The sequence below is a fragment of the Choristoneura fumiferana genome, chromosome Z, assembly GCF_025370935.1.
Source record: "Choristoneura fumiferana chromosome Z, NRCan_CFum_1, whole genome shotgun sequence".
NCBI lineage: Eukaryota > Metazoa > Arthropoda > Insecta > Lepidoptera > Tortricidae > Choristoneura > Choristoneura fumiferana.
In genome coordinates, this window is record NC_133472.1 from 15,774,213 (window position 1) to 15,844,786 (window position 70,574).

Genomic DNA, 70,574 nt, shown 5'->3' on the forward strand with positions numbered 1-70,574 from the left:
AATAGTGCGTCATCAAATTAAAAAAACCGCGCTTGAGAATTTTAAGGTTTTTTTTCGCAGGTTTGTCAGACTTAGACCTACTGCTACGCTGGCTTACCCATTCATTGCCGAAACCCAGATTACGTATTTTGCCGCGATGCGACACTTCTATAGACAGACGCCCATCGTCGTTCACGGCATCCGAGATGAAATCGAAGTAAAAACAATTTTGCTATCCTAATTACGACAACAGCTGGACATTCTAAAGTTAAATGTAGGCTTATACATTTACAACAGGACACTCTATCAAACAACAAGACCTAAGACTCTTACTCTCTTCTTGCGCCTTCACCTTTGCCTCACCCAAATCGTCCATTACTGAACATGCACATGCATACTGCATAGTATGTGTTTCTGATTGCAAAATGAACGTTTCTAGTGAAGAATTTCGTGTTATGATTTACTACGACTACAAAAGAGGTTTGTCATTTAAACAATCGCATGAAAATGTAAACATAGCTTTTGGACAATCTGCTCCTTCGTTAGCCACCGTTTCCTTTGGTTTCGAGAATTTTGGTCGGGGCACAGAGTCCGTCAAAGATTAAGCCAGACGGGCGGCCTTCCACAGCAGTGACTCATGAAAATGTCATCAAGGTGGAGTGGCTTATTAAACAAAAGATGAACATTACACACCGGGAAATACAGAATGAACTGAAGATTGGATCACAGGCTGTTTCAAATATTTTAACCGATCATCTAAATGAACGCAAGGTTTTCACAGAAGAGCAAAAAGCCCACCGGGTACATAGGTGCAAACATATGCTAGAAAAATTCGAGGGCGGCACATCTCAGCAGGTGTCTTACATACTGACATATGATTAATCGTGGATATAACAGCTACGACCCACTTACAAAACAGCAGTCGACGAGAGCGGCACCCGCGGCATTCTTTTTCACCAGATAATGCTCCCGCTCACACTGCTGCTCGCACACTCTATTTTATGCAAACTTCTGGGTTCAATTATTGCCACACCCACCATACAGCCCAGACCTGGCCCCGTGCGTTTTTTTGTCCTACCATAAAAAAAGTATGCGAGGACGAAGTTTTAACAACTCAAATGACGCAGTAGACGAATTTAGACGCGGCATTTTTCGACCTTCCGCAAGATCGATTTTTTTTCTTGTTTTGAAAGCTGGTTTAGTCGAATGCAGATGTGCAGAAGTTTAGAGATGCCGCAGGAGAGTATTGTTTTTTTTTTTTAAATAATATTACACATCTTTATGTTTTTTTGAGCAGCTAAAATTTTGCAGAACAGCCCTCGTATAACTGACGCGTACTCGAGACGCGGTCTAACGAACGTTTTTATATAATAACTAGCTTTTGCCCGCGACTTCGTCCGCGTGTACTTTAGTTATCAGGGCATATGTTTTAATTAACCTCCGTTATAATTGTGACATTTGTATCTGTGTGCATAGCGAAGTACTGCCGTACACGATAGGTAACGTTTACTAAAGTACTTCGCTATAAACAACATTTTTTACCAGTTTGAAGCTAGTTTATGAAAAGATTTATGCAAAGCAAAGCACGAGAGTGAAATAATTATCTCGTGTGCTTCCGGGCGAGAACCGAAACTTACTCTAGAACCCGAAGTTATATTCGAAATTATACTGGACATAATATTTTGTAAATTAGGTAAAAGATAAATAAATAAGAACGGATAATCACACAAAAATTACGCATATTAATATTATTGATTTTATTATGCACAACCCGATGAGCAAATTTATTTCACACTTCATTTTTAAATATCAATTTAATTCCATATTTATGCCCCTATTAAAGTCGCCAACACCATACGGATCATTAAAATTGTGACCAGCCATATTTTTAGTCTAGAAATAAGGAAGTCTCATAGAAACTCCCCCTAATAAGTCGAATAGCTACTTCTTCTTTCTTTATTTTTGCCTACGCAGATCAATTTTATATTTTTAATCAGGACCCTGTAAGTATACCAATTTTCATAATGTTAAGTCCAGAAATGAGAAAATTTCCATACAAACTTTACCCCTCATTTTATTCCTTTAGGGGTAATTATAACCATTTCACCTACAACAGATATTTTAATTCTAATCGACAACTTGTATACCTATTTTCATACTTCTAAGTCCAGAAATAGAAAATTACCATATAATATTTACCCACCATTTGAAAAAATTGTCACGGATTTTTTGAAAAAGGTAGTTTAAGGAAACTACTAATATTTCTCAAGCAAACTTAACCGTTATTAGTTTGCTCGAAAGTTGATATACTTACTACCTCCTGAATTTTTTCAAATATTTCCACCCACCGGTTTAGATTTTAGATGGGGGGGACTTGATGAACCATACTACTAGATTCAAGATCCCATAACAAAATCAAAGCGAAAAAGTGGCCGTGTTCTTATGTCGTAGACAGTCTTATAAACTTATAGCTATATATCTGTTTTACCTTCTAAATTAATTTAAAATATATACCTTAAGTCTAAGCCAACAAAGATTCAAATAATAGTAAATTGTATATAATACTTACGACGTATCGTCATAAGAAAAGCAAAAACGTTCGATTAACAAAAGAACATTTCATCTCAAAAGATGTCATTCTATTTTATGAACAGGGTAATAATGGCAGTCGCAATATTATAAGACAGACAGTTTTTTATTCACAAAGAAATATAACACAAAAAAATTACATATACAAATATTGTCATGAAACGAAATGTTCTTATAGATACTTAACTGAATTAAGTTAACTAATTGAAAATGGGTGATTGACAACACTTCAAAAACCTGCTTTCAAATTAAAAAAACACCATATTCAAATCGGTTCACCCGTTTAAGAGCTACGTACGTGTCACAGACAGACACACAGACACACATTGCGGTCAAAACTTATAACACCCCTTTTTTGCGTCAGGGTTTAAAAAGACAACATAAATTTTTACCAGATTTGACGTCATCGATTCGGTTAATCTCATACTGCTGCTTGCACTGTATTTTGTTTTCACGAGAATCTGCAATTAACGGCAATATTATTAAATATCATACGGCTTGAACTGAAGCTTTACGTCTTCTTTAATAATATAGCTTCACTTCACCTCGCCCACACTTAATCTTATATTATTTTAAACATTTATTGTAACTTTACTGCAATTTTGAATTCGCCATTTTCCGTAATCTACGCCTTTGGCTATTTCCAAAACTATGTCAAAATTATCAAAATGAATCGAACATACAGTCGAATTTTTGTGCGGTCTGTTAAAGTTCTTCTTTCTCTTTCTCTCGCGACAATAGATGTCCATTCCGCACAGCGAAAAGGATCACTAGGAAATCTACAAAAAAAATAAAAAAAAAAATTATTAAAATGAGAACTACTCTACGAATTTTTTGTTCCAGAAACACCGATTATTGCAAGATGGTGGCCAAACAATAAATTATTGATTTTTAAATGTAAACTCCAATTTTACGACTTTAAATAAAATACTGACTTGTACTGTACTTACCTAAAGAAGGATATTCCTTTAGAAACCCTAGTGTTACGGTGGCTGTTTCCGCAATTTATAAATGAACCATTGTGCATTTTAACACGTCCGCACTTTGGCTCTGTTGACGCGTACTGTCAGAAATAAGAGCACAAATTTATTTTGTGCTCTTATTTCTCTGGCCGTTTTCATACTGTGACCTTGAATCTTATAGTATGGTTATTAAAGGGGGGGACGTTCGTTAATGAAAATTTTCACTTAAAAGTTGAATATTTCAAAAAAATCACTGAATCAAAAAATCGTCTTTACAAACCCCTAATGGTTTTAAATGACCTATCCAACGATACCCCACACTATAGGATGGATGAGAAAAAAATCACCCCCACTGCACGTCTATGGGAGGTACAGTAAAAAAAAAAAATTTTTAATTTTTTTATTGTACTATTTTGTCGGCATAGTTTACATATGAAGAGTCCACGGAAAGCACATGTCTAGTCACTTTTTTTTGAAAATGAGATTTTAATGCCGAAATGTAGAGCTCAAAAAGTACTATGACTTACCATTGAATTAAATAATCTGAAAACAATATAAAATATCTTTTCACCTCAGCACCTCAAACAGGCAGGTTTTGCTATGAGAAATCAGTGAGCAAAATCGCATTTTGCTCACTCCGTGAGACAAAGTAACTTTTTAATTATTTTTTTTAAATGCTGAGTACAGTGTTGGGTCTACTCACTGAATTCCAAATATTTGAACTTTACTTTGATCTGTCATTTCACTTCAACTCGAAAAAGCAAGAGATAGGATCAAATTTGTCGATTACAAACTTAAATTAAATTTTTGGTATTAAAAATATATCGAAATATTTCCAAAATGTAATTTTCCTGATCTTTTAATAAAGTATGCAACCTCGTTGCACGAAAGCCGCTTCTCTTGTTTTTTTTTTATAAAAGAATTCCGTATACTGCCTCTACAGTATAATTATTATTTGTTAAATTGAATGATTTTTTAACAAATCTATTTATGTTTATGTAATAGAAATCTTAATAAAAATCATATTTAAAGGTTTAATTGTTCAACCTTTTCAATTACCCCGAGATGAGGCTTTTTGCAGTATTAAAAAATAAGTGTGACATTAGTACAAGAAGTTAAGATTGCATGTTATGAGTATGCGATTTGTATTGTAGCTACTGGACTCTTTTTATGGTTTTAAATGTAATTATTATATTTGATAATAATCGGATTCTATTTTAAAAAAAATGTGTTTTATTTTGTAAACAGGTAGGTATATGTGGTTTTATTCTTATGTTACATTTAAATTATGTTCTCGCTGCTGAGGTGAAAAATTGTATGTGTCACACGAGACCAAAGTTTTTTTGCATCTCGTGTATTTCAATCCCTTGCTGATCTCAGGATTCTAACCTAGAATCACTCGCTAACGCTCGTGATTCAATTATAGAATCCTTCGCTTACTCGGGATTGAAAATCAACACTCGCAACAAAAAACAACTTTGCTCTCTTGTTGCACAAATAACTATTTTCACCTCAGCAACTCAAACAAGCAGGTTTTGCTATGAAAAATCAGTGAGCAAAATTTTTTTTTTTTTAATGCTGAGGATAGTGCTGGGTCAACTCACTGAATGCCAAATATTTGAACTTGACTTTGATCTGTCACTTTCACTTCAATAGGAAAAAAGCGAGAGTTAGGATCAAATCGATACTAAGTTCGATTTTCAAATTCTGTAGCCCTAAAAATAAACAAATAAACGTTCGGATACACATATTTCAACCGCAAAGTTACAAAACGTCTGTTATATTAAGTAGGTATATAGAGCATTATTTGAGGGATTTAGTATAGTACTTATTGCTCGAAGCTTGTACGGTGCTCTTCTCAAATATAAACTAAAACTACAAAGTTAAATAAGAAAACAAAACGAGCATAAATGAAAGAATATCCCGCTCAATTTTACTTTTTTCTTAGTTTTTTTTTTACTTTTTAATTAAGCAAGAAGCATTATACCAACCTAATAAAAAAATACTGTGTTGACCTTTAGCATTAAAAGTATGTCAATAATGAATTAATTATAATAAGGACAAATTAAAGAACAAAAACACGAGGTAAAATTAAAAAAACATAGTGAATTATATGACAGTGAAATATTTCCGAAATGTTACAATTTTCCCACTCTTTTAATAAAGTATGCAACCTCGTTGTACGAAAGCCGCTGCTCTTGTTTTTTTTTTAAATAATTCGTACCGTCTACTGCCTATCTCTTAAAGTTGAATCAAATATTTGTCAAATTGAATGAATTTGAAAGTAATCTATTTATATTCATGTTTCGTAATAAAATCATATTTAAAGGTTTATTTTTATACTGGATACTTTTTTGTTCCATATTCAAAACCTGTCTACTTACCGGAGACTTTTGATCGTTGTCTGGCATTATTAAGTGACTTTTTAAAGATATAATGGCGACTGTATGAATCATTTTCGAGAAAAAGTTTTAAATATGATTATGTAAGTAGGTGCTATATTTATTTCTTAACAGTCGAATTATATTTTAAAGTTTTTGATATTTTTTGTCTTCTAAATATATGTGGTTTTGTTTTAACCTTTAATTTAAATGATAAATATTCTCGCTACTCAGGTGAAAAGTTGTATGTGTCACACGAGACTAAAGTTTTTTTTGCATCTCGTGTGTTTGAAATCCCTCGCTGATCTCATGATTCTAACCTAGAATCACTCGCTATCGCTCGTGATTCAATTGTAGAATCCTTCGCTTACTCGGGATTCAAAATCAACACTCGCACCAAAAAACGACTTTGCTCTCTTGTTGCACAAATAACTATTTTTCACTTTTGAATAAATGGTAACCATAGTAATTGTTTTTGATGACTGGCTTTTAAACCGCTATAACTTAAAAAGTTGCTTAGGTGACTAGACACGTTCTTTCCGTGGACCCTTCATATATATCCGTGCAAAATTACGGATTTCTAGCATTGATAGTCTCCGAGAAAAGCCGCGGACTGACGGACAGACAGACAGACAGACATGGCGAAACTATAAGGGTTCCGTTTTAACCATTTTGGCTCCGGAACCCTAAAAAGTTCTGGCCCATAAACTATCTCTATGCCAAAAATCACATCGATCCGTCGCTACCTTTCGACGTGAAAGACGGATAAACTAAACATACAAACACAAAAACACACACTTTTGCATTTATAATATTACTAGCTTTTGCCCTTCGCCCTTTTTAGGCTTCGCCCGCGTGGAATTCGGTTATCGCGCGCTATTCCTCGGGAACTGCATTTTTTCGGGATAAAAAGTAGCCTATGTTACTCTCTGGCCCATAAACTATCTCTGTGCCAAAAATAACGTCGATCCGTCGATCCGTTTCGACGTGAAATAAAGACAAACATGCAAACACACACACACTTTCGCATTTATAATTTTAAGCATGGAAGTATAGATTTTATAGTTGACAGAATCAAAATTATTGCAAATTAGCTAAACAGTTTTGCAAATTACTTAGTCTGTGCTATAGTATAGTACAATCAAGGGCAAAGATATCGACACGGCCAAAGTTACAAAAATATGTATACACGACTTTATGCACTTAACATAAGGCCGTGTATACATATTTTTGCAACTTTGGCCGTGTCGGTATCTTTGCCCTAGACTGTACAGTCGCCATCAGACAACTCGGAGTGGCCAAGGAGTTCAAAAATATAGGCACATGCACTTTATTATTAAGGTATTCGAGTTCATGTTTCGATATCTTTGATCACCTTGGGCGCTCCGAAATATCTGATGGCGACTGTACCTACAACTCTCTCAAAGGAATAAGTCTAACTACCAAACCAATGAACCTGTACCTATTTAGAATTTTGTCGAAACTTTCAACATGCTGTTAACGGATGCTATTTCGAAAACCGCCCATATGTCTGTGATAACCATAAACACTGGTTCCGCTTCAAAAACAAGGTTTAATTTTTTTTTAAAGAAAATACTTATACAATTTTTTACCGATTGTACCAGCATTGTCATCAAACCTAAATACTTACCCCCTTATTCATAAAACTTAACAAGCCTATGTTAACTAACAAATGCTTTGTCCCTTTCTAACAAATACAAATGTCGAAGTGACAGATAAGGACAAACGAATTTTAGCGGCATTTTAACTAAAATAGGTTTGATTGTCGTTTATGAATAAGGGGGTTATAATACATAGGTGAGTATAACAAAATTCAAGTCAATACGGCCTCTGAAAATTGTAATAAAATAAATAAAATTCGACTTCGAAGGTTTGACCCTAGTATAAAAAATATATACCTACCATAGTTTGGTTTGGTTCGACCAAACTTCTGTCTACTTAAAAAACCTGCCATTAACATTACTGGCTGCGAAAAATGCAATCACAAAAATTCGAACGTTAAAAAGTTCCTCGCGGAAGAAAAGTTTATATCCGGCACTAAGCTCACTATTTATAAGTAGTGGTTAAATCTTAAAACTGTTATTATATTTTCAGGTACATTTGTTTAAAAATTGTATTATTTTTAATATATCAGTTGTTGTAGAGTTATCACTAAAATAAAAATAAAATAAAAAGTTCTCAGTTTGACTTTATTGATTAAACTTCCCGGGCGACGTTGCAACAGCGCATGCTCGAAAAGCGCTCGAAAATTCGCGACTACGGCAGCAGGAGGTGAGCATTTCTAAATCTTGTTGTAATATCTTAATATTTTCTAAAATTGCTTGTGTATAAACACAAGTACATTTTTGACAATATAACTTATTTTCTGATGTAAGTAAAATATTGTATGTAACTTCATTGGTTCTTGGCTAAACCTTAGTGCACATTGATTTTGCCGGTATAGATTTTGAAATTGCGCAATTCAATATTGTTAACTACGTATCCGCTGAAAATAGTGTATTCGATATTTCTTAATTATTTATACTAAAATACCTACCTTCCGTTTAATATCGGGATGCTTAGGATTAGGACGTGCGTAGAAAAGTATAAGTAGGTAAGTCTGCCACCATTACTGAATTACACACGTATAAGTAAATATGAAATATCTTTATCTGCTTATTGTTAAGACGTTTTCTTCTGGTGACATTACTATTCACCATCACTTATTCGGTTAAATATAATCTCGCGATAATTTTACAGAAGATAATTGCATTTTTGAGATTTCTTTAGTTTAGGTATATTTTTTCTGTACCGAACTTCACTTTGACGTCACCATGTGAAATGCGGAAATTTGAATTTGTTATTATTTAGTATTAAGACTACCTTAACTATACTTTAATTCAGAGAATTTAGCAAAAATGATAACTTATATTTGCATTCAATATTCAAGCGGGGCGTGTAAAGCACAAGTGTCTCCGCGTCGTTATACGTGTGGCTTGCGATTATTCTATTTTGAATCATACGGTCTCAAATGCATCTACTTACGCTTTTAGCTCAGATCACATCCACTAAATTTAGACAATGCACCAGACTTTGCAGTGGCAACCTAAGTTGTAACGTTATTTAATTGATATCTATTCAAAAACAATCAATCAAAGCAATTTGGCACTTGCGCAGTTACCTTATTTAAAAGTAACGTGTACCTAATCAAGTAATCTTTTACGCTAACAATATAACGTTAGATAACTTTCAATTTGATACATAATTATTATACCAGCTGTAACTACTTTCGTTAACATTCATTCATACATACAATATTTACCAAACTAAGCTCTCTATATTCATTAAACATCGTCTTTAGGTCCCTGATTGATATCGAGCTGTTGAGTGCTTAAAAAATAATATGGGTAAGGAGAAGACTCATATTAACATAGTGGTGATCGGCCACGTCGACTCCGGCAAGTCAACCACCACCGGACACCTCATTTATAAATGCGGTGGCATTGATAAACGTACTATTGAGAAATTCGAAAAGGAGGCCCAAGAAATGGGCAAGGGATCCTTCAAGTATGCTTGGGTACGTTATTTTTAGCCTGTCAAAGGCAGCTTAATTTTTATTTATTTGCATAAATAAGGATGTCTAAATTACTATGCACCTACTTATCAAACTTTACCTACGTGACTGAAAAATAATATTATTGACTTTTAATGAATGAATTGCTTGCCTATTATAGGTGTTAGACAAGTTAAAAGCAGAGCGTGAGCGTGGTATCACGATCGATATCGCGCTGTGGAAATTTGAGACTGCAAAGTACTATGTGACGATCATTGATGCACCTGGGCACAGAGACTTCATCAAAAATATGATTACGGGAACCTCTCAGGTAATATACAAAAACACCAATGTGTACCTACGGATAACTCATTCAGTCATTCTCGTATTTTAATGAGAAACGAAACATTTGCAGGCGGATTGTGCGGTTTTGATAGTAGCGGCTGGCACGGGCGAGTTCGAGGCAGGTATCAGCAAGAACGGGCAGACGCGAGAGCACGCACTCTTGGCTTTCACTCTTGGAGTTAAGCAGCTGGTTGTTGGCGTAAACAAGATGGATTCCACTGAGCCACCTTACCAGGAGGCTCGTTATGAGGAAATTAAGAAAGAGGTTTCCTCTTACATCAAGAAAATTGGTTAGTGTAAAGAAAGATACCTACCACATAATACGATATGGTAACGTTGTATTAGGTTTATTTACTTAATACCTAATGGACCTTAACTTGTTTATTTTTAAGCCTTTTTGTGCAACAGTACAATTTAACTAAATAGGTACTTACTTAACTTATTGTATAAAAGAAATATCCTTTCGAGGATAGCGAGTATTGCGGAAATCATTCACTGGTACAAAAATAGCACACTCAATGTCGATTGTCGACAATGCCGTTACATTCACTTTAACCTCGATTTGAAATGGTATATTTTAACCGTAATTAATTAATTACAGCGAATTTCGACCTATCGCTTTTCGTCACATTACCTAACCTAAGTTTAATGAATTATTTATAGAATATTTAGGCATGTTTGCATTGTTTGATAAATTTATCATTGTAATGGGGAGACTTGTTTGTGCGGCAGGCTACAACCCGGCGACCGTGGCGTTCGTGCCGATCTCAGGCTGGCACGGCGACAACATGCTCGAGCCGTCCGACAAAATGCCCTGGTTCAAGGGGTGGACCATTGATCGCAAGGAGGGCAAAGTAGAGGGAAAGTCTCTTATCGAGGTATGTTCTTTGCTCTCTAAACATTCCTGACATCGAAATAAAATCTAATACGACAAAGCACAAAAATATGCGACTCAATTTGATTCGTAAGAATCAGATTGGCTACTACGAAACTCGCAAATCGAAGTTCGTATCGCACCGTCCCTTTCGCTCGCGTATTTAATGACGTAAGCGTCGGCGGGACGGCAACATACGATGTTCGAGTTTTGCACTTCATGGTATAGGGCCAGGGAGTGAAATTTGAGTGCAGAATACGGAGTTTGTTTTGTATGCCTACCTACAGACGGACGGAAGAACGGACAACAAAGGGATCCTATAAGGGCGGTTTTAGACTCGCATTTTTTTCTGCGCGTATACGGTCGTTTTAGGGTTCCGTAGTCAACTAGGAACCCTTATAGTTTCGCCATGTCTATCCGTCTGTCTGTCTGTCCGCGGCTAATCTCAGAGACCGTTTTAGTCCATTCAGGATAACATTGGACTCTAGAAAGTCACAGAAGAGGTTCTAAACATTTTTTGTGAAGTACCTACTTAGCTAGTAGGTAATAATGATGATGATGATGATGATGATGAATAAAAGAAGTAATAAGATGAAGTCATAATTTTGTTTACTTTGTAAGTGATAGGTGTACGTAACGTACCTACATAATAACACAACATTAATACGTAATTTGCTACATAATATTAATTCGATTTAAAACATTTTTATTTAACATAAGTAATTTAAACTTCTCCTTGCTATATTAAGGCTGTATATTGTTAAGCTTATGGATTTTTAACTTTTATATTTTTAGTTTAATTTCTAGTCACAGGCTCGCGACGTCGAAGTTCCCAAGGCGATCCCATAGAGCTTATGGGAACGGAAGCAATACCATGCCCTCGGTACCGCTCTGCTTTCAGAGCATGACATGAGTGCGTGTGAGCTAACTTTGGGGGCGTCAGACGTGAGGCTTGCCTTCGGAATCCAAAAGCTTAATAGTTACTTGACCTGAAATGTAAATTTCAGATTTTTTATTTTCTATTTATTTTTTATTTATGACGGTGGAAGCAGTCTGCACTTTCACTGAACGTAGATAATAGTTAGTGTTTAGTTTTGTAACTAAAGGACCCTATATTAGTATTATTATCCCTGTATTAGTATTATTATTTTTATGTTTTTTTTTATTTTATTGTATACTGTAGTTTTTAAGAAAAAAATATTTTTTCGATACACATAAAAATACATAATAGCAATAACATAATCATATACTTACAAAAATAAAAACAAGAAGTTTTTAAGTATTTTGAAAAAATTACTTTCTGCCAAGTTTCTTGCGGCGGCGCATTCTTCTTGGCAATGATGGTCTTTCCGAAAGCGCTGGTTGGTACCTATTTACTGAATAAATGATTTGAGATTAGATTTTGATTCGAAATTTAGAAAATTACTCGATTTTTTCGTAATCTTCTTGGGCGTGTCCGATACGCTCTTTGCCGGTTTTTGGCATACGCTATTACACGCGTGGATTAAGCCGAATGCCGCCTATTCCTGCCTGTGAACGATCGAAGATTAGGTATCTGAGTAGGTCTCTCGTCACTCATTGTTTATTCGTCTTGTTCACTGTGTCCCTATGTTCCTAAGTCCAATTCTGTAACTTGTCTCATTCTTAATAAGTCTTATTCATTTTTCTTATTCGTTCGTTATTCTTTTTATAACAATCAATCAATCAATTCAATCAAGTCAATTTTTTTTTTATGTTTGGTATCAAAAATACACGCTGTATATATGCGTCGACTTGAGAATCTCCTCCGCAAATTATTTAAATAGGAGAAAATAAACTTTAAATTAAATAAAACCATTTTACATAAAAACCTAGCATTATGACAAGCGGACATTGTACGAAAAGGGTTTGTAGAACATAAGTAGTGGACAATATAGGAAACATACATTGTGGGTAACCTACTATAAATATTATAAATGTGAAAGTTTGTAAGTGAGTGAGTGAGTGAGTGAGTATGTTTGTTACTTCTTCACGCTGAAACGGCTGGACGGATTTGGATGAAATTTGGCGAAAAGTTAGTTTATAACCTGGATTAAAACATAGAATACTTTTTATCCCAATATTCCCACGGGATAGGGATAAAATCTCTAAATAACTACCGCTGGGCTTAGTCATAAAATTTGGTGTGTAGGTAATTGGGCATCTGGAATAACTCGTAGACTACTTTTTGATCCGATATTCCCACGGGATACCTAGGGATAAAATGTTGAAATAACAACCGCTAGGCTTAGAGCCATGAAATTTAGTATGTAGGTAGCTGGACCTCTGGAATAACACATCGGCTACTTTTTATCCCGATATTCCCACGGGATAGGGGTAAAATCTTGAAATAATAACCGCTGGGCTTACGAGTCATGAAATTTGGTATGTAGGTAGCTGGATGTCCAGAAAAACACATAGACGACTTTTTGACCCGATATTCCCACGGGATACCTAGGGATAAAATGTCGAAATAATAACCGCTGAGCTTAGAGCCATGAAATTTGGTATGTAGATAGCTGGACCTCTGGAATAACACATCGGCTACTTTTTATCCCGATATTCCCACGGGATAGGGATAAAATCTCGAAATAATAACCGCTGGGCTTAAGAGTCATGAAATTTGGTATATAGGTAGCCGGACGTCTGGAATAACACATTCGGTACTTTTTATCCCAATATTCCCACGGGAGTTTTGTAACTAAGAGACCCCATACATCCCTGTATTATTATTATTATTATTATGTTGTAATTTTAGCTTTAAATGTAGTTTTTATGTATTTTATTTATAATTATTTTATTTTGAAAAAATTACTGCCAAGTTTCTTGCGGCGCATTCTTCTTGGCAATGATGGTCTTTCCGAAAGCGCTGGTAGTTTAAAAAATTACGTGTAAAAGTGCCCATTGCGGCCTATTTACTGAATAAATTATTGAATTTGAATTTAGATAGTGAAATTTTTTGAAATTTCAGCACTGGGTTTATAGTCTTGAATTTTGTACAGTTATTCACAACACAACCTCAATAAAGACCACGGTGTAAATTTGGAAATTTCCAGGAGAATCTTGTAAAATCCTGAAAATTTCAATTGCAACTACCCGACCGAATGGTTTACGCGTGCGAAGCTGCGGGTAAAAGCTAGTTAGACATATAAGCGGACAATATAGGAAGCCGGCTATTTTTGGAAGTGGACATAATAAGAAGCGAACATTTTAGCAAAGATTCGACAACCTTAAAAGAAATATTTTAAGTTGTCCTAATTTCTATGTATGGAAGGGACCCCTGCAATTGTTTGCAAATCAGAGTCAAAATTAAACGAATGTGAATAAGCTTAAACTTTTTATTAATGCTCTGGTACTGTCTGGGGGGTACAATCATCGCAACACGATGAAAAAAGGAATAAATTACTGTGCCCCGCCCGAGCATCCTTCGTAAAAACTACGTAAGCTAGTAAGTAATTCTTTGTATGGCAGGCTCTGGACGCTATCCAGCCGCCGTCGCGGCCCACGGAGAAGCCGCTGCGGCTGCCGCTGCAGGATGTGTACAAGATCGGTGGCATCGGCACAGTGCCTGTCGGCCGCGTCGAGACCGGTATCCTCAAACCCGGTAAGACTGACCACTGACTTCCTATGTATTTCTTATGATATCGTACCGACCTTTTATCTCATTTGTTTTTAGTTTAATTCTGTATTCGTCACTCATTCACACTTCACAGCTGATATTCCGGAACTTGGAACGCGCTGTTTGTCGCTAAATCAAGTACCAGTATAGGTAGTCATTCACGATGACGCGTGCCGTGGTTCTTATTACAATATCATTAATGTCTAATTTTGACAAAATCACGCGTCTTCGAGGATGGCACTCGGTATACGAGTAAGTATTTATAAATTAGTAGACAAGAGTTACGGAGAGGTACTTGTTTATAGGCATGGTGGTGGTGTTCGCGCCTGCGGCCATTACTACGGAGGTGAAGTCGGTGGAGATGCACCACGAGGCGCTGCAGGAGGCTGTGCCCGGCGATAACGTTGGCTTCAACGTCAAGGTATACTTGCCCTAACATTTTCAATAAAAATAACGTTATTTATCGTGCCCGAATTAGTTGAACAATAGAATGTCGGATTTTATGGTGTCTGTCAATCGTACTCGCATTAATTATCTAGTTCCTAAAAGATAACGTCTCTGAAACGTTTCTAGCGATTTTATTGCAAAGCGTATACCTACCCCGAGGGTAGTCTTATTTAAACGTGGAATAGTAGATTGATAACCAAGGGTGGAAAGTGACCCATTTCACCTGGTAGACGGAGAGCGGACTGCAAAGTTTCGTACCTACTTGATACCGCGATTAAACGCACAATGGTTTCCCATAAAACTGATGCTGAGTCCGGATTTGATAGTCTGCCACGGCGGAACTTGCCGATAGTACCAAAAAATAGTCACTTCCGGTGCGAAAAAAGGGGCGTCATTTAACCCATCTGATACTGAAATAATAGTCATGGCATCAGTTAGGAATTTACTGGTAGATACAGAAAAGCGAAATACGTCAGTATTTTTTTTTGCCGGAAGTGCTCGGCAGACGCTTTCAAAGGTGACCACCAAAACCCCTAAATATACCCATCTGATACCAGCATGAAACCAATTCCAGTCGGTAGGTATGAACCTTCATTTCCGATATATATAAGTCTGCCAAAGCTGTTTCTGCCGAAACACCTTGACATACGAGATTATGTGAGCAACCCACGGAATAGAAAAAACTAGTGGAAATTTCAAGCAGCCGCTTCGCGTTTGCTACTAGTATGCGGAGTTCCACAAGTTATAGGTCACCGGGTCAGTTCGCCAGAAATGCTTCCGAGTGATGGTTGTGAGAGCTAAGAAGAAAAAAACTTAAAACTAAGAGAAATATGCCTTTCTGTGCCATTTTAGAATGTAAAAACGATGTCCGAACCAAAAATATCACCCAAGGTGGCATTTCATATCATCGGCAAGGAGTATTTCATTTTAATGTAATAAATTTTATAATAATGTCATATGGAAGGGATATATTCCTCCCACATCTTATATCGGTTACCGTAGTCAGGTTTTAACTCCAAACCTCCTACAAATAATTTTGTCGATCCCTGAAAATAGTATTTTATTATCTTCATTCACAACACGCTTCTAAATCGCGTAATATATCTTTGGCAGCCGTTTAGATTCACTTGAACTCTAATTTCAGTAAACTACGGAGAAATTGGAACACTTTCCTTAATTTCTATGAAACAGAAGTACATAGATCGAACAATTTTTTGATATTTTATGGATTTTGAGTGTTGAAAGGTAATGTAATCTTAATCATTGCAAATATTCATGCATTTTTGTGTATGACCAAAATTAGGATGTGGGTTGACATTATCCCATGGCCTTATTAGAGTTTAACTGCGCGGGAGCTATTCTTCCCATGGCCCGGTAAATTGTCTTGTCGTGTCATAAAAACTCGCGTAAGTAATAAAACTGTTTTTGTGTTCAACCTAGAGCGAATTCATGTACCTAGCTGTAAAATCTCCTTTTAAAGACTTTCCCTGAAGAATAAGAGGTGGGAGGAATATATATCCCTTCGCCTGATCAAGAATATAATAAGACAAAATCGAGTATGACAGTTAATTACTTAGACAGGCGATGGGATAACTGTAACCCACTTTTTTATTTCTGGTTTAAGGGAACATCTCCGACTTTCGTAAATACATTTTTTACAAGGCGTTAAATACGGTTGTAACAGTATATAAAGTACGTATGAAGACACGCTAGTTCTAAGGGGCCTGGTAAAGGGTTAAGTAGCTAACTTAAACTGCAACAGTCGGGACCCATTTGAATTGTGACTTGAGGTTGAACGCCGAACGCAGAAGTTTGACCTTTATTACTTATTTATAAATTCCCTCTCTTTCTTTCACATTTCACGAATGACTTCCCTCTTTCTTAACCTAACCACAGACCTAACTAAAGAAAGAGATGGAATATGTTCGTGACGTAATAAAGATCAAATTTCTTGTTTCAAACGGATGTTCGGGGTTCAACCTCCAGTGTTGTATATAAGCTCCTTGGTCACGACGTACGTCTAGATAAGATAGCCATGCCGAAACGTGAAAAAAAAAGTTTCATTTACGTAACTCAATTATCTTCGACTCCGTGGCTAATCGAAAAATTAAAGAAAATTACTTTCCAACCTAGAGATGAAAACGCAATTTTCCACCCGGCTATCTACCCATGAAAATTATTCCGAACAGGAGAGATAAAAAAAAAATCTTACCATAAGGTTAGGAAAACAGGGGATGATTGATTGTTCAGTCACTGATTGTACTGTATGACCAGGCATAACTTTTTACAGACTAGCCCGATTCTCATAATTCTTTTTTATTGAATAGGGTATACCTTGAAGTTGGTATTATTAAAATTTCGAAAAAAATACCCCAAGGGTGGAAAAAAACCTACGAACACAAAAAAGTCAGGAATACGGTATTTGACAACTCCTGATTTTGCCATATTATTATGAAAATATAGATATACAGATAGTGTTGTAGCGAATAGAAAATTTAAATCAGTTGAAAATTGGATTTATAGTGATTTTTTGAAAAATCTATATACCTGTCTCTTTCTCAAACGCTTTTCTCTATGCAGCAATTGTATGGCGGTACTGGCGTGTGACGTCACATGCCAGTATGTCTTTCTGTCTAATCTTGAATTTCAAACCTTTATAACTTTGTTATTTATTTAATCGTATGGCATTTTATAAATATAGGCATACCTAAAATATACCTAATAACGTATATAACTTTGTTATTTGTAAAGGTAGCTTAAAAAAAAATCTATTCGATAAGAGGCATTGTGTAGATTTAATTTATAAAACATATACAAAATAGTCAAATACCGTATTGTAGCTGCGATATATAAAAATGGAAACTCTCCTAAGTGTGTCCTGCACTGAGCTACGCATACCTACGCGTCATTTAATTTTGACTGACATTTATTTAGCAAGTTTAGTGAGCTCACGTCCAATTTTCGCATTTTTGATTATGAACAGCTCTAAATTAGGTACCATGCGTGTGTTATGAAGTGGTGCAGGAGCAATGCAAAATTTAACCCTTTAGTGGGTAACGGCAAGATATTTGCCGTCATACGACTCAGATATTTTATTTTTTTCTCAATGAACGTGTTGTTAGTTAATATAACTTTTGGTTCGCATAAGAGAACATACTCGTACCAATTTACGAAAAAAAGAATAGCAGATAAACGTTATTCCAACCCATGTTAAATGATGATTCTTAGGCCTGAACTTAGATTTTTAACTATTCCTTACAATTGAACAAAAATGTTTGTAAATAAAATTTTGTTTGCTGGATTTATCCGATAGTCACAATTCTCTACTTTCAGAGACAAGATTGGCGATATAAAGTTTAAAGAAAAAAAATCTGTTATTTGATAGTTTTAAAAAATGAAGACGGCAATATATTTGCCACTATCCGTTAAGTGTCTGGTGTTTATTAAAGGAAAGGGTGGGTTAGGCTACAATTGTTATTGATTTATATATGGAGCAATAGCTTAATTCAATACTTTAAATTTGCCTTTTACCTTTATTGCTGAATTAGCCGTGTTAGTTAGAAATGACAACGGAAGTAAAAAATGGTTTTTAATTTATTTATTTTAGATACGTCGTGCCACCCGTAGTTCCCCCGGCAAACTGACATGACGGTCTTGTCACTTAATGCCCTTGGCTGATAGCGGCAAACATATTGCCGTCTCATAATTCGGAAACCCTGCAATAATATATACATTTCTCTTTCTCAAAAATCATAAAAAAAATCATTCATGCTGTGCGTATCGTTAAAGTTCTCGATTCATTGCTTTAAAAAAATAATGGTCAAAGGGTTAAAATGTCCAGGGATCACTTTCCACTCATAAGTAGTCGAAAAATTATTTTTATTTTCAAAAATGTTCAAATACATTATCAGTTAGAGATGGTTAGTATTATGCAAAATCAAATCTGTGGTCTATGGCTCACATAATGTAAATGACAGTTTCCTCACCCCTCTTCATATTTTCTTCTTTCCTGTATTGCCCAAACAATAGGTACAAACAGTCTTTATATTTTTCACGATTTTTAAAGTCAAAGTCAAAGTATTTTATTTCTTAAACATGGGTCTCTATTGTTTCCCATAAAATTTAAACTCCGATTTTAACAATCCATAACGTTATTCATCATAATTTTTGCAAGTCATATTATCTTAAGTCATAACATTAAACATTATAAAGTGAAGTTCCGATTTTCGCAGGCCCTTCTTAACCGTGGTCCGGTTGTGTAGTCCGGCCAGCCGGACTGTGGAAATTTATTTTTTCCGTGATACGGTTAACCGCTCCAAGGAAAAGAAATAATTTTCAGCTGTCCGGTCAACCGGACCATGGAAAATCTTAACCACTTGTAATAAATGCAGAATGTAAGCACATTTGAAACTGTAGAATGAATGAAAATTATTGCTTTCCGCATAACGTTCACAATATCTTGCGTATGTGCTTGACTAACATTTTCACAAACATTTGGTGCCTCTGTTAGGATCTCCCAAGTACCAGCTGCCAAATGCGCGCCGCACACACGAGTGTTTTGTGGTATATAAAAGTTCAAGTCACACAGTAAGCGTACCCTTACCATGTCGGGTATCATTAATAAAGGCGTATTAGGACACCCGATAAATATACAATGATTTATATTTTCGTACGCTCGTACCAGACTCATTTTCATACAACGTCAACCACTAATCTATGAACGTCAATAACAAAGTTGAGTGAACAAGGACATTATTGACAATAATAGCTGTATTGTGTCGTTTAGGCCTCGGGACAATTTAACCATTACACGTTATGTCGATTGTATATTTTGGCAGTGTACTTTTGTGCCACAGGATCATTATGAGGCAATAAACTAGTTTATAATAATTGTTATAAGGTCTTTTTTCGCAGGTCATAATGATTGATAGTCACCTGATAAGTTAGTCATAACATTTAACGTCATAATGTTAAATTCAATAAAAACACTCATAATAATTATAAGAATGAATTCAATTATTTATCAGAAAAATGAAATACATAATATTTTAACTACCGAATGTATACCTAACTGTAGTTGTATGCATAACAATAAAAGTTCATAACAAACAATTTTTATAGGAACATCGAGGATCAAAAATCATTTGTGAAGCAATAGTATCCGGGCTGCTATAAAAAAAAACCTAACACCTACCCTTCTAAACCTAACCTATCCGAGTCGCTTCTGCTCCGAACCGTCTTGCTCGCTCGCTTCGCTCGCTCGCACAAATCAAATTGTTTTCAACAAAATTTCTATTAGTCATACCATGGCCTACCAATCCCTACAAGCTATGTTTAATACAAAAAAAACAGCAATAGATGGCACTACCATTAACATTTCTAAATTATAAAATGTGAATAAGCCGAATTAAGTAGAAATATTAAGATTAAAATAAAGACTAGCATATTTTATAAACACAACTTCACATCAACCTTAATTCAACTCCTTATTTGAAGATAAGAAACACCATAAAAATAATTTGAGAATACGAAAGTATAGGCTACATGTGGCTACATTTCAGCTATGAGGCTTTTGTAGTGTTTTTGGCCCTTTTACCTCGACTTCTCTTCTACGTCTTGGCGCTTCGTCTTGGTCATTGGTTGTTTCAGTGTAAATAGTGTCTATTAGATCAATACGTATCGTGTTATTTGTGTTCTGTCTATTGGAATTAAACTTGAAAATATTAGGGTGAACCATTTCTGTACTATGTATCTATATGTTCTATCATATATTGTCGTAGTTAATGATTACTTTCAAATGTATGCCTTAAAAATTATATATGCCTATCAATATTACTCTTTGGCTTATGAATATTTATTAGAAACTTTGAATAATAATAGTTATTAATTTAATTTTGGTGATTATAGAATTTAATATTATATGCCATTAGTATTAGAGCTAATAAGCATTATACCTACTGAACAAAAATTATGACTAATGATAATTATATGGATATTAATTTCTGACCATCGAAATTCGGAACAAAAAATGTATAAGAAACAAAGGGATCCCGTTAAACATAGGTATAACTGTATACAGTGGTAAAAGAAAATATTGTAGTCTCACCATGTTTTGCCAATTGGCGTACAAAAATAATTTAAAATAAGAGAGATTAAAAGAACAAAATATCAGATAAAACTTTACAAGAAAAAAAAACATTATTACTTAAATTGAATAACAAAATTTAATAAATAAAACAGGATTAAATTATATCTTAATAAGTCACTCATTAAAAGAAAATGTCATTATACTATTTTACATGTCAAGAAATCATGAATTGAATAGTAACAATTGTCAACAAATAATTTACATAACTCATTTTTAAATTGTTGAACTTGTAAGGCTTTTTATATGACTCGGGATCTTATTCTTATCTTTAGTGTGAATAATATAAGATACAATAGTTTAATGTCAACTGCTCATCACCTTTTCGAAAGATTGCTTTTTCCGATGCAGAGGTTCATTATTCAAGAGTCCTGGTGCTTCACCACCCGTTCCATTTCACCATGTGCATTACGAGGAGCACAAATTGCTTAGGAACTGTGATAAAATAATTGAAATTAAACCCGTCAAATACTTGTTATTAAGTAGTACCTAACTCAGGTGGTCAACTGTGGTCTTCACTTGTCATTATCATTAGTTCCACTTTATCAAATGATGATATTCAAGAGCAATATTTGAAGAGTTCCTTTGATTTCCTTAGGATCCAATCATCACATCCTGATTTTGTGCCTTTGGGACTCAATTAGAGGTATTCCTATACCTACAAACGATTTTTTTTTCAATCGGTTCATAAATGACGGAGTGGGCGAATATTCAGCGTTTTTGCAGCGTTTTTTTGTCATTGGTGTCTTCGCAGGTGTTATTAAAAGAAGTAATGTGCCCAGGGTTGTTTTTTTATGAAAGTCTAAAAATTAAAATTCTTGTGACTTGTCTTTCCGTTGTGTTATATAAACGTGGGACGCCTAATGACTTTTGACCGCGCGGTCAAAACGCTCGAATATTTGCCAAAATTACAACCGAATTGATAACTTAAAAAACAAGCTGTCATTATCAATATACTTATGACACATCATTGAAACGTTACATGTAAGAAATGATCCGTCTGAACGCCAGTTGTCTATGAAATGGGGAATCTGACATTGCATCACGCGAGCCAACCAAGCCCTGCTTTGTTTCTGAATTTTAACCAATCAACAAGCACATGTTGCAGCCTTGAAATTGATTCGTATTTGAATCATAAGTCGTTTTGGTTTTAGGTTTTGATGAAAGTTATATAATTCATCAAAGGTTTTAGGTATGGCCACTTTTTTTGTGGAATTGGTTCCGAGTTACGCTTCCTGTCTTTACTCGTAGGAAAAAAATTAAACCACCGAAAAAACTGAAAAGCAAAAAATAATAATCCTTTTTTGTTTAACCTTAATCTAGGTACCAGTTTGAAGTCGGTGCCTCAGCACTAGCAAGGAGGAGTGGACCTATAGTGGTCTACTTGATGGACTTCTATCACTTCTCCTGGCTCGTGCTGAGGCACCGACTTCAAACTGGTACAGTGACCTGCATTAATATCTGCCACAGCGTCTTTAAGACGTGAGTTATCCGCTACAACATCATTTAATAACAGCCTTATTCATAAAAAGTTACGAGCCTCCTTGAAGGATGATTTCATAAACGTCTGTTTGCGCTAAACATTTGAAAATCAAACACATTCAAAATGTTTCCAGTGTTCGAAATTTTTAAAAATTACCACTGACAGAACTTATGAGCTCACTAAGTATTAAGTATTATTTTGCCATTTTGGCTACGGAACCCCAAAAAAAATGGTATGGAGCCGTGGCACCCCATTGCCTTACGACATGGATGAGTGAAATGCCTGCGAACTGTCGTTGCACAGTCGCCGAAGTATTGTTATAAATATCGATGTCATAATAATAGATCAAGGTTGTTGACTGTATTGCAACAGTTAGTTAATAAAAGAGTGAGGGGCTGTTTCACCATCCATTGATTAGCGTTAACCGACGGTTAAATGTGATGCCGTCTCCGTCTATTCGAAAAAACAAATAGAGACGGCATCACACCTAACCGCCAGTTATCTTTGTCATCCTACTATTCCCACTAATATTATAAATGAAACAGCCCCTTAGTGTAACATACAAAAGTGAAGGTGTGCACGTGTGTTGCAGAACGTGTCCGTGAAGGAGCTGAGGCGCGGCTATGTGGCCGGCGACTCCAAGAACGCGCCGCCCAAAGGCGCTGCTGACTTTACTGCACAGGTTATTGCACTTTCTCAAGTCTTGCAAACATGGAGATCCAAATTGATTACGAAATACCTTTGAGCTGCATGTTATACCTCTACTCTACAAATTCACATAAAAATCCATCTCGATGGTCCCCGCATTTTTCCAACCAGGCATGTTGTCCCCGGTTGAATCCTAAAGATTTTAGTAGCTTATAATGTATTGTTATTCATTTCCAATTTTGCACCGTTCGTTCAATTCCCCGTTCGTCTAGCCTATTCTGCACTGGTATTTATAGAAGACGGGCCCAAGAGAGGATTTTAGGATTTAGTCAAGCGCGGCAAGGTTTACATAATATGGGGGTTCCATTCTGTATTCGTAACTAATTTTTTATTCGTCTTGTTCACTATCTGTCCCTAAGTCCAATTCTATAACTTATTGTCTCATCCTACCATCCTACTAATATTATAAATGCGAAAGTTTGTGTGTGTGTGTGTGTGTATGTTTGTTACTCCTTCACGCTAAAATGGTTCCACGGATTTAGATGAAATTTGGTACGTAGATAGCTGGACATCTGAAATAACACATAGGCTACTTTTTATCCCGATATTCCCACGGGATAGGGATAAAGTCTTGAAATAACAACCGCTGGGCGTAGTCGTAAAAATTGGTAGGTACGTAGATAGCTGCACGTCTTGAATAACACATAGGCTACTTTTTATCTTAAATTAGCCTCGAGAATTCTCGAAACTCGAGAAAAAAAGAAAGTCGAGAAACCAGAAACCCTAGTAAATATGAGGCCGTCTTTTGAGCACCTGTCTTTTTTTAAACTAGGTACCCAGGTCATAAACTGCTATTATTTTGCACACAACTGTGTGCATAATTTTACTTTACTGTTCATTTCTAATTTGTATTTGGCATTCCTAATGAGTAAATACTTATTACCTAATAATTATAAATAGATAAGTATAATGGAATTTTGAAAGTCATAAGATTGCCTTCTGGTGATTATAGAAACTTGCTTTTAATATTGTTGGCATGTCTTAATTGCTTTTTTACTACCGACGTAATTAAAGTTACCTAAACTTGATTTCGAACAAATTAAATTATCAAAAATATTCGTAGTTAACGAGTGTCTACTTTGAAAACTTAATTTAATACCTATTTGCTAAAAGCATTTTTTACTTAAGTCCAGTTCTGTCACAAAAATGGATTACTTACCTACCGTTCATAATTTACTTGGAACAAACTTGAAATATTGCTGCTTCAATCCAACCATAACGTACTTTGCCTTTTAAAGAAGACGGGCCCAAGAGAGGATTTTAGGATTTAGTCAAGCGCGGCAAGGTTTATATAATATGGGGTTCCATTCTGTATTCGTAACTAATTTTTTATTCGTCTTGTTCACTATCTGTCCCTAAGTCCAATTCTATAACTTATTGTCTCATCCTACCATCCTACTAATATTATAAATGCGAAAGTTTGTGTGTGTGTGTGTGTGTGTGTGTATGTTTGTTACTCCTTCACGCTAAAATGGTTCCACGGATTTAGATGAAATTTGGTACGTAGATAGCTGGACATCTGAAATAACACATAGGCTACTTTTTATCCCGATATTCCCACGGGATAGGGATAAAGTCTTGAAATAACAACCGCTGGGCGTAGTCGTAAAAATTGGTAGGTACGTAGATAGCTGCACGTCTTGAATAACACATAGGCTACTTTTTATCTTAAATTAGCCTCGAGAATTCTCGAAACTCGAGAAAAAAAGAAAGTCGAGAAACCAGAAACCCTAGTAAATATGAGGCCGTCTTTTGAGCACCTGTCTTTTTTTAAACTAGGTACCCAGGTCATAAACTGCTATTATTTTGCACACAACTGTGTGCATAATTTTACTTTACTGTTCATTTCTAATTTGTATTTGGCATTCCTAATGAGTAAATACTTATTACCTAATAATTATAAATAGATAAGTATAATGGAATTTTGAAAGTCATAAGATTGCCTTCTGGTGATTATAGAAACTTGCTTTTAATATTGTTGGCATGTCTTAATTGCTTTTTTACTACCGACGTAATTAAAGTTACCTAAACTTGATTTCGAACAAATTAAATTATCAAAAATATTCGTAGTTAACGAGTGTCTACTTTGAAAACTTAATTTAATACCTATTTGCTAAAAGCATTTTTTACTTAAGTCCAGTTCTGTCACAAAAATGGATTACTTACCTACCGTTCATAATTTACTTGGAACAAACTTGAAATATTGCTGCTTCAATCCAACCATAACGTACTTTGCCTTTTAAAGAAGACGGGCCCAAGAGAGGATTTTAGGATTTAGTCAAGCGCGGCAAGGTTTATATAATATGGGGGTTCCATTCTGTATTCGTAACTAATTTTTTATTCGTCTTGTTCACTATCTGTCCCTAAGTCCAATTCTATAACTTATTGTCTCATCCTACCATCCTACTAATATTATAAATGCGAAAGTTTGTGTGTGTGTGTGTGTGTGTGTATGTTTGTTACTCCTTCACGCTAAAATGGTTCCACGGATTTAGATGAAATTTGGTACGTAGATAGCTGGACATCTGAAATAACACATAGGCTACTTTTTATCCCGATATTCCCACGGGATAGGGATAAAGTCTTGAAATAACAACCGCTGGGCGTAGTCGTAAAAATTGGTAGGTACGTAGATAGCTGCACGTCTTGAATAACACATAGGCTACTTTTTATCTTAAATTAGCCTCGAGAATTCTCGAAACTCGAGAAAAAAAGAAAGTCGAGAAACCAGAAACCCTAGTAAATATGAGGCCGTCTTTTGAGCACCTGCCTTTTTTTAAACTAGGTACCCAGGTCATAAACTGCTATTATTTTGCACACAACTGTGTGCATAATTTTACTTTACTGTTCATTTCTAATTTGTATTTGGCATTCCTAATGAGTAAATACTTATTACCTAATAATTATAAATAGATAAGTATAATGGAATTTTGAAAGTCATAAGATTGCCTTCTGGTGATTATAGAAACTTGCTTTTAATATTGTTGGCATGTCTTAATTGCTTTTTTACTACCGACGTAATTAAAGTTACCTAAACTTGATTTCGAACAAATTAAATTATCAAAAATATTCGTAGTTAACGAGTGTCTACTTTGAAAACTTAATTTAATACCTATTTGCTAAAAGCATTTTTTACTTAAGTCCAGTTCTGTCACAAAAATGGATTACTTACCTACCGTTCATAATTTACTTGGAACAAACTTGAAATATTGCTGCTTCAATCCAACCATAACGTACTTTGCCTTGTCAAATATGCCTGTGAACAATATTTAATATATTGTTATAGCTGCAACGGATTTATGACCACGTGCTACAATTTGTCTACTTACAGATTTACAAAAACAAACAAATAAGTATAGAAACGGAATTTTGCAAAATGCAGTCTTTCATAATGTTATCGTTATCTTCAAAGATCAGTTTTAGATTGGCACATAATCTTCGTAGTAAACTTAGGAAAGAGCATGATAATTTGCTTGTCGTAGGTTGATTAGTATTGCACTGCGCCTTGTCTAGGTATAGTATGGACCAAGTGATTAATAAGGGTATTATTCGTAATGCAAATGAAGGTTGATACACTTCATTTAATTAAAACTATTTGTATCTCTATGGTTTAGCTCCTTAGAGTTATCGAGACAATGACGGACTTATTGAAATGAAGAAAATAAGGAAATAATAGCTCAAAATGATGTTTTTCTTTACAGGTGAGATTTATTTTAGGTATTATTTAACCTCAGATGTTACGCCACATACGTCTGGTGTGAAAGAAATGTTTATTTTTTAATAAAATTCCTGTTTCTTTACAGAGCAACGCAATTTGGTTATTATTTCACCAACGGTGTTTAGTGTTTTTTTTATATATATATTATATCATGGGACACTTCACACCAATTGACCTAGTCCCAAACTAAGCAAAGCTTGTACTATGGATACTAGCCGTTGCCTAGTAAACATAATTATATAGATAAATACATATTTAAATACATATTGAACATCCAAGACCCGAGAACAAACATTCGTATTATTCATACCTACAAATATCTGCCCCGGCCGGGAATCGAACCCGGAACCTCAAGCTTCGAAGTTAGCTTCTCTAACCACTTGGCTATCCGGTCGTCATTTAAAAACACATTATATTTATTATCTAAATTTTATTATTTATCACATTATCCGGACATTATGAATATTGCTATATGATCGTTGGGTAATTTGGTTAAAACTGTTTTTGGGCAACTGAAGTCTGATTCATTCGCTGAGTGCAGCGAGGAGAAGCGTGTTAGGTTCAACTGCGACCAAAACAAGCACGAGCCGAGCGAGCGAAACGAGCGTGTCGCGCGCGGCATCGGCCGGCAAGAGCCAGAATTGAATCCAACCATACAGACTTCCTTTACAGATTTAGATAGATATTTAATTATATTGGCAAATGCATCTATAAAACGAAGGAATTGTATGCCAAAAATATATAACAGTACCTAATGAAGCATATATTTTTATTACTCTGTCCAACTCTGTGCCTGTCTGTGATAGACATTATTCATAACGCCAGGTCATTATGAAAAATAACCGATTTATCACTTGGTCCACAACATAGGTATATAAGACTGACAGTTACAGATGGTAACAGGGTCAATAACCACTCATGACCATGGCCCATTGTTTAGATATAAGTAGATCAACCTCCAGTTTGTATAAATAACGTCGCATGCAGGTGATCGTGCTAAACCACCCGGGCCAGATAAGCAACGGATACACGCCGGTGCTGGACTGCCACACCGCGCATATCGCCTGCAAGTTTGCCGAGATCAAGGAGAAATGTGACCGTCGTACAGGTATTCACTTAACCAACTTCAGAACGTACCTACCTGACTGATATGGTAATATTATTATTATCCGCGATGGGATTACTGTTATCCTCATGTTTATACTTTCCAGCAATATCTATAGGTAGTGCAATTTTGTTCGTACCGACAGTTAGAACTATATTTTGATACGTTTGACAATGAGTACCTATACATATGCCTAAATAAGATACATTTCATCCGCGATAGAATTGGTAGGTATCGTATTATCTCATCTCATCAAGTTCTTATTTCGTTTCATTTTGTGTTCGCCTATGATGACCACCACTGACACGTGATATCACTAACACTGAGTCGAAATATTTACGTAAAGGAGTAAGTAGGTATGACACCCGTTACATGAAGTGTTTATAACGGGAAGTACAGTCAACGTCATAAATAAGTAATAATTTCTGTACCTTGTTGCTTTCAGTCGTTACACAATTTCGTATGGCTTATCAAACATGACGTTAAAGTGATTAACTGACAGGGTACAAAAGTGATCACTTATTTATTATGTTGACTGTACCTGTGTCTAGGTATCAGTAATTAAGAAGATAATTTATCTTCTATCGAACGAACACTAAGCCATAAGCCTGCCTGCTACGATTGTTGCGGGGAAAGTACCTACCTATGAGTCGTTACATAGCTAGTAGCTAGCTATATTAGATATAAAATATCGCGGGCGTGAGGTCTCCAAAACAACATTGTTTGTTTGTCACTTCAGTTGAATATTTACTAAAGCCACGAAAATTAATTTTCACTTCTCATGCTCGTAAAGTTCGTGTTTATGTTGTATCTAGGCGACATAAAATGAATGACTTTTCATGCTGTAGTGCATAAAATAAAATCTTCGTCTAAAACCAATCTAAAACCAACTTAAGACCAGGCGTTAATAGCCAGAAACAAAAAAGTTTCTAAGTACATATTTTTTAAAATAATTTTTAATTTATATTAAACTAAAAAACAATCAAACCAATCCTAATAAGTAAATCAATAAAATTAAAAAATATATTATAATAATGCATAAAAAATAAAAGGTTCATAGAAAGGGAATTATTGTTTCCACTGATGCTATTTCATTTCCTCGCAATCTATGTGAAAAGCAGTGTGTAAAACTCGATCATTAAACCCTTTTTCCCCTCGACGTGTCTATCCACCCTTGCCGTAGGTACCGGCTCGGTTGGCTATATGAATGTCTTGGGTAAAATGGCTCGTTTTAAGCTCTTGTCGTACAATCTACTAATGTACTTACCTAATGCAATAAATGGTCTGTTTTTGTGCGTTATAGGCAAAACCACGGAATTAAACCCTAAATCTATAAAGTCTGGCGATGCGGCGATCGTGAATCTGGTACCTACTAAGGCGCTGTGCGTGGAGTCGTTCCAGGAGTTCCCGCCGCTCGGCCGCTTCGCTGTGCGCGACATGCGCCAGACGGTCGCCGTCGGCGTTATCAAGGTGCGTGGATCCACTTTCTTAATTCTTATACTTACTGTCACTAACTTTGCTGTAATGTATGACCGAAACTCGAATACGAATAGTGTAGTGCCAGCTATAGGACCGTCATGATTTTAACAATATCATTCCTTATTGCCTATTCAATTAAAAATTTTAATGCTTATTTACCTGTTAAAAATCATATTATTATACGCGCTGCTCCGAGATGCACTGTTCCGAGACGTAGCTACAAGCAACAAAAAAAATGTTTCTTTTGGTTAATTTATATTTTTCCCAAATGTATCACATAAACAAGAATATTTTTGTGTCATTGTCAACTCCATGGTTCGCTTTCGTCTTCTTACCTCGCTCTTTTGTGATCCTTAACAGGAGGGCTACTACGCAACTCGAAATTCGAAGTTCATATCGTATACCGTCCCTCTCGCTCTCGCATTAAATAGTATAAGTGTCAGAGGGACCGCACGACACGAACTTCGAGTTTCGAGTTTGTAGTAACCCGGCAGGTTCCCTGTCCGGAAGCAATGTGCAGCGTTCTTTTGACACGTCCGGCGTCCCCATAGTAATCAATGATAAAGTAATGTAATATATATCCCCAATGTTATGTGCCCACAGTTATTTTCATTGGTTATCTAAATGTGGTTCAAGAATCCGCCAAATATGTTAAGTATTAATTTTTTTGACGATAACCAAAATAAAATGAAAAACAAGGACAGCCTATTGTATGAATTGCTGATCAACCAGGGAACAGTTTCAATTCATTCGAAAATAATTTGATGAAGCGAGTTAACGAACTAAAACCTTTTCATCAGGTTAGGTAGGTAAACAGAGACATTTTATTTATGATGAAAGAGATTACTATCTTCTTTAATTGTTTATGACGATTGAGTACATTCGAGTGAATGTCAATGTCATGTCATGTCGTGTGAGTTATTTGTTGTGGTTAGAATTATTATATAACTAAGAAATTACATAAATAATCCAGAGACAATCACCTCTGCAAATCCTGCAACGTTTTTTTTAGCGTTGCACGCAGACCTAAGAATGGACAAATGGCAACACATTAACGTAATATCCTGACGTCTAAAGATTGTTTACAAGTAAGAACATTGACCCAGCCACCTGTTTAGGGTTGGCACAGAGTAGTTTTTGGTATGAATGTTTAAAAGGTTATAACTTGAAAACGGTAACATATATCTCCATAGTTTCTATGGGGGAAATATAGTGCTAAGGTTGAACTATCTGTCAGTTCCGCAAAGGTCCCTCGTCGAAATCCACCCTGTATAATACATAATAAAATTTATTATTTATCGAAAGAACAACTACATTATTTACATCACTGGCCATATATGAGGCACATTTGCTTCATGGACGTATCAGTATATCGTATGTGCCTCATGTGACATGGAACCTGATAAAAATCCTCAAACGAAACAATGTTTGATGTAATCTACCTATTTACAGATATTTATAGTTGGCCCTAGATGTTATTTATTATTCCGTTAACCCTTTAGTGGGTAACGGCAAGATATTTGCCGTCATACGACTCAGATATTTTATTTTTTTCTCAATGAACGTGTTGTTAGTTAATATAACTTTTGGTTCGCATAAGAGAACATACTCGTACCAATTTACGAAAAAAAGAATAGCAGATAAACGTTATTCCAACCCATGTTAAATGATGATTCTTAGGCCTGAACTTAGATTTTTAACTATTCCTTACAATTGAACAAAAATGTTTGTAAATAAAATTTTGTTTGCTGGATTTATCCAATAGTCACAATTCTCTACTTTCAGAGACAAGATTGGCGATATAAAGTTTAAAGAAAAAAAATCTGTTATTTGATAATTTTAAAAAATGAAGATGGCTATATATTTGCCACTATCCGTTAAGTGTCTGGTGTTTATTAAAGGAAAGGGTGGGTTAGGCTACAATTGTTATTGATTTATATAAGGAGCAATAGCTTAATTCAATACTTCAAATGGCCCGATATGCTCTTGCCCGGTTATTTATTTGAAAGAATTCAGTTTTAAGTTAAATAAAGGTTTTAATTATTTCTTATCATCTATTGGTTTTTAATTTATTTATTTTAGATACGTCGTGCCACCCGTAGTTCCCCCGGCAAACTGACATGACGGTCTTGTCACTTAATGCCCTTGGCTGATAGCGGCAAACATATTGCCGTCTCATAATTCGGAAACCCTGCAATGATATATACATTTCTCTTTCTCAAAAATCATAAAAAAAATCATTCATGCTGTGCGTATCGTTAAAGTTCTCGATTCATTGCTTTAAAAAAATAATGGTCAAAGGGTTAATGTCAGCCTCATTTGTTGCAGAGCGTGAACTTTAAAGACGTGACAACCGGTAAAATCACCAAGGCTGCCGAAAAGGCCCAGAAGAAGAAATAACCATGGAGCACATTTAATACAGTAATGCAGCCGGCAACCATCGTCCGCTGCGTAGCATCTGGTTCTGCAGTGCCCTCGTCTTCGGTTCTGGTTCTGATCACGCGATCACCCCTTCCTTTTTCGCCGCCTACGCCTACTTGCGAATCCCCCGTAGCCTCCCCTTGCGATAGGAGCTTCTTCACTGGTCACGTCTCGCTCACCCCTGACTTATGCATTTATGATAGCACGATATTATTAAAGTTAATTCGTTTTAGTTACGCCTACATGTTAAGTTTATATATTTGTGATTATTTTAGTCGTAAGCTACTTGCAAAGTTTGAGTTTCCATATTTAAAAGCTCGTTACGTTTTATTTTTCCATCGCAAAGAGTTTAGAAGGAAAAGCAATAAAATTGAGGTTGAATTTTTAAACCACCTCACAACAGGAATTTCGTTTATCGGTATAAGTTATTTAAGTGCAAACTTTCTTTAAACGTATACACTTTTCATTTATTATATTAAGCACTCTCTTCACAAATTCGGCTAGTTCCTGTGGAAACTTCAAGGATACGGTTTCTTCTGGCCAATCACCAGAAAATATAGAGGTGTGTTAGTTAGCTATCCAGGTATTTATTAAACAATGTAAACGTTTTATCCACATGATTGTTTATTTGAAATGTACTAATTATATGAATTTCAGTGAAATTTCCAGTTAACGTTAAATGTTAGGTATTTAATTAAATTCTATTTTGGTTTGCGAGATGCAATAATAATTAGGTGATATTTGTATCACAATTAACAAGCAAGGGTAAGTTGATTGAAAATATGTTCCCCATAGTTATGAATATTAGCTGAAATAGCATTTCACCTTACGAAGCGTTAAACGCTTCTCAAGCAATATTGTCAACTTTGTAAGATTTAGATAATGATGTTAATCTCTGTTGTTAAGTCTAGTATCCGCTACGTTGGCACACCAACTGCGCTCCACTCCATGCACCCGCAAGTGCTGGTGCAACTGACAGGGAACGTGAACTATATCAACTGATACTGCCTGTGCCTGTAGCAGCTTCCGATGCGCGGAGCACAGTCGATGCGCGAAAATGGTGATACTCTGCTATAGTTATATAAAATGTCAGATTATCAGTTACTAAATTGTGTGTTGTATAGGGTTTAAATATTCAAAGCAATAAATCCGTTTCGTTATTATTATCAAATTCTATGATAGCAGTTTTTCAACTTCTTAAATACAAATAATTACTACACTGTAACTCATTAAGCTAATGAAACTTTGTAATGTTTTCAATAATTTTGTAAAGACCTTTGATCCCGATAAACCATTAAAGAAGCTACTGGTATGAGAAGTTTTTTACTATCACTTCCACAGCCGCGGGAGACAGACCTTTGCTTCACCTCGCTGTTTCACCTGGGTGAAGCACGGGGTATGCACTAGTCCCCGTGCTCCAACTGACAATGACAGTAAAGAAATTACTTGAAGTACAACAGAGTGCTTTAGTCGTTGATTACGATATTTAACCCTTTACCAGGCCAAGGGATATATTCCACCCACATCTTATATCGGTAACCGTAGTCAGGTTTTAACTCCAAACCACCTACAATATATTTTGTCAATCCCTGAAAATATTATTTTATGATCTTCATTCACAACACGCTTCTAAATTGCGTAATATATCTTTGGCAGCCGTTTAAATTCACTTGAACGCTAATTTCAGTAAACTACGGATAAATTCGAACATTCCATAATTTCTATGAAACAGAAGTACATACATAGGTACATAGGTCGAACAATTTTTTGATATTTTGTAGATTTTGAGTGTTGAAAGCTAATGTAATCGTAAACATTGCTAAATATTCATGCATTATTGTGTATGACCAGAATTAGGATGTGGGTTGATATTAACCCATGGCCTTATTAGAGTTTAACTGTGTGGGAGCTATTTTTCCCATGGCCCGGTAAATTGTCTTGTCGTGTCATAAAAACTCACGTAAGTAATGAAACAGTTTTTGTGTTCAACCTAGAACGAATTCATGTACCAAAGAGACCCAAAATCTAAACGGGCCATGGGAAGAATAGTTCCCACACAGGAAAATTCTAGCCAGGCAATGTGATAGTCATCCCACATCCTAATTCTAGCCCTATCACAAGGACGCAGGAGTATTTAGCAAAATATATGATTATATTACCTTACAATCATTAAAATCATGAAAATAACAAAAAATGGTTCGATATATCTGCTTGTGTTTTTCTTAAATTCAGTAAAGTGTTCGAATTTGTAAACAAACCACTAACATCACTGGTCAAGGGGATTTAAACGGCTGCTAAAGATATATTACGCAATTTAGAAGCGTGTGTGAATGAAGATCATAAAATAATATTTTCAGGGATTGACAAAATATTTTGTAGATGGTTTGGAGTTGAAACCTGACTACGGTTACCATTTATTTCTGGTTTAAAGGAAGATCTCCGACGTTCATAAATACATTTTTTACAAGGCGTTCAATACTGTTGCAACAGCATATAAAGTACGTATTAAGACACGCTGGTTCTTCGGGGCCTGGTAAAGGGTTAAAACATGTGTGTAAAAAAATATTTGCAACAGATAGATACATTAGGGAACCACTGGATAAATCGCGGAAAAACTGAAGGCGTTCAATCTTTAATTGCAAAACCAGAATTTCAGTTTATCTATATTTTCCGAAAATTTGGTTGCAGTTCAACTAGCCAGGACTTATATTTATTTAAACAATGAATTTTTACATAAAAATAAAAATAAAAACGCATAAAATTAACTAAAACGGGCTTCCTCTTCCAAAGGCAGCGTAGCGCGGGGCATTGTACCCAAGACGCTGGCGGCGTTGCCTCGCTGCACTGCGAGGCTCAGTCTTACACTACAATGGCAAATATGCGTTCCGGGGCAATGAATGGCTGCGTTTTGAGACAGTTTTGTCTTTCGGAAATCTTTGTCCTCCCCTTTTTTCGAACAAAACGGGGACTATGCAACACTGTGGCATGCTCGATATTTTTAAGGTACGGTTTTAAGGTGTATTAAATATTATTTTAATCTAAACTTTGTTTTCACGCCCGTAATAACAGACTTTGAAAGCCATACTTAGTTTAAAAACCTCACGCAACAGTGCGCCATCTAGTGAGACAAAAAACGATAGCCCTCATTTACTTGTATGTTAAAAGTGGTAGATAATGTTTAACGCATTCACTGCCACAGACAATAAATCGACAATTTAAAAAGAAAAGAAAGCCTAACCTAAGAATAACTAAACAACAAAATTAACGAGGAACAACAACTTTATTAAAATTAATATTCGGAACAAAGATTCGGAACTTCACCGAGTGCCGCTGTCGGTATTTGACAACTCTTGATTTTGCCATATCTTAATATTATTATGAAAATATAGATATACAGATAGTGTTTAGCAAAGAGAAAATTTAAATCGGTTGAAAATTGGATTTATAGTGATTTTTTGAAAAATCTATATACCTGTCTCTTTCTCAAACGCTTTTCTCTATGCAGCAAGTATGGCGGTTGGTACTGGCGTGTGACGTCACATGCTAGTATGTCTTTCTCTGTCTAATCTTGAATTTCAAACCTGTATAACTTTGTTATTTGTAAAGGTAGCTTAAAAATTGTTTTTCTATTCGATAACAGGCATTGTGTAGTTTTCATTTATAAAACATATACAAAATAGTAGAATACCGTATTATACATCTTGAACGCCCATGTGCGTCGATGGCAGCTGTGGAAGTCAAGTGGGCATTTCTATCTACCGTTGTACCCTGAGTTTATCTCTCCAATTTCAACAATCTCCAATTTCAACAAAATTTATTAGGTAGACTCAATCCATGATTCCGAGCTGGAAAAACAGGGTCTCCAGATGTGTTCCCAAAATATTGTATGGATGTGTCCGTTTTGTTACGAATTTTTCTTAATATCTTTCACGATCACGAAATCACGATTCTCTAAGCGTCGCTCTATTACCGAGGTGCTTTGGACATCACCGGTGGGATCAGAAGCTCATTTTTCGGGGTAAGCAGTGGGGTAAGTATGGTCTTGCAGACTTCTTTTCCCCCGTTCTGAGTGGCCAGTACCCAACCACACATTTCAAAAACCAAAACGTCATCTTCGTCATGTCCGACCTGCTGCGATGCTGTAGACGTAGGTACCAATCCCACCAAAAGGGTCCGCCCGGATTGCTACCACCATCTTGCTCGCTATTGCTGCCGTGAAGGTTGGCAACGCATCTGCAATACCCCTGGTGTTGCAGATGTTTATGGGCAGTGGTAACCTCTTACCATCAGGAGACCCACTTGCTCGTTTGTCATCCAGTCGAATAAAAATAAAAAAGTAAGTAGCCGTAAATTTTAAAAAAAATTGTGTTTGGTTGGCCAACCTGGCGCCCATCCGAAATTTGACAGATCGCTGGTAAAAATATCTGCTATATCAATGCTATATATACTAACTCGGCCAAAAAAAAAGTAAGAAATTAAAAAAAAAAAACAAATTGGCGGGAACCTTGCGAATTTTCCGTAGACATTTTTTGAGATTCGATTTGTAGCATTCGAACATGGCGGATGAAGACAATATCTAATTTTGCTATTTCTGTTTCTTTGGCTAGTTGAAGTATAATTTTGATAGTGTTTTATGCGGCGATTAACCTTAACAGTGAACAGTGATCACAAAATTCTATATTGCTCTCGCTCGTGTCTACCTGTCATTTTTAATGCGCAAGTGGTCTCCACGTGGTTTCTGGAATTTTACTATCAAGTTGCAAAAACTACAACCACCGTACAACGTGCCTCTCAAAGAGAGTTTACTTTTACACTGGCGAAATTGTCCTATTAATTAGGACAGAAAAGCCATATTTTAAAAGAGAAGAAGAAGACATTTTTTGAGAGTGCAAATGTAAACTTACAAAAATGGAATCATCGAGTGCTAGTGACATTTCTATCCTATTAATTGTTTAGCATGAGTTTTTATTTGGTCTACTATTCCTGTAATAGTTGAAAGAAAAGCAGATTATGCACCTCGCATTAAGTAATTTATATTGCCCTCGTGCCTTTTAAAGCACTCGCTAACGCTCGGGCTCCAAATCGGCACTCGGTGCGTAATTAATTACTTTCTGCTTGGTGCAACAATCTACTATAACGCATTCACTGACATTGACTTCCACAGGTGCCACCGACGCACTGTGTGAAATTCCGAAAACGCATACAAGGTGGGCCCTGTAACTGGAGCAAAAAACCACAGCTTCCACTCTTCATCTTGAGCTAATTTAGTTCTACAACTTTTGAAAATAACTTGTATTGTGATTTTTATTATAGTTTAAAGTTTAATTGGACAAGCAATGTATTGCGAAATCCGGCATTTTGTTACGTGACAGGTGATGTAATTTAGACTATTGGATGCCGTACATTGAAAATACCATTTAATTTGTTTGGAATAAACAATGATAAAATTACTTAATTTTTGAAAGTTGCAGAACTAAAGTAGTTCCATTTGAGTAACAGAACCTGTGTTTTAATTTTTTGCTTCTGTTGCAAGGCCCACCCATATATCCATCGGTGGCAGTGAATGCGTTAATAGTCAAATTTCCTTTGAAATGCGTTAACTAGGTAGTTATTTTTGCCATACATTATAACTATCAGTTTGTTTAACTACTGATCATTGATCAAACAACGGGTCCTAAGTGTGAACATGTCGTCGTAGCTCCGCTGTACTTAACTCCAATGCACCGTGTGTCTCCGGTGTGATTCGCTATCTGAAGAACGACGACGAACATACCCTGAAGTTGAAGTTGAAGAATTACTGCATTGACTTGCGAAAAGGCAAAAAACTGTTCTTCTCAGAACAGAACATTATATTTTATGATCACGTCACGTCTCTTTACGCTACGTCAAATTTCCCCTTTAACGACGTCAACCACCTAGGTACTAAACTAATGTTACTATTTGTCCTTTTTTTGATGCTAGTAATATAGGTTTTCTTAATATGCGAAATACAGCAGACATAAATCAGCGTTGCTGCATCCACTGTGTAGCAACACGTCATGCTGAGTGGAGACCCTTTTTCGGTGACAATTGGTGTCATCACCATACAATTTATTGTAATTTTGCTTGTATAGTAATATATTATTGTTTTTGTGTTTGGTGGTGGTACTGTTGGACCGTTTGTGTTACTGGTCAACTCCTTTCTTTTCTGATGCTCAAATGATAATTGAGTTCGTGGATAAATTTATAGACAAATTAAGCTATGATGACTGACAGTGAAATGTATATCATTATTAGCACACATACAAAAACTGACGTTTGACCAAAAAACGTAGGTACATCCTTGATATCGGATGTCTATTTTGCAGTATAGTTCACTTTTTCAACAAATGGCATTAGTTACATGATCGAGGAGTACAACTATATATATACGGTTCACTTATAGTCTTGTCATTCTACAGCTTTTTTTGGAAATAATTCTATATAAGGATTTTTTATACGGCTTTTACGTAAGTATTTAGAATCCACCAAAATTTGGTAAAAAAAATTGTACCCTAAAATAGTGAATACCCACATAAATAAAACGAGTAAATTATGCAGTAAATAGGCTTATAGCAATTAGCGTTTTCATATATATCCGTGAAAAATTACAGCTTTCTAGCATTGATAGTCCCCGAGCAAAGCCACGGACGGACAGACAGACAGACAGACAGACAGACATGGTGAAACTATAAGGGTTCCGTTTTTGCCATTTTGGCTCCGGAACCTTAAAAATCACAAAACAGACAGTGGGGTTTCCAGTGAGTATGACGTCAATCTGGTCAAAAATGGTCCAAAAATTTATGGGTCTGGACTGTATGTAAATTTACTAAGGGCTCCTAAAGTGCATCATCAACTTTCACATGGTGTATAATATAATATCTGGAAAATTTAAATAATATTTAGTATCAACATCGTTCAGTGTACAGCATGGTCACAGTATAACAAGTACATGGTACAGCAAGTGTTGTCAGCCTCATGTTTTTTAATTTGCCGCGGTTTCTCGTGTACACTCAGTACAATACAGCTTTGGCTGGCCAGTCTATAATAATGTATGCATTCGTAATATTTGACATACATATAAGTCAAAAACCCTCCTTTTGGGCTTCACCGCAGGGCGCAGTCAATTAAAAACAAAAACACAACCCTCCTTTTGGGCTTCGCCGCAATCGGGTAAAAATCCCTATAATGCCCTATCCAGTCGGACGCTTTCGGTTGGAACGCTTGTTTGCCTGGCGTATGCTCGATATCCAATGGTAAGGTGTATATAAAAAACCACGGAACACTCCGGAACAGAAAAAAAACCTTAGACGAAAAAACAGTAAACAGCAGTTTTTTCTATTCTGTGGTAAAAACTATGTCGGCATATGGTCGGCATCACGGCATCTACTATTTTGAGTTGGAGCGTCTGGTAGGTACTATATGTAAATTATTAATCTTTGAATTCAGTTAAATGTTTTTGTTCGTTAAACTTAATCTCACCGGTTTATTCTTTCGGAAATCTCTACACACATTATTTCTTTGTTCTAAAATGATACTACACGAAGTTCTCTTGAAATGTCACTTTGTGACTAAAAAAGAAACTAAAAACGAAAACGAAACGTCATTTCGGTTCTGACAGTTCTGACAACCAGTATAACACGTACCTATTACATCGGCAGATAATTTTGCCGCGATATTTTACCAGAAACTTGAATCTGTGATAACGAAACACGATGACGTGTGCTTCGCCGTAAGTGAAAGTAATTCATTAGTGGTAGGAGACCTACACGTAGGCCTTCAATATCAGTTTTATGTTTTGTTGATCGCAGTCTCTCGCGAGTCGTCGTTTCGTTCAGTCGAGTGCTTCCACATACTGTTTTACTGCGATAACAATGTGCGGAATTTTTGCATACATCAATCATTTGACTCCAAAAACCAGACGAGAAATACTGGAATTGCTGGTTACTGGTTTAAAACGCTTAGAATATCGCGGCTATGACAGTGCGGGTGTCGCGATCGATTCTCCAGACCAGAAAGATATTGCTGTGGTAAAAAATAGCGGCAAGGTAGCGGCCTTAGAAGAGGTGTTGCAGGAGCGCAGTCTTGAGCTATCCCTTGAAGAATGCGTGGAGTCGCACTGCGGTATTGCGCACACGCGTTGGGCCACGCACGGTGAGCCTAGCGCCATCAATTCGCACCCGCAGCGCTCGGGAGAAGACAACGCCTTCGTCGTCATCCACAATGGAATCATCACCAATTACAAGGCAGTCAAGACCTTCCTTGAGAACAAGGGGTATGTCTTTGAATCACAGACTGACACCGAAGCTATTGCTAAGCTGGTCCATCATATTTATCACCAGCACAAAGACTACAGCTTCCAGGAACTTGTTGAACAGGTAATCCAACAATTGGAAGGAGCATTTGCATTGTGTTTAAAATCCCGCTACTTCCCAAATGAGTGTGTGGCCACACGCCGTGGTAGTCCACTCCTTGTGGGCATAAAAATGCGTCACCGACTGTCCAGCGATCATGTTCCTATTATGTACACCAATAACAAAGCCACTAGGGGTGTGGTCCCTACTGTGCCACGAGTTGATAGTCATGCTCACTTCCAACCTGAAGAAGAAAGAACAGTAGAATATTTCTTTGCATCTGATGCTTCTGCAGTTATTGAACACACTAACAGAGTACTGTATTTTGAAGATGATGATGTTGCACATATTAAAGATGGAGTCCTGAGCATACATCGCCTATCGGGAAGCAGTACTGACCCACATCAAAGAGAAATCTTAACATTGAAACTGGAATTGCAACAAATCATGAAGGGTAATTATGAATACTTCATGCAAAAAGAAATTTTCGAACAGCCAGAATCCATTGTAAACACTATGAGAGGTCGGCTCAACTTTGCAAATGGCACAGTTACACTAGGAGGAATTAAGGATTATATTCCTGAGATAAAACGCTGTCGCAGATTGATGTTGATTGCCTGTGGAACCAGTTACCACAGTGCAGTGGCCACTCGGCAGTTATTGGAAGAATTAACAGAGCTGCCAGTTATGGTTGAACTGGCATCTGATTTCTTAGACAGGAACACTCCAGTTTTTCGTGATGATGTTTGCTTCTTCATTTCACAATCCGGAGAAACTGCTGATACTCTAATGGCTCTACGATACTGTAAACGGCATGGGGCTCTAATTGTTGGAATCACTAACACTGTGGGTAGTTCTATTTGTCGCGAGTCGCATTGCGGCGTACACGTCAATGCTGGACCTGAAATTGGTGTAGCCTCTACAAAAGCCTACACCTCTCAGTTTGTATCCCTTGTCATGTTTGCCTTGGTAATCAGTGAGGATCGCATATCACTCCAGAAAAGGCGCGCTGACATTATTGAAGGACTACATGAATTAGATGGCAAAATTAGGGAAGTTTTGGCTTTGGATTCTGAAGTGAAAGCTCTTGCTGAAGATTTGTATCGTCAGCGTTCATTACTCATTATGGGTCGTGGATACAATTTTGCTACGTGTCTGGAGGGTGCCCTCAAGGTAAAAGAGTTAACATACATGCATAGCGAAGGCATTATGGCTGGGGAATTAAAACATGGTCCACTTGCATTAATTGATGACTCAATGCCAGTGGTAATGATCGTAATGCGTGACCCTGTATACACCAAGTGCATGAATGCTCTGGCCCAAGTGACAGCAAGGCAGGGGCGGCCGATCCTGCTGTGCGAACAAGGTGACGAGGAAACTATGTCACTTGCCTCCCGATGCCTGCAAGTACCCAAGACTGTTGATTGCTTACAGGGAATACTTACGGTTATTCCCATGCAGCTGCTCGCGTACCATATCGCTGTATTGCGTAACTGTAATGTTGATTGCCCGCGAAATCTCGCAAAATCAGTAACAGTTGAATAATAACTAAAAATTGACACTTATTTCATTGTAATAATACTTACTTGTTTACTTTAATACAGTTATCATAATTAAGAATTTATCCACTTTGAAATACAAACACACCATAACTATCTTATCTGGGCCAATCAACTTTTTTACCCACACTAATCTGTCCGCGACATTTTTCAAACAATTGAAGATTTTTGAAAGTAAAGATGTTTTTTCTATAATTTAATAGATGGTGTTCATAAATACATGCCATCCTACATAAGTTCAATCTATGAAACCGTGAAATATCTTGTTGGAAGTACGATTTTTTGGTAAAGCCAGAGACGCAGAGACTTTGGGACGCCCAAAGTGTCGGTAAAATAGCTAATTGGCCCATCTATCAAAGTTAAATAATAATGATTTAATTAGCAAATTTAATTTTGTTAAATTAGCTTAAAGCGAATTAGACGCCCCTAATAATCATAATTTTATTTTTTTATCTCCATATTCTGTGTTTAAATCTTAGCATCTCTTCCATTCAGTTTTAACACAACTATATTTAATATATATTTCTCTAATATATAGGTACTTGTGATAGTGTTATTAGTTGATACTTCATTATGATCTAATGATCTTTCGAATTATGTGCCTAATTTGTTAATTCATTTACATGACACCTACCCTCATTAATACCTGTTTAATTTTCACTATTACCTTCATTAACGCTAATTAGCTAGGTACCTAATATTTATTCCAGTCTTCTATCTGAAATACATCACAACAATAACCTATTTGTTCACCTGTAACCTATATCAAATGTATTCAGAAGTTCTAAAGGGGCTCCTAGACGGGCCATTTTTTCACTGCAATATGTGGCCGGCAACTATTGGTGTCCCTGTCTAACATGTGAGTAAGAGAGGGACACCAATAGTTGCCGGCCACAAATTGCAGTGAAAATATGGCCCGTCTACGAGTCGCTTAACAACACATTGGTATAGATAAATTTATTTTGCAGAGACAAAAGTACAAAGATGTTTATTTTTCTTTAAAGCCATGAGTTCCATGGAATTCCGTGTTGAATCTCTTTTTCAAATCTTTTGTGACAGTGTGTATAACCATAACCAGGGCTAAATTAAAATACAAGTTTTATTTTCTATTTGATGTCAGACATTTACAGAAACGTGCAAAAAAACATTGCAACATTACGGTCTAATCTTGGACGTTAATTAATATGTAATGTTTGTATTACTTATTAATGGTGACAATTTTTCAATCAAAAAACTTGTATTGGAAGGAGTGAAGAATAAAGTTCATTGAGTTCTTAAAGTTTGGCGCAGCGGTAACCTTCATAGCGAACCAATCACAACTACATAAATGTCAGAGGTTAAAATGCTCAAAAATCACCGAATACATTTTAAACCACTTAAAAAATCGTGTGAGAGAGCAGTACATTGGGCTAATGAGCATACCTTTAATATCGACTGCAAATTCCGCATTTCCTTCTAGAGTGGCATTTTAAACTTATATTTTTTTTTTTAATATAATTATATGCATTTTAATACATTCCGTTGGTGATGTTGGTCTATTTTTACACATAGTGACAAATTTTAGAATACTTCATTTTAATATAATTAACTTGAGATTTTTCATGCGATAGTAATTTTATTATTAAATACTACTTAATAGAGATATCTATTTGTAGGTAAGATATTGATAAATGTAATTTACGTATCTGAATTAAAATTTTACTTAATTTTAGCTGTTTAATATCATAGAAAACCATAAAATCAAGGGGTGTACTGTTGTAGGGAGCAACGAAAGATCGACTAAGATGCGATTGCGATACGTTTAAGTAAATAAGTCTCTTAACGACGTCATCACTTTTCTATACTAAGTAATTATAAAGATACTTTGTTTATTTGTATGTATACCATAGAATTACTGAACCGATAAAAAAAAACACTAATGGCGAGCTACACTATTCCAGTTTATATCTCAGGAAAGTGCAAAGTTCCCGCAAGAGTAGACGAAGTTGCGGGCAATGACTATAATTTAAATCACATCAACCGGGCAACCCGAGCGTAACCGATTTAAGGCATCTCTAATCTAGTGACGTACTTGTAAATTAAAGTTCTCATTTTATTAAAATGGTCTGTTAAGTACCTACTTATGCAGTTCAGGTCATGCAAGTGCTCAGCCTTTCCTGGAGTTAGCATTAACTAATCTAAGACGTGTTCTTTCTCCCATTTAGATGAAGCCATCTTTTGCAAGCGAAATACCGCTAACCTCGGGTGAGGTTGCTACTTGCATGATTTTCGATAAATACTTGTACCTCTGCTCAAACTAAAAAACTAGGATAAATGGTGTGATTAAACTCTTTTATTTCCACTTCTACGCTATAATGTGGCAGAATCTTTCACGTCATTAAATGTATTATAAATTACAAGCTAAGTATTAGTATCACAGGCTAATAATAAGCGAAGTTTGGTTGATGTACAGTCGGCCCCCTGGCATAAGTAACCGATTTTCTTTGTAACTGAGTACCTAGTATGAAATAGTACTTACCTACCTAAATAGGGAACCGACCGTACTTAAAAAACACAATATTAAGCTACGAATCTGATGCAGTAATCACGGGAAAATTTGATAATGATAAGTGACATTACTCTCGTCACCTACCTATTCCTATGCAAGTACTTCAGTAGTTTTAGCACAGTATCATTCGAGCTTAATGTTGGCACTACGATTTAACCTACTTATAAGTCCAAGCAGTAGCATAAGTAGCTGAACACTCAAATAAACAAAAATAACTACACTCTTTCTCCCTGTGTGCTTGTGTGTATGTGTATGTATTGGCGTAGAGGCGTGTATTGTCTTCGTTGACGTTCGTTGACTGTTCATCTACTACTGCTCCTGATTGTACATGCTCTATTAAGACAGGAGGTAACTTATTGTGATCCTCAACGTAAAATTGTATTATTGGATTGTCTATGCACTACCCTTTATATTGAAAAATAAAGAATGACTACAAAGAAATTTAATTATTAATATATAATTCGTGTGCAATAAAAAAATATTTAGCTAAAGCAAGTAAAAAAAAAATACAATTATATTTTCTTTTGCAACTTACTAGTCAAAAATATTGTAGTTCAATCAATGGTGTGCTGTACTTTTATTCGAACTTTTTGAAATGTTAAATAATGTATGCTAATAAGACCGCGTTACATTCGCGCATAGGAAACTAGGATTGTCAGGCTTTCTCCGAGCCTTAGAAAATTGGCAAGAGAAAAGACGGACGACGATGTCGGCAAAATGTAATTCATAAAAGATGTCAAACATTTTTTTTAAATCATGTGTTTTTTATCTAATACAATTTGATTATGCTATTTGAATGATTACAACAAGGCTTAGGTAAGGTTTATAACGTTCTGTTCGTAAGTAGGTAATAGAAAAGTGTTAGTTACTGCGGATCTTGTAAAACATCTCGCTTGTTGCATCACATGATGCGAGTCTCGGAATTCGACGAGATGTTCTCGTCACACTTCTGACATCATTCACTGTCTCTTCTCTTACAAAACGCCACAACCACAAATTTATTATAACATACAATAAGTTACGAATTAAATAGTTATCACTTTTTTTTTCTTATTTTATATACGTGCCTGAAATTGTAATAAATCTTTATTTTGTGATATTTAATGATTTTATTCCTTCTAAACTTATAATAATATGTAGGCATAAATTAGTAGGTTGTACACCAAGGGGTTGTACACCAAGCACTGTGTTATGTCATGGGCGCGATATTGAATCCTGAGCATAACGAAGAACTCAATATTTAACTCCCGACCGAAGCGAGCAGTGAAGGATTTAAGCGCGCCCAAGGTAAAATCAGTTTTATCCCCGAAGAGTATACTGTACTTTTCTCACCTTTTTGCGAGACAATAACAACCAAGGCTAAAAGAATAAGTATCTATCTAATACCTTTAAACGAGCAATTCTTGTATATATTATAATAATCAGAATCTCGGAAACTGCTCCATCGATTTCGGTGTGGTACCTATGTGGGGGTTTTCGGGAATGAAAAATCGATCTAGTTTGGTCTTATCTCTGGGAAAACGCTTATCATAGAGTTTTAGCCCGAGCAAAGCTCGGTCACCCAGTCATTAAAATACTACTATATTCAGAGCAGAAAGCTAACTCGTGCTGAGTCACCGACCGACTTCAGACTGGTAGAGCATTATGTTATTTTCATGTTTTTTTGCAGTCGGTTCAACTTTTTGTCATAAATTTTTTTTGCACTTTTTAGTGTAAATAATCTAAGATACAAGATACATTAGTTTAATATCAACTGCTCGTCACTTTTTACGAAAGATTGCTTTTTCCGATGCAGAGACGTTCATTATCGAGGAGTCCTTCACCACCCGTTTTACCATATACTTATATGCATTACGAGGAGCATAAATTGCTTAGCAACTGTGTCAAAGTAATTAAAATTCAACCCGTGAAATACTTGTTATATCATCCCAACCTATATACGTCCCACTGCTGGGCACAGGCCTCCTCTCAGAACAAGAGGGCTTGGGCCATAGTTCCCACGCGGGCCCAGTGCGGATTGGGAACGGGCCCAGTGCGGATTGGGAAACTTGTTATATATATTATATTATATTTAGAGAGGGGGGGGGGGGCGGGGGGCACGCTCGATTTTAATGAAAATTAGCAATTTAAAGTTGAATACAAATCACTTGCAAACAAATCACTGAATCGAAAAATCGTTCTAGCAACCCCGTAATGGTTTTAAAAGACCTATTCAAAGATACCCCACACTACAAGGTTGCATGAGAAAAAAGAAATCACCCCCACTTTACGTATATGAGAGGTACTCTAAAAAATTTATTTTTTATTGTACCATTTTGTCGACATAGTTTACATATATATTCGTGCAAAATTACAGCTTTCTAGCATTGATAGTCCCTGAGCAAAGCCGCGGACGGACACAGACAGACAGACAAGGCGAAACTATAAGGTTTCCGTTTTTGCCATTTTGGCTACGGAACCCTAAAAACCGCCCAAGAGCGGTCGAACATGCACAGGATAGGGTTCCGTAGCCGTTACGAAATAGTTGTTTGTGCAACAAGAGAGCAAAGTTGTTTTTTGTTGCGAGTGTTGATTTTGAATCCCGAGTAAGCGAAGGATGCTATAATTGAATCACGAGCGTTAGCGAGTGATTTTAGGTTAGAATCCTGAGAGCAGCAAGGGATTCACACACGTGATGCAAAAAAACTTTGGTCTCGTGTGACACATACAATTTTTCACCTCAGCAGCGAGAACACTGTTTACAAAACAAACACATTTTTTTTTAATAAAACCCGATTATTTAAGAAACTAATATACTTAATACTCACATTTAAAACCCATTCAAAAATAATACGAACAGTCGCGATTACATCTTTAAAAAGTCACCAGAAAGTTAAGAATGCGAAACATTGTTGAAAAGCGGTAAATAGAGAGGTTTTCAATTCGGAACGAAAAAGTGTCCAGTAGGTACAATACAAATCTCATACTCTTATAATGCATTGTAATTTGAACATAGAACTTCTTGTAAAATATGTCATACTTATTTTTTAATACTGCATAAAGCCTCATCTTTGGGTCATTAAAAAGGTTGAACAATAAACGTATAATTTATTATAAATGTTATTAAACCTTTAAATATGTTATTTTTTAAGATTTCCATTACATAAACATAAATAGATTTGTTACAAATTCATTCAATTTGACAATAGTTATTTGTGCAACAAGAGAGCAAAGTTGTTTTTTGTTGCGAGTGTTGATTTTGTATCCCGAGTAAGCGAAGGATTCTATAATTGAATCACGTGCGTTAGGGTCAGGGAGTGATTCTAGGTTAGAATCCTGAGAGCAGCAAGGGATTCAAATACACGAGATGCAAAAAAACTTTGGTCTCGTGTGACACATACAATTTTTCACCTCAGCAGCGAGAACATTTTTTAAATGTAACATAAGAGTAATACCCCATATACCTACCTGTTTATAAAACAAACACATTTTTTTTAAATATAATCCGATTATTAAGAAACAAATATAATAATCACATTGAAAACCATAAAAAAGTGCCCAGGAGATACAATACAAATCTCATATTCATAACATGCATTGTAATTTGAACTTAGACCTTCTTGTGCTATATGTCACACATTTTTTAATACTGCAAAAAGCCTCATCTTGGGGGTCATTAAAATGGTTGAACAATAAACGTATACTTTATTATAAATGTTATTAAACCTTTATGAATTTTATTAAGATTTCCCTTTAAATATGAATTTTATTAAGATTTCTATTACATAAACATAAATAGATTTGTTGAAAATTCATTCAATTTAACAAATATTTATTCCAACTGTAGAGGCAGTATACGGAATTATTTTATAAAAAAAAAACAAGAGAAGCGGCTTTCGTGAAACGAGGTTGCACACTTTATTAAAAGATCGGGAAAATTAACATTTTGGAAATATTTAGGTAGCTACGTAAGTTAGGGTGTTGCGTAGCTACCTACTTTTTTACGATTGCGATTATTGAGCAGTTCAATTTAACCTTGTGTTGGTTTTGAAATGTATAACATTGAATGGTTTTTTAAACTTCCTGTGCCCGTAACGTTTATCGCGAACGGGATATAATAATACTGCATTCATTAATTTCGTGCAATCCTACTAGTTCAAAGGGATAAGTATTTACTTTTTTTAATTCGCCAAAAATGAAATATTAGCGTTTATTGTTTAAAACCGAGTAGGTAGGTAGGTACTACTGTGAAAATATTTATTATAAATTAATTTGGATAATTTGCCCGTTTCGGACATTTGTCTAATTTTATAATGTATAATGTAAATAATTTCTCTGCGAGTGTTGGTTTTTGAATCTTGAGGAAGCGATAAAGATTGTATTATTGAATCACGAGCGTAGCGAATGATTCTAGGTTATAATCCTGAGAGCAACAAGTTAATAAATTATGAAAATCACACAACGCACGCGTTAGTCGGTGGGAGTTAGGAAAAAAAAACTGTATAATTTAACGCGAACCCTAAGTGCGAGATCTGGATTCGCACTTGGCTGGTTTATTTTAGAAAAACAATCATTTTCGACCTGTTTTTTTATCGATCTAAATACTTATGAAGATTTCATTTCAGGTTTCTTTTGTTCAGAAATCACTGCGCATGACATTTGGATCAATGCTCTAAATCAAAAATTCAGATTACCTTATTATTTTCTGATACTAACTCTTGACTAACTTTAAAGAGACTTTTATGTTTATTGATAATTAGTTATACTCTATTTTCATCACACTTGCTCGTCAATGATGTTATTCCATGCCTGTATACTAAAGGACAATGGCCTCAATTGTTCCCGCGGGAATTATGGATTTACGTATAGTTTTTGGGTTACACTATTTACCGGACACTTTTGTCAGTTTGACACCAGTTTGTATGGGCGTGAACACTAAATAACGAGTCGGTATTTCCATGTCGGTATTATCCGTGCTGGTAAATAGTATCACCCTAGTTTTTCTTCTCTAGAGAGTTATGCCTTTAGTTTTAAAAAGTAAGTACGTACGTCATTTCAGACTAAAGAGGTTTCAAGTCAGCCAACGTTTTTTTTACTTACATCTTTAAAACTTAGCTATACCGCTATGCCTAATCCAATTTTACACCATAAAAAATTTCCACGCTTCATGAAACTCAGTTATTTTTTTATGGGAACTATTTTTTCTGTCGCTTAAATTTAGATTTGTTACTAAACTGCGATACCTACCATAATTATAATCAGAAGATATATACTAAGAAATATATTAGTCATCATATTAATCAAAACTGTCTCTAAATATGAATCACTAGATTAATGTAAATAATAGATTGATCACTTTTTTTATACCCTGAATATAAGATCTGTCCTCTAATAGTAGATTATTGTCGTGGCCTGGAAGTAGGCAATTGCTGGCTGAGTATGAGTATTAAACGGACGAGCTTGCGAGACTTGGCTGTATACGACTTGTGCCAACATTTCCATGGCCTTTTTAACTTTAAAAAAAAATGTGACTTGATTGCAGGCGCGCTAATTCATTATTGTCGAGCTAGCGCGCCTGCAATCTTTTTAACTTTTTAATTTTTCGCTGACCATAAACTATGCACTTCACCTTCTGATATGTAAAGAATAATAACAACTTTTACGGACATTTTTGAGAAAAAATAAAAATAAGTCACGGCCAGCAATAATACATTTGTACCTAAAATAATAGATCTGTCACCTATCAGTTCCATAATTCGATGCTTCTACATATATTCTATTAAGGTAGGTCTGGTTAGTGGTTAGGTACGACGACGAGCGAAGCGAGGAGGACTTTTAGGTAGAACTGCGACCCTCAGCGCGCGAAACACAGCGAGCGAAGCAAGCGTGCCGCGGTAGCGACCGGCGAAGTGCCAGAACCGAAAATTTCTTGCTAATAATTGTATGATGAATACGAATGTTTGTAGTAGGTACTTGAGTCTTGGATGTTTGTATGTATTAAGTACATTATGTATGTCTATCCGTTGTTTCGCACCCATAGAACAAGCTTTGCTTAGTTTGAGGCTGGGTCGATTGGTGTAATTTGTGAGAACATATTATTAATTATTATCATTTCATTCATTGTAATGTACTCAATACATAATATGTCATATGGTCAAATTTCAGTTCAATTATTTGATGATCAATATTATTTTCCTTCCAGTGATTATAATTTATTTTTAGGTAGCCATTTCTATATTGGTTGGTAATTAAGTTTTAGTGACACATTTATTATTTTGGAAACCAATATAATTATTTGATGATCAATCAATATTATTTCCAAGTAATTTTTAATTAATATTTAGGTAAGTGACCGTTTTAATATTATAATTTGGTGATTCAATTTAGGTGACAGATCTACTATTTTAGGAACAAATATTATTTATTAGGTCACCGAAAATGTATTTATTAGGTGATCAATAAAATCATACCTACCCTTTTTAATATTTTAAATTTATCAAATTATTTTGCAATAATTTTAGTAAATATTTTTTTAGTATGTTGACATAATTGGCTTAGCATTATCTATGGTAGACGACTAGAAAAAAGTGACAATCAGGGGGGCTACTATGCAATTCGAAAATAGAAGTTCGAATCGTTTTGCTGACGCAAATATTAATGAGAACTATATTTTCTGTCACTTAAATTTAGATTTGTCACTAAACTGCGATGCCCTAATTTTTATATATATCCGTAAGAAATATATTGGTCATCAAATTAATCAAATCTGTCTCTAAGTATGAGTCATTATCAGATTATGTAAACCTGTATCCTAAATTATAGTTTGATCATCAAAATTCGATCACCAAAATAATAGATTAGTCACCTAATAAATAGATCAGTTTCTAATTTGATGTTTCTACCAAGCTTCTACCTATTCTACTAAAGCAGGTCTGGTTTACGACGACGAGCGAAGCGAGGAGGAGTGTTAGGCATAACTGAGACCCTCAGTGCGCGAGCGAAGCGAGTGTGCCGCGGCAGCGGCCGGCGAAGTGCCAGAACCGAACATTTTTTGCTAATACTTGTATGAATATAAATGTTTGTAGTAGGTACTTGAGTCTTGGATGTTTGTATATATTTAAGTATATAATATATATTTATGTCTACCCGTTGTTTAGCACCCATACACTGTGGTCCGAAAGCAGGACAGAAGTCGTTGAAGCACATGGTCAAATTATTGTCATTTATGCATGTTAATTTACTTGTCGATTGCCATGGTATCCTGCACTATAAACAAGTTTATCTACATGCATATCATAACTTCCCTATTATATGTTCAGAAACGACTATCAAATGGCCTTTATTAAGAAACCTGGTATCTGCGGGTGCATCTTCATGCATCGTTTACATTAAAGTATCGGTAATACTTTTTTTAACAATGCATATCTGTACATATTGTAGAAAACTTATGACATGCATGTAGATAATAATTATTATTCAAAATCAAAGTCAAAGTCAAAAGTCAAGTCAAGTCAAAGTCAAAATACAGGCCATATCTGAACATATTATAGAAAACTTATGATAAAGTTATGTATGCGGCTATACATAATTAGGCATTAAAACACTCGTACTTTAATGCCTCTCATTATGCACCAGCCACATAAATAACTATTAGGATATACTTACCCACGATTTGATTCTCTTACGAGCCTCCGAAGTGAACAAATCTTTACCGTCTAATTAGCGTTATCAGTAAGTCTGCAAGGTGAAACTTTGTTATCGACAAATTTCTCATATTAATTTTCGTTTCACGTGTATATTAACAATGGAAATTAATAATACAGGTATTTTTCTTGTTTATTTGTCGTTTCCGTATATTTCAATGCAAATATTTTTGAAATTCGTGATTGCTACGACTTACTTGATTTTGAGAAGGTTTTTGTGATCTTTTTTAATTCACTTAAACTTTTAACAACGAAGCTGGACTGATCTGATATTGAACCTTATATTAAAATATACTTATTGAATGGAAGTTTTCACGTAACCTAAAATTGGGTGCTTGAACTTGCCTCTGTAGCGACTACAGGCCTGCTACGCCACTCGTAGTATTTGCTACGAATGTTAATAAAACCAAGAAAACTTTTTTTTTGTTTTTCGGGAAAATCCACAGTCTACAAGTTTTCAAGGCTTTAAGTTTTTAATCAGTAGGTTAGTGTGCATAATTCCCCGCCAGAAAAACTTAATTAAATATAGCCGAAGTGTTGCCGGACTCTGAAACCCTAGATATCGAAAACCTTCGACATCGCCTCAATTGTTTATCCAAATACTGGAAAAATATTAACAGGACTAGAGAATGCTTTATTGCCAAGTATTGGGAATGGCTAAATGTTATTGAGACTTTGGAATTATCGATGAGCGAAACTGAAAGTACCTAGGTGCTCTGCAGGCTCCGCGTCCGGTATGCAACGAGGGACAATAATGGCTTTGTCTAAATCCGTTATAAGTCATAAGTTTATCAGAATAATATATTTAGGTTAATTAATGTAAGTAAATACTTGTTTTCTTTTTACAAGCTTTTATTTAGTTTCACCTGTTCCGTTGCCTGTCTGTCTGTAGTAAAATTTTGCAAGTTAAATTCGACCAACTTCCAGTAGTCTGATTGACTAGAAATTTTACATACTTATGTAAATTGCATGACAATACAATAATCTTCTAGTGATATCCTGGTAGTCCAGCCAGGATCGTCTCCGCAGGACGGAACTCTTCAACGGTTAATGGAATTTACTTGAAATTTGGTATGCAAATGTAGTTTGGGTGACAAATGCAAGTAAAGTCGACAAAAGTACAGTCTGCAAAAAAAGCTTGTATTAAAAATGTCATTTTTACCAAAAACTTATTGTTTTAACATAGAAGCACGGCGTTAAGAATAACACTATAATTGTATAATAAAAATAATCGTTTATAAAGTATATTCTACATTAGAGATTTAGAGTTAGATAATATATATAGAAGCAAAAAGTTTAATTTTATTGCTTAAATTTATAAGTTATGATATTTCAATATGACAAAATAATACTCATTTTTCAAATATGAATATATTTTATCCCCCAAATTTCGCATATTTTTTATAAATTTTATACCAATTTTTATTAATTTTTAATTAATTAATTAACCACATTTTTTTTATAACGCTCAATTGGATACTTTCAGAGAAATCGAATTTTGTCACTTCCTCCATACATTTTTCTCCTTTCCGGACCACAGTGCCATATAACAAACTTTGCTTAGTTTGGGGCTGGGTCAATTGGTGTAATTTGTGAGAAGATATTATTATTATTTCATTCATTGTATATCATTTAGGGTTGTAACGGAACTTCGCCTCCGCCTCCGTTACTGCGGAAATTCCGCAAGAAATCGTATCTTCGCTTCTGCCTCCGCCTCCGCATTTTTTTGGGGAGGTATAACGGAGTTTTATTTCTCATCTGGGGGCACGGCAGTGCCCCCGCCAAGTCGAGCAAAACAAAAACAAAGGCACGGCCGTACCATACTTTTCTCGAAGCCATTCAGGCTATTTTCAACATTTCATTATCTCGGCGCGCAGCGGAAACGCGGTCGGGGTGGGGGCGGGCGTATGTCAAATAACATACGACAGGAATCAACCTGTCTTGTTGCTTGGTTGGATGGACGTACGAAATTATAATGTATATGTTTGATTGAACTGCGATTTTTTAAAGTGAGATTGTACAAAGTAATTGTTTATTTAAGCCACATGCTTGATGACGCCGAAAACAAGTGAGATTTGGCAGATTTTTAGGAATTTAAGAGGTTTTGGAGTTGAATAAAGCATAAACTACTATTTTTTCCACATCCACGCTCACCTCCGCATCCGCCCCCGTTAACCTCCGCATCCGCGGAGGCGAAACTCGTCGCCTCCGCCTCCGCTAAGAAGGCCTCCATTACAAGCCTAATATCATTATCGTCAAATTTCAGTTCAATTATTTGATGATCAATATTATTTTCTAGTGATTATAATTAATTTTTAGGAAGCCATTTCTATATTGTTTTGTGACACATCTATTATTTTGGAACCCATAAAGAGAAAAGTAAAGTTGCTCACATACCTGTTTGTAAGTCTAAATTGGCTGCAAGACAATTTAACATCCAATCTGCACAATTATACAATAAAATAAATAAAAACATCAGTATCTACCCTCTTTTACTCCACCAATGTAAAAAAGAGTAGGTACACTGTTCTTATTTGTATTAAAAGTGTCTTCTCTCACAGAGTCCTATACCTACCTAATACTTGTCATTACATTAGCTAGCATACTTGGTGACTCATCCATTTAACAAAAAACAAAAATCACAGGATCCCAATGAAAGTAAATGTTGTAACCATTTGTATATATATCTGAATACTTACAATCAAAAATAAAAGAAACTATCAATACTTCAACATTCTCTAAAACAGCGAATGTACTTCAATAATCTGTTATCATGATAAGCGCAAATCTGATCAAAGTAGTTCTGAGTACCTACCAGCGACATTTCCGTTTGATATGACACTTGACTAACAAAAACCCAGATGGATTGATTACACTTCAGAAATCGATAACATTTATAAATAAAAGATTTACAGATTGACACCACAACACCTGAAAGATCTCCTTAGCCAAAATTCTGGAAACTCTGGCGAGGCACTGCTTGCAAATCTGATGGCTCTATGTAATTGTATGTTGGCGGGAAAAATCAATACAGACATAACTGAAATTTTATATGGTGCTAACTTATGTGCCCTTATTAAAAAGGACTGTGGGATCAGACCAATAGCGGTTGGTATAACCTACCGCCGCCTTGTTGCCAAAACCTGCTGCAACGCATCTTCCGAACTGCTGAGTAAGCATTTTCAGCCTACTCAGTTGGGTTTTGGTTCAAAAGGCTGATGCGAAGCAGCAGTTCACTCCCTTCGTTCTTTTATATTGCAACAACCAGGCGAAGTTGTGCTTAAGGTAGATGTTAAGAACGCATTCAATTCTGTCAACAGAGATATACCTTTGAAAGAAGTTCAAAAGCACGCTCCGCTTATTTACAACTTCGTTTGGCAATGTTATAGTTCTCCATCCAAACTTCTTTACAAAAACCACACAATTTCTTCTGCTTACCTTAGGTGGTATTGTAAGCGAAGTCCTTGATGACCTGCGGGTTTTAACCGAAAATTTTCGAGATATCGGCTTAGATTTAAATTATTCAAAATACGAAATATTTTTTTGTGATTCTTATTACCCCTAATATCAAGATTGTTAGTAAACGTTCGCTAAATCTCCTTGGATCTCCAATTCTTGAGGAGTCTTTCCCCGAATTCATTGATGATAAAATACAACAATTTAATTCACAGACTGATCGACTATTTAAAATTAACCTTCACGTAGCTTACACAATCATCCGCTATTGCCTTTTTGTACCGAAATTCACTTACGTCCTCCGCTGCAGCCATCTTTGGAAATATCCACATCTTTTAGAAAATCTAGATTCCATCATTAAAAATACTTTCATATCCATTTTCAATATTAACATTTTAGATAAATCATGGTCTCAGTCATCATTGCCCATTCGTCACGGAGGCTTGGGCATCCGTCAAATTTCTCATATTTCCCTCCCTGCCTTTTTATCCTCGGTCCACTATACTCAAGATCTTGTCGCCAAGATACTCAAAACTCCTCTAGACAATCTAGATGTGCCTCACTTGAACGAAGCTAAAACAGCATGGATGCAGCTTGCCCGTTTGCTGATTTACCCATTTTTCCCAGTTCGCAGCGGCAATGGGATGAGCCGCTCTGTAGAATGGTGCGGGATAACCTTTACCACACGTCTACCAACCCTACAGAGCGCGCCCGCCTCCTTGCCGTTGCGAAATGGGAATCTGGTGCTTGGCTTCACGCTCGCTGTGTGTCTCCGTTTGGGAGTGGCTTGGTTGCCCCACATCGCTGCCATTGCGGTATGCAGGTCGACTGCCTCGGCCACCATGGACTCTCCTACCGCAGTACTGGACGCATCCCGCGGCATGCAGCCCTTAACGACGTCATCCGCCTTGGTCAGTGCCGGAGCACCAGCCGTTTTGGAACCTTCGGGCTTGGTCCGCGACGACGGCAACAGGCCCGACGGCATGACGCTCATGCCATGGTGAATGGGACGGCCGTTGGTTTGGGACGCCACTTGCACCGACACACTCGCGCCGTCCCACCTTCCATTTACAGCCAACAGGGCCGGTGCCGCTGCAGACTCTGTGGAATGCCTCAAACGGCGCAAATATGTCGGCATCAGTAGGTAGTGCCTACATTTTTGAGCCGTTTGGGGTAGAAACCAGGGGCCTTGGGGTTTGAGTGCTTTTAATATTTATAAATCATTGTCGTCCAAATTGATTACGGCTTCGGGTGACCAGAAGGCTGGCTTTTTCTTAGCACAAAGATTAAGCATTGCCATACAGCGTGGTAATGCTGCCAGCCTTCTGGGCACCTTACCACCTGGCAGTGATTTTGGGCAACTTTTTTATTTATATTTTTTTAGTTTGTATGTAGTTTTAGTTACCGTTATTTTGTTTTATATTATACTGACTACAAATTGTAAGATAAATAAACTCCCAGGAATCAGATTTACTTGACGTGAAGCAACTATCTCAGGTATACGTTCCTACCACTACCATGAGTTTACAGTGACCGTACTCGATTGCGACGGCGTAAATTATTTGTAGAGGCGCTGTGCCCTTAGTGTAAGTTTTCGGTTACAAAATACGTCTCGATCGCGTTCGCGTTAAAATCTCAATTTGTATGCAAACACGAACAGCGCCTCTAGCGGAACGTTTGAGATGTTCGTGTTTCCATACAAATTAAGATTTTAACGCGAACGCGATCGAGACGTATTTTGTAACCGAAAACTTACACTAAGGGTACTGTACAATTCTCCATACAAATATAGTTTACCTTGCCAAAGTGCATAAAGTAAAAAAAAAGGTTGATGGATTTTTTACATTTTTTTCTATTTATAGTATATTTCTATTGGATTTTATCAAAGGAAAAAATATTATGCGTAAATGGACACTAAATAAGAACTACTCCGTTTTGAATTACGTTGTTTATTATATAAAAAAAATACTTTAACAAAAATAACTTTGTTGTTTACAAATGTAATTAAACAGTCAAAATCAACAAACTTTTATATTTAGTACGCTAAAACATAGCCAAATGAGACCAAATGAACTCAACAAATCTTAAAAAACCAGTTTTTTCAGTCTCAAAATTCAAGGTAAAGTTTAGTAAAAAGTTGGTACAATCACTATATATTTTCTAAAAGGTACCTTATCGTCGGTGGTAAAATATTTAGTGATTATGAAGTGATATCATTTGAAAACGACTAATAACTTACGATTAATTTTAATATTCTTAATTTAAGAACACTGTAGTATTAAAACTCTTACCAAAAACCTATAATTTTGTCTCAACATACTAAATGATTAACGTATTTGAAAAGGTACCTTATTGTCGGACGTAAAATGTTTAGTGACATAGTTTATAATAAGATCTAAAAAAATGCTTTTGATTTGTAGTTGTAACTATTAATCGTTATTATTATTACTATAAATCAACCTCTAAAGACCAGCAGGTGGTAGGACCTTGTGCAAGGTCCGCCCGGATTGCTACCACCATCTTGCTCGCTAATCCTGCCGTGAATAGCAGTGCTTGCATTGTTGTGTTTCGGCGTGGAGAGTAAGACAGCCGGTGAAATTACTGGCATTTGAGGTATCCCACCTTAGGCCTCTAGGTCGGCAACGCATCTGCAATCCCCCTGGTGTTGCAGGTGTCTAAGGGCGGTGGTAATCTCTTACCATCAGGTGACCCACTTGCTCGTTTTCATCCAGTCGAATAAAAAAAAGACAAATTGGCGTAAATAGTCAATTAACAGGGCCTTATCACACTAGCGATTCGCGGGAGAGTTGAAAGCGAGGCAAGCGTGCAGTGAATTTCACACTCTTGGTCGGTTTTTTTAAAACAACCACAATTATAGATCACTTTTGAGTTGTCAAGTGTTTGGCGGCAGAGAGAGAGCTGGCAATCAATTTTTTCTAGTTATTCAGATTTGTCAGTTTTCTGTGATGCTTCATTTACACAAAATATTAGGTTACTTATTAGATTGTAAGTGGCAGCAGCAACCTCAGCTGCGGGCCAGTGCGCTGTTATGTGTGGCGGTGGCCGCCAAGTAGGTCGTGTTGTGAAACAGAGAGAGGCGGCTGTTGTGCGCCGCCACTGTTGCGCGCGCTGCGCTCGCGCCGCGCCAGGCTGCGTCACGCGAGACACCGACAATAGGTACTTACATCGACCTTGAATAAATACCATCATTACTTTATTCTATACGAACAAGTGTATGTGTAGCGATTGATGTGATTACATTCAGTATAAAAAGACGAGCTGTTTACATATATTTCTTTTTATTAACCTCCAAATAAGCTTAACATCAAGTTAGCGGTGCCCGATCGACGAACTCTACCAAAACTATACATATCTACAGAACGCAAATGTTAGTCCCGTTACACACTGATAGCTACATAATATTTTTTTTGTTAAGAAAATTATTTTTAATACTAGCTTTTTTGCATTGTACTTTTTATTGACTGTACGTGCATCGTCAATTTGTCATCCAAACAACATTTCCATACTTATCAAATTTTAAGCTGATGCCATAAACCGTTGAGGAGTTCCGTCCTGCAGAAACGATCCTGCCTGGACCACCAGGATGTCACTGCCAAAATACCTACCTATAGGAATATTGCATTGTCATCAGATTTACATAAGCTAGCCAAATTTCAAGTCAATCCGACCGCTAGTCAAATTCAACTTGCGAGATTTGACCCGCATATACATAAATAGTTACATACATTGCAAGTTAATAAAAGGTTGTAAAAATCTTTTTAATCAGTACAAGAAGTACATTTAAAAAAACCGGCCAAGTGCGACTCGGACTCGCGCACGAAGGTTTCCGTAAGTACCATTATTTATAGGTACAACATTAGCATTAGCAAAAAAACGGCAAAAAATCGAGTTTGTTGTATATAAAACAAGATTGGCCTTCCTCCAGTCCGGACCTTAATCCTCTGGACTTTAAAATTTGGCATGTCTTAGAGGGGAAGGTCTGTGCTAAACCCCATAAAAATTTGGAGAGCCTGAAGTCATCTCTAAGAAAAGCAGTCGCTGAAATAGACATGAAAATGGTGCGTGCTGCGATAGACGACTGGCCAGATTAAGGGCCTGTATTAAAAACAATGGAAGTCATTTTGAATAATTTTAAGTAATTTTAATTCTTTATTAAATGTACTTTAAATTGGTATATAATTTATTAAAAACTGATTGATACTTTTGTTTTTATCATTATTTTCATTTGTGACAGAACTTTGGGACCACCTACGTAGTTATTTGGGCAAATAAGATTTAGGAGAAATATCTACTGGTGAAATACCGATACGTATGATAGGTTAGCCGTTAAATTGTTAATGAAAATAATTAAGGCTGGGAATATACGTCAGATTTTTCGATAAGTACGACAGTCTTTACTGGCAAAAAAATTTTTCAAGCATATTGTTATGAGTCTACATTTTACCCGAGCGCAGCCGAGTTTTCATCTAGTTATTTTATAATGGAGTACCGGTAAAAACGGAAGAATTGAGAACCTCGTCCTTTTTTGAAGTCGGATGAAAATAGCTTCTCATGTCTCATGGCCTACCTACCATATTTATTGCCAAATTACAAGAAATAAAACTACATAGTAAAAATTATTACTAGTAGAAAATTAGTTTCAAGGTGTTTGGAGTTGGTTCCATTTTTTGTTTAAAACTTTTTTGGCATCTTTTTTCGTATATTCCTTTGAGATATTTTGGATCCCATAAAACGGGTAGCTAAATAGGAAATTATAAATCCTTTTAAAAATAGTCCCCACTTTATTCTCTATCTACGAACGCTAGACGAACGCTTAATTGAAAAATGATCTTAGCAATGTTTCTGAAGGACCTATCCGACCGACGACAGCCCAGATGATCGACGGACGGACGGACATGGCGCAACTATAAAATAAAGTTTCCTACGGCACCCTAAAAAGGAATTTAAAAAATCGGACAAGAGCGTGTCGGACACGCCCAAGATAGGGTTCCGTAGCCATTACGAAAAAATCAAGTACCTAATATTGTATATTAAATACCTTACCCGTCCCTTAGGCCGCTATTTACTCTTAAAATATTAATAATTCTCAAGCAATCTTATAATTTTCCTAGCAAACCGTTATAATTTCCCTTGTAAATTTGATAAGTATAGGTAAATAGTACTTACTATCATCCTGAATTTTTTCAATTTTTTCCACCCAACAGTTTAGATTTTAGAAGGGGGGACGCTCGATTTTAATGAAAATTTGCACTTTGAATATTTCGCAAACAGATTAATGAATCGAAAAATCTTCTTGGAAACCCCTCAATATGGTTTTAAAAGACCTATCCGACGATACCCCAGACAATAGGGCTAGTCGAGAAAAAAATCACCCCCCTTTATTACGTATATAGGAGGTACCTTTTTTTTTTATTTTACCGCTGTCGGCGTGACTGATATACATATTCATGCCAAATTAGAGATTTCTAGTACTAACGGTCTCTGAGCTTAGCCGCGGACAGACAGACAGACGGACGGACATGGCGAAACTATAAGGGTTCTTAGTTGACTACGGAACCCTAAAAAGATAGCTAGCTCCAAACTTTTTGGATGTGGGGCGCTGGCGACTATCGCAGTCAAGCGCAAACGGTAGTAAGGACTTGCGGATCATCAACATCATCGTTACCTACTTTTCATTGCACCCAATCATAAGCAAGTAGCTAACTAACGTTTTATGTTTTTACCCGTTCTTGGTAAATGATGTCATACAATCAGTACCATCGATAAACAAAAAGCGAACACTATTAATGGAATATTTTAAATAAGTAGGAAATAACTGATTATTTGCTTCAAGCTCGTCGTGTAAACTAAGTATTCAATTACAATCCGATAAGTCTATAAAATTGATAGCACAAAAGATAATTGGCCGATTCCGCAATTATTGTCTGAGTGTCGTTTCAGTTTCTCAGAATAAATTGTTTACCTACTGACATGGATCAATCTGATCAACCGCTAGATTAATTAGCTTTCCCTATCTTATCTGAATTTGTAGTTACGGAGATACGATGATAACTGTAAATTTTGATATCCTTCCTCTAATGTGTGAAAAACGCGTTAAGCGGAAATTACACTTTGTTGTTCGCCGTATGCTGCATGCGGCGACCGCATAAGTGTGAAGAACACTGTAGTCGGCCGCATTCGACGATCGACAGCTGCCACCGCCTTAATACGGCCGCCGCAGTAGATGGACAGACTAATGTAAAGGCGACTGTCGTTCGCCGAAGTAGTAAGTAAGTAAGTTTGTTTTATTTGCATTAGTTAGTTTGAAACAAGTTCGGCGACCGCATTAGGCGAACAACAAAGTGTAATTTCCGCTTTATTGTGTAGGTACCTGCAGAAGTAACAAAGAAATTAGAGATGAGGTGGGTGATTACACACGCAGCGCAGCTACAGGATTAGAGATGAGGCGGGTGATTACACAAGCAGCGCAGCTACACGATTAGAGATGAGGTGGGTAATTACACACGCAGCGCAGCTACATGATTAGAGTTGAGGTGGGTGATTACACACGCAGCGTAGCTACACGATTAGAGATGAGGTGGGTGATTACACACGCAGCGTAGCTACACGATTAGAGACGAGGTGGGTGATTTCACAAGCAGCGCAGCTACACGATTAGAGATGAGGTGGGTGATTACACACGCAGCGCAGCTACACGATTAGAGATGAGGTGGGTGATTACACACGCAGCGCAGCTACACGATTAGAGACGAGGTGGGTGCTTACATACGCAGCGCAGCTACAGGATTAGAGATGAGGTGGGTGATTACACACGCAGCGCAGCTACACGATTAGAGATGAGGTGGGTAATTATACACGCAGCGCAGCTACATGATTAGAGATGAGGTGGGTGATTACACACGCAGCGTAGCTACACGATTAGAGATGAGGTGGGTGATTTCACACGCAGCGCAGCTACACGATTAGAGATGAGGTGGGTGATTACATATGCAGCGCAGCTACAGGATTAGAGAGGTGGGTGATTACACACGCAGCGCAGCTACACGATTAGAGATGAGGTGGGTATTTATACACGCAGCGCAGCTACACGATTAGAGACGAGGTGGGTGCTTACATACGCAGCGCAGCTACAGGATTAGAGATGAGGTGGGTGATTACACACGCAGCGCAGCTACACGATTAGAGATGAGGTGGGTAATTATACACGCAGCGCAGCTACATGATTAGAGATGAGGTGGGTGATTACACACGCAGCGTAGCTACACGATTAGAGATGAGGTGGGAGATTTCACACGCAGCGCAGCTACACGATTAGAGATGAGGTGGGTGATTACATATGCAGCGCAGCTACAGGATTAGAGAGGAGGTGGGTGATTACACACGCAGCGCAGCTACATGATTAGAGATGAGGTGGGTGATTACACACGCAGCGCAGCTACACGATTAGAGATGAGGTGGGTAATTACACACGCAGCGCAGCTACATGATTAGAGATGAGGTGGGTGATTACACACGCAGCGCAGCTACACGATTAGAGATGAGGTGGGTAATTACACACGCAGCGCAGCTACATGATTAGAGTTGAGGTGGGTGATTACACACGCAGCGTAGCTACACGATTAGAGATGAGGTGGGTGATTTCACAAGCAGCGCAGCTACACGATTAGAGATGAGGTGGGTGATTACACAAGCAGCGCAGCTACACGATTAGAGATGAGGTGGGTGATTTCACAAGCAGCGCCGCTACACGATTAGAGATGAGGTGGGTGATTACATACGCAGCGCAGCTACACAATTAAAGATGAGGTGGTGATTACCAGAGAGCGGAATATTCATGGCCTTTTTTTGACCTGTCATAGTGACTTCTCATTTATGGACTACCTAAATGATGTCGACATAGACTTTAAATTAGACTGCCGTAAACTTATCATATTATGTACAGCGTTCTTTTTCCGCATACAAATGTATATTTGACTGTGAAAGAAGTAGTTTAAAACCGGAAAAAAATGAAAAAAAAAACATATATTTATTTTATACAGACACTTTTGCCCAGCTTTTGCCCGCGACTTCGTCCGCGTGGAATAGTTAGTAATTTTGGGAAGTATTTTTTTTCCGAATAGCTATTCTGCCAATAATACCTACATATGGAAACTTCTGCGGTTTAGCGAAAATAACATATTTTACTAAACTATTTTTTTTTGTTATTCCATTTTTGGTAAAACATAAATATTTGGCGGGTAGTCACACTTTAGCGATACGACGTGTATTATTTTACCCTGCTAACACAAAAGGACTCTTCATAATGAAGTCTTCGCACCTTTACGTCCTTTTGTGGAAGTTAGGAGGGTAGTATTATATTAAGACGGCATTTTTACTTATCATACCTACCTATACACGTTTCCGATAAATATACTTAATATAGTAATTTGCTTGGAATTCTTTACGAATTTAAATTTTCGTCCCCATATTTTCAAGTAAGTAGGTCGAAGTTTCAAAAGCGCAAGAACAAATGTTTTTTAGGGTTTCTTACCTCAAAAGGAAAAATGGAAACCTTATCGGATCACTTTGCTGTCCGTCCGTCCGTCTGTCCGTCGAGACCCTTTATCTCGGAAACGCGCGGAGGTATCGAGTTGAAATTAAAACCTTAAACACAGGTCTACAGTCTCGGAAGCTGTGAAAAAATTAAACTTCTAAGTCAAAGCAATCAAAAGCTACAATAGCCTTAACCGAAAAATTAATTGGTTATTCCGGCTGTTCTAGAAACTTGAAATTATGTATGAAGGTAGCTCTTATAGCACGATCAATAAGAAAAATCTGAATATCAAAATTTTTCATGCCCGGCTGTCCTTGTCCAATAAGTGATCTAAAATGACCCCCACATTGCGTACATTTTGCTTATGAGCGGGGCTATGCTAACACTGGATATTCATAAAAAACGACTCGCATTTAATCGTTTTTTTTTTTTAGTTCATATCAAATACCTAAACACAAAGATTCATCGATTTATCTTCGATAATGACGACCTTCCATATAAACTTTCATTCCCTATTTCATCCTGCCATAGGTAGAATTAAAAAAAAAACGCTCAAACAAATATGTATTTATTTCTTATTAAGTGCCTAAAGGCCGAGTTTCATGTATTCATCGATTTATCTCTGCTGATTATGACGGCGTTCCATAATCTTTCATCCCCTATTTCATTCCTTCACAGGTAATTTTTTTAAAAAAAGCTCAAACAAATATCGATTTATTTCTTATTGAGTGCCTAAATGCCAAGTTTCATGGTTTTATCTTCGACAGCGACGAACTTCCGCCTTCTAAACTTTCATACCCTATTTCAAGCCCTTAAAGCCTCTTTTTTGCGATAAAAGATAGCCTATGTTCTTTCCCAAGGTCTATTCTATCTCTGTACCAAATTTCATCAAAATCGGTTCAGCGGTTTAGGCGTGAAAGCGTAACAGACAGACAGTTACTTTGGCATTTATAATATTAAATATAGTATATATAGTATAGTATGGATTAATGTGGAACAATATTTCGTTAACATTGCAACAAAGGAATTTCAACATGAAATTGAAAGAAAAACTGAATTTCATTATTCAATTAGAAATTGTTATCCATTCATTGTTAATTGTACTTACATGTCTATTTCGCATTTTCAACTGCTCGAAAGTTGATTGGAAGAGATCTCTCTTTAATTTAAGGCCGCCTTTTGTTTACCTCTTACCTTTAATTTTCTTAAAGTACCTATGTTGTGTATCGATACATGTATGTAAATCGGAAGTTGATAAGTGAGAAGTCACTATGACAGGTCAAAAAATGCCATGAAAATTCCGCTCTGGTGGTTACACGCACGCAGCTACACGATCACTGTCGGCATAAAATCGATTCGCAGATCATCAAGACATCAACCTTTGGTCGAAAATTTGGTGTAGATAATTGTCACAGTTAGCAGATCGGCTATTGGCAAAAAACCAGCCAAGAGCGTGTCGGACACGCCCAGGATAGGGTGTTCGTTCGTTCGTAGAAGGCACCTTGTACGACGAATCTAAAATAAAACTATAACAGTTTAGGTTAGTTTATTTAGTAGGTACTTACACCTACTTATAAGTAGGCTTTACAGTTAACGCGTAATACTTAGTTGATCAAAGCACAATTGTAAATGTTCTGTCCCAAGACTCCTCTCTTACACGGTATAGGGCTCAGTTTTTATGTAGGTATGTGTGCTGGCGCTTACCTACCCGATTCTAAAACCCAGGCAGTGACCTTCACGCACGACCCACTAATAAAACGCCATGCCACGCCCAGTCGAAACCTAAAACAAGATATTTAGAGAAAACTGAGGCACCTTGGCCTTGAATATTGAGAGACGCGGATATGAAATAATAGGTATGAAACTGTTTTTAGTTTTTAAGTAGACCAACTCAAATCCTAAAATAAAATTCTGCAAAATTTCCTCATGTCACCTGAAGCTTGAAGGTAAGGTAGAGCAAGACCATAATATAGTTTATAGTTATACTAGCCGTTACCTACACGCGACTCCGTCCGCGTACAATTCGGCTATCACCCGCGGGAACTATGCAATTTTTCGGGATAAAACTATCCTATGTCCTTCCTCGGGACTCAAACTATCTGTACACCGAATTTCATCTGAATCGGTTCAGGGTTTAGACGTGATGAAGTAACCAAACAAACAAACACATGATCAAACAAATAATCACCTTATACGAAAGATTGCTTTTTCCGATGCAGACACAGAATAAGTAGTATACTCGTAGTAAAAGTAATGCACAGACGCGAAAGGCCTAGCCTCGGATCGCCAAGTGTCTTTGAATATAGGTATTTTACCTACTTAACTATATCTTCCGCCGCCTTACTTTGCCTAAAAGTTCATTGCCCCGACTAGTACCACAAAAACTATAAAGGTATAATTCCAATAATTGAATCTTTACCGTTAAGCGATTCGAACACAATCCGGGAGTAACGTAAAGACGTCGCATAAAATATGTATCTCAAAAATGCGTCAAAACTGAGTATTAAGTAATGAACTTTTAGGCTGATTTATATGGCGCGTGGTATACTTATGACGTATAGTGTATAGTATACACTGTATGTTATTTATTTGCATATACGTAAATAATACTTTACCACAAAAAAAATCTGGACATGATAATTTTTTTAACAGCATTCATGGGCCCTACTTTAAAACTAATTGCCGACCCCTGCCCTAGACAATGATTTTCTGATACGACAAATGGACTAAGTAAAGTAACAGAAAAATAGTGTAAGTTTGTAGGAACCAACAGAGTTCTGACCAAATAAGAAAATAATAAGAGAACCTCCTCCTTTTTTGAAGTCGGTTAAAAATTAAAGTAGTTCTCCTAACGGCAAAGTGAGACCGGTAATATTATGCTTTACCGTGTGTACTCAAAAGCAAGCAAAATATTGATTGGGCTTCGCACACGCACGAGGCGAGGAGTAAGGAGTTTTATCCAGCTTAATTTTTGCTGATTGCAGAATTTTTTCTTTACTTTTTATTTGGCCTGAGGCAGCGACCTTTACTGACAGTGCAGTGCGGAAAATGGTGAGCGGCGCGGCGTCAATGTGCTCGGGGAATTTCCAGAAGCATCCAAACGCGACGCATTTTGAATAATAATCAAGTAAGTGGGTAGAGGTAGGAGCCGTCATTACTTTACCAAATAAAATCAGTTATTACGAGATACCACCGCGTTGAGGGTTCTTCAGGTTTATTTTTAACCCCCAACGCAAAAAGAGCGGTGCTATAAGTTTGACCGCTATGTGTGTCTGTGTGTGTTTTTGTCTGTCTGTCCGTGGCACCGTAGCTCTTAAACGGGTGAACGATTTGAATGCGGTTTTTTATTTGAAAGCAATGGTTCTTAGACAGGTTTCATCAAAATCGGTTCAGCCGTTTTTAAGATATTGAACTGTGAAGTCACAAAGTCGGGGGATTTCCAACTTTTTGTTGGTTAGGTTATTCACTAGCTGTTACCCTTACCCCCGTTTCCATCGAGGGAGAATTCGCTTATTATAGCCTTGGGTATTATGCAATATTCGACGAAAAAAAAAATACCTATCCTGTCCTTCGTAGGGTTTTAAACTACAATATCTCCATAATCTAGCGGTTTTAAGCATGAAGAAATATGACAGACAGATTGAAAGAGTTAAGGTCGCATGTTGGGTGTAGTGTAGGTAATGTATCAGTAAGGAAAAGAATTTGATGTTGAGTTGAACTTCAATTTGTACCTAGGTAGTCAGGCAGGTTAAAAAGCAGTACTTAGGTACTACTAGGTCCTAAGTAGTAACACAGAATAACTAATAGTACTTAAGTACTACTAGGTCCTAAGTAGTAACACAGAATAACTAATAGTACTTAGTAGTAACAAAAAATAACTAATAGTACTTAGTAGTAACAAAAAATAACTAATAGTACTTAGCAGTAACACAGAATAACTAATAGTGTAGTAAGTCTATCAATCACCACACTATTAGTGCGTGAAACAAATATATTTCCATCACACAATTGTAAGACAGCAGACAGCCTGCAGCTAGACTGACGGACAACGAAATGATCCTATGTGGTTTCCCTTTTTTATCATTTGGATTCTATGGAATCCTAATAAATCCATACTTAATAAGTTTGTCTGAACCAATCGTTTGTCACAATGCAAGGTGCAAACCTCTCTTAATTATGTTTGAAAAGGAAAGGCTGGTATAACCTTGCGAACTGCGCTGCGGCTGCGGCAGTAGCGCTGTCGCCTTGGACACTCGGATGGGCCTGCTTCCTGGCGGCAGTGGCGGCGCTTGGCGCGCGCACTTGGGCCTTGGCGCGGAGAGAGGCGGCGAGATCCCTCATTCCCTCGCGCCGCCGCCACAACGCCGCGCGCGCAACCTAGCTAGCTAGCCCCCGGTGAAGGGGACCTGAGCTCGTATCAAACGCCTTTGTTTCAAAACTGGTTAACCTTTGTCAGCCGACCAAAGTAGGTAGGTACTCGTAACATTTGGCAATATTAACCCACAGACCATCACTATGCACTATGCACAGACGGTGGTTATAGTAAGTACTTTAAATATCTAAGAAAATTATGTTAGTGGTCAAGCTTAATTAGTTAGGTGCAAACAAAGGCAAAGAATACCATTGCAATACATTCCTATCAAGAGTCAGAAAGTAGGGAGTTGCATGATCAGGTAGATTGCAAGCTGAGCCGAGCATAATATATATAGCGAGGCTTGTTTGGTGGCAACATTGTTATTATCTATGGTCTCAATAAAAATGGCTATCTCAACTAACTACGCTGCGTCGTCTACTTATTTAAATAATAACGACTACGTAATTAATTGACCCTAAACAACACATACAAGGCTTTTTAACCGACTTCAAAAAAGGAGGAGGTTCTATGTTCCAATTTTTTTTTATGTATGTTCACCGATTATTCAGTCAATTGTGGACCGATTTTTCAAAATTCTTTTTTTATTCGAAAGAGTATTCTTCTGAGGTGGTCTCATTGTCACCAAGTCGAGATCTGATGATAGTATCCTAGGGAAATCGAGGGCAAACCTCAAATTTTATAGGCACACCAATGGTGATTTTGGCATTTTTAGCATTAAGATAAGCATTTACATTCAGAAAGTATGATTTGGTAAACTGGACCTGATGAAGAAGACCTTAGATGACCAATGGAACTCGTCAAAGCTAAGTACCTAATGCTCGCTCGTCTATAAACGGTCATGATTAATATACGTAGACAAGCGACTGAGAAGAAGCTTAAAGTTAATGATTCTTTCGAACTGATCTGATGCTGAAGCCGGAAGGTAGGCAACGGAACACTGTTATTATAAAACAACGTAACTACGCCGTGTTTGGGCTTAATGGAATCGTTTTTAAGATGTTCTTTGGTTACGAAGCACTAAAAAGTGAGAAATAAAGAAAATGTTTAACAAAAAAGTAAAACCGACTCCAAAAAATAAAAAAAAATAACAAGAAATGGAACTGACTACCAAAAACCCTTGAAAATATTTTTCTAGGTACCTACTAGATCGAAGTCGGTGACTCAGCACGACCCAGTATGAGGGATTGAAATCCATAGTGTGTATGTAGGTGAGGTAGACAACTATTGTCCCACCCCTGCTGGCTCGCCCGGCGGGTTTTTTGATTTTTAAATTAATTTAAAAAGAAATTGTATATGTGGTACCTAGCGTTAGAAACTGGGGAAGCTTTTATGATATTGAACGCTCTGAAGAGTTCCTACAATTTTTATTTTTAGTTGTTCCATGAAGGTGAACTAGAGTATTTTGATTTACCTAAGCATTTACCTACTGCCTTTCATAGTTCTTTGGCAAATTTTCTAGGGTTCGGTTCTACAAGGAACCCTTACAGTTTCGTCATGACCGCAGGTTAGATTAGAGACTGCTATTAGTGCTATAATAGAATACTGTAATTTTGCATGATTTTACATAATCTTAACCGTGCCGACAAACTTATGGGTAGTAAAGGAGAACCTTATCTGAATGTAAAGCGTTTAAACAGGTGCCGCTACTGAAAGAAAGGTAAAATTAAATTATGTTGGTTATTAAATGACAATAAATTCAATAAGCATTGGATAAAACATATGTTATAAGTTTGACCGCTATATATATTGTCTGTGTGTGTGTGTGTGTGTGTGTGTCTGTCTGTCTGTCTGTGGCACCGTAGCTCTTAAACGAGTGGACCGATTAGAATGCGTTTTTTTTTTTTTCAAAGCAGATTTTCTAGCGATGGTTCTAGACATGTTTTGTCAAAATCTTTTGTTTTTATACGTAAGTGATAGGTCTTTATAAGCTTTTGTTAGCTTCGTATCTTGCAAGTTAATTTCGATCCACTTCGATTGGTTGATGTAGTTATCAATTATGTAGGTTTGAGTCCACTGCAAGAACAGATAACAGAAAGTACAGTCAGCAAATTAACCATGCATTAAATATTATTTTTTTAACCAAAAGTTATCAGTTCAGTAGTTCCAGGCATTAGGTACCTACCTATCTACCTGCCCACTACATAGTTAGAAACCAACAAACACAAGTATTTTCTCTTTGTTACACCTATTAATTAGTTTATA

General features: G+C 36.5%; 2 protein-coding genes across 3 annotated transcripts; both read left to right on the forward strand.

Moving 5' to 3' along the window:
- The first annotated feature begins 8,097 nt into the window (after window positions 1-8,097).
- LOC141429343 (elongation factor 1-alpha-like) lies at window positions 8,098-33,138 on the forward strand. Of its 2 annotated transcripts, none has more exons than XM_074089633.1 (11): window positions 8,098-8,203; window positions 9,273-9,488; window positions 9,646-9,795; window positions 9,880-10,099; window positions 10,542-10,687; window positions 14,173-14,305; window positions 14,626-14,741; window positions 22,988-23,077; window positions 27,809-27,929; window positions 29,230-29,396; window positions 31,734-33,138. In XM_074089633.1, the coding sequence occupies exons 2-11, from the start codon at window positions 9,315-9,317 to the stop codon at window positions 31,803-31,805; spliced, it is 1,389 nt and encodes a 462-aa protein (XP_073945734.1). In that variant the 5' UTR covers window positions 8,098-8,203; window positions 9,273-9,314; the 3' UTR covers window positions 31,806-33,138. The 2 variants fall into 2 exon arrangements, with proteins under 2 accessions (XP_073945734.1, XP_073945739.1); XM_074089638.1 differs by lacking the exon at window positions 8,098-8,203 and adding an exon at window positions 8,211-8,302.
- A 6,312-nt stretch (window positions 33,139-39,450) lies between these two features.
- On the forward strand, window positions 39,451-45,404 carry LOC141429334 (glutamine--fructose-6-phosphate aminotransferase [isomerizing] 1-like). Its single transcript, XM_074089623.1, has 2 exons — window positions 39,451-42,582; window positions 42,642-45,404. Exon 1 carries the CDS (start codon window positions 39,719-39,721, stop codon window positions 41,741-41,743), a length of 2,025 nt encoding a protein of 674 aa, XP_073945724.1. The 5' UTR covers window positions 39,451-39,718; the 3' UTR covers window positions 41,744-42,582; window positions 42,642-45,404.
- Window positions 45,405-70,574: the final 25,170 nt, after the last annotated feature.

What these genes read in the sequence shown, in the direction of transcription:
- LOC141429334 (XM_074089623.1), top strand. Translation starts at nt 39,719, where the DNA reads ATGTGCGGAATTTTTGCATACATCAATCATTTGACTCCAAAAACCAGA.
- LOC141429343 (XM_074089633.1), top strand. Translation starts at nt 9,315, where the DNA reads ATGGGTAAGGAGAAGACTCATATTAACATAGTGGTGATCGGCCACGTC. An exon ending in CTCTTACATCAAGAAAATTG is followed by an intron (nt 10,100 to 10,541) that starts GTTAGTGTAAAG and finishes TTTGTGCGGCAG; the next exon opens with GCTACAACCCGGCGACCGTG. An exon ending in GAAATGTGACCGTCGTACAG is followed by an intron (nt 27,930 to 29,229) that starts GTATTCACTTAA and finishes TGTGCGTTATAG; the next exon opens with GCAAAACCACGGAATTAAAC.